The sequence below is a fragment of the Puccinia triticina genome, chromosome 12A (genome assembly GCF_026914185.1).
Source record: "Puccinia triticina chromosome 12A, complete sequence".
NCBI lineage: Eukaryota > Fungi > Basidiomycota > Pucciniomycetes > Pucciniales > Pucciniaceae > Puccinia > Puccinia triticina.
Genome location: NC_070569.1, coordinates 752,503 through 822,345, shown reverse-complemented (window position 1 = coordinate 822,345; position 69,843 = coordinate 752,503). Strand labels below are relative to the sequence as shown.

General features: G+C 49.6%; 10 protein-coding genes across 10 annotated transcripts; 4 read left to right on the top strand and 6 right to left on the bottom strand.

Moving 5' to 3' along the window:
• Window positions 1–954: 954 nt before the first annotated feature.
• PtA15_12A75 (uncharacterized protein) lies at window positions 955–2,935 on the bottom strand (the record flags this gene model as incomplete). Its single annotated transcript, XM_053162236.1, has 6 exons — window positions 955–1,019; window positions 1,725–2,012; window positions 2,087–2,140; window positions 2,207–2,485; window positions 2,548–2,838; window positions 2,899–2,935. 6 exons carry the CDS (start codon window positions 2,933–2,935, stop codon window positions 955–957), a joined length of 1,014 nt encoding a protein of 337 aa, XP_053025645.1.
• Window positions 2,936–10,598: 7,663 nt separating this feature from the next.
• On the bottom strand, window positions 10,599–11,618 carry PtA15_12A74 (uncharacterized protein; the record flags this gene model as incomplete). Its single annotated transcript, XM_053162235.1, has 3 exons — window positions 10,599–10,853; window positions 10,942–11,104; window positions 11,200–11,618. The coding sequence occupies 3 exons, from the start codon at window positions 11,616–11,618 to the stop codon at window positions 10,599–10,601; spliced, it is 837 nt and encodes a 278-aa protein (XP_053025644.1).
• A 342-nt stretch (window positions 11,619–11,960) lies between these two features.
• Window positions 11,961–14,887, bottom strand: PtA15_12A73 (uncharacterized protein; the record flags this gene model as incomplete). The annotated part of the gene is made up of 4 exons (XM_053162234.1): window positions 11,961–11,987; window positions 12,065–13,045; window positions 13,100–14,028; window positions 14,098–14,887. 4 exons carry the CDS (start codon window positions 14,885–14,887, stop codon window positions 11,961–11,963), a joined length of 2,727 nt encoding a protein of 908 aa, XP_053025643.1.
• Window positions 14,888–17,508: 2,621 nt separating this feature from the next.
• On the bottom strand, window positions 17,509–18,531 carry PtA15_12A72 (uncharacterized protein; the record flags this gene model as incomplete). The annotated part of the gene is made up of 3 exons (XM_053162233.1): window positions 17,509–17,722; window positions 17,789–18,235; window positions 18,302–18,531. 3 exons carry the CDS (start codon window positions 18,529–18,531, stop codon window positions 17,509–17,511), a joined length of 891 nt encoding a protein of 296 aa, XP_053025642.1.
• Window positions 18,532–19,199: 668 nt separating this feature from the next.
• PtA15_12A71 (uncharacterized protein) lies at window positions 19,200–19,630 on the top strand (the record flags this gene model as incomplete). The annotated part of the gene is made up of 2 exons (XM_053162232.1): window positions 19,200–19,493; window positions 19,562–19,630. The coding sequence occupies 2 exons, from the start codon at window positions 19,200–19,202 to the stop codon at window positions 19,628–19,630; spliced, it is 363 nt and encodes a 120-aa protein (XP_053025641.1).
• Window positions 19,631–36,132: 16,502 nt separating this feature from the next.
• Window positions 36,133–37,516, top strand: PtA15_12A70 (uncharacterized protein; the record flags this gene model as incomplete). Its single annotated transcript, XM_053162231.1, has 2 exons — window positions 36,133–36,165; window positions 37,376–37,516. The coding sequence occupies 2 exons, from the start codon at window positions 36,133–36,135 to the stop codon at window positions 37,514–37,516; spliced, it is 174 nt and encodes a 57-aa protein (XP_053025640.1).
• A 274-nt stretch (window positions 37,517–37,790) lies between these two features.
• PtA15_12A69 (uncharacterized protein) lies at window positions 37,791–39,375 on the bottom strand (the record flags this gene model as incomplete). The annotated part of the gene is made up of 7 exons (XM_053162229.1): window positions 37,791–37,829; window positions 37,926–37,997; window positions 38,080–38,343; window positions 38,413–38,692; window positions 38,770–39,034; window positions 39,132–39,214; window positions 39,284–39,375. 7 exons carry the CDS (start codon window positions 39,373–39,375, stop codon window positions 37,791–37,793), a joined length of 1,095 nt encoding a protein of 364 aa, XP_053025639.1.
• Window positions 39,376–51,565: 12,190 nt separating this feature from the next.
• PtA15_12A68 (uncharacterized protein) lies at window positions 51,566–63,380 on the top strand (the record flags this gene model as incomplete). The annotated part of the gene is made up of 9 exons (XM_053162228.1): window positions 51,566–51,825; window positions 51,912–52,112; window positions 52,374–52,621; window positions 52,695–52,792; window positions 52,891–52,928; window positions 60,760–61,063; window positions 62,791–63,043; window positions 63,134–63,231; window positions 63,321–63,380. The coding sequence occupies 9 exons, from the start codon at window positions 51,566–51,568 to the stop codon at window positions 63,378–63,380; spliced, it is 1,560 nt and encodes a 519-aa protein (XP_053025638.1).
• Window positions 63,381–65,004: 1,624 nt separating this feature from the next.
• On the bottom strand, window positions 65,005–65,619 carry PtA15_12A67 (uncharacterized protein; the record flags this gene model as incomplete). The annotated part of the gene is made up of 1 exon (XM_053162227.1): window positions 65,005–65,619. One exon carries the CDS (start codon window positions 65,617–65,619, stop codon window positions 65,005–65,007), a length of 615 nt encoding a protein of 204 aa, XP_053025637.1.
• A 1,426-nt stretch (window positions 65,620–67,045) lies between these two features.
• On the top strand, window positions 67,046–68,525 carry PtA15_12A66 (uncharacterized protein; the record flags this gene model as incomplete). Its single annotated transcript, XM_053162226.1, has 7 exons — window positions 67,046–67,103; window positions 67,178–67,190; window positions 67,264–67,681; window positions 67,764–67,832; window positions 67,911–68,153; window positions 68,229–68,334; window positions 68,425–68,525. The coding sequence occupies 7 exons, from the start codon at window positions 67,046–67,048 to the stop codon at window positions 68,523–68,525; spliced, it is 1,008 nt and encodes a 335-aa protein (XP_053025636.1).
• Between the last annotated feature and the right edge of the window lie 1,318 nt (window positions 68,526–69,843).

Genomic DNA, 69,843 nt, shown 5'->3' with positions numbered 1-69,843 from the left:
CGGGGCCGTGGTGTCAGAGCTAGGAATAGAGGTCACATATGATTTATAACAAACAGCCCTCACGAACATCACTCATTCACGTATGACAAGGCTATCATTCCGGCATGTCGTACAACTATGCTGACGGGCGTGATGTTCGCTTCTGCACCACTATTCCCACCGTTTCTGCAGGCATAATAGGCAACAACATCACAACCCAAATTTAACTCTCACTATGACCAAGCAGATTCCAAGTCTGCCAGCACGAAAATCTGTTTATCTGTAGCTCAGATTGAGGTATACCATGCATCCGATGACCGGACGATCATCGGATAGAGAGACATCGCTTCGAGTATACCCTCCATACAATGACAATCCGGTCATCGGATGGAGGGTCATCAGTGGGCAACCTTGCGAAGCTGAACAGCTATCATCTGCATCAGTTCTTCTGTGGGGATGGGGTAGCAAGGGTTAGACGGATACTCTAGTTCAATCTTCTGTTTTTTGCGAGATCTGTTGTTGGTTGGTTGATCGACACCATTAAGAGGAGCAGTGCGTGCTGTAGATGCTGAATTGTTCGGAACTGGTACCATCTTTATAAACCAGGTGAACTTAGGCAGAGAGGAAGAAGTGATGGTCAGCTTTGTTCGGAGTGAGAGCCAGCTTGTAGTGTAGAAATTCTTGGCTGAGCTCAAGTTCCGCCTCGATGCAAAAATGCCTGAAACTGGTATACTCCAAATGATGTCCCAACCAAGTTCTTAGAGATCGGGATCACCATTTGGAGCAGACACTGCAGGGCTCAGGCATCGAGGACAGATCAGGTCGTTAGAATGAGAGGGAAAAATATACATACATGGTTGAGAACTAAAGGGTGAAACCCCGCGCCTGGATTCGTCAAAAAAGGAGGAGAGTGGTGGATGAAGCGGTTAAATGTGAATTGATTCGGAAGCCACAGCGATGGTGTCAAAACTTGGACTACTTCAAGCCACCACGATAGCGGATGTGCACTGAGTTGATTTCTTGAAAAGGCGCAGGCGAGGCTAGTTGCAGAAAGATGGGAGGTGTCAGCATGAGCAAGGAGTCATGAACGCGAATGAAGATTGTTGATAGGTGACCATAAAAGAACACTGGCGTTTTGAAAATGATAGGAAACAAACAATGCTGGAGTCGTACGCATGTATTCAATCGAGCCGAGAGTCGTACGTATTATTCAATCGAGCGGTGACGGATGGCGATGGTGATGGTGACGGTGACGGTCAGAGGCATGCGACTTCCGCGGGAGGAAACGAAACGGTAGTAGGAGCCTAGTAGGGTTAGGTTTCATGTACACATGCCTGGTATCATCAACTAGCGTAGCGCACAGTCGAGGCGACTGCGGCACACCTCAGGAGGTGCCCGCGCGGCGTACCTGCCTAGCGCACCCGGAATACAGCAGATGATTGGAGCGACAACGCTCACAGGACAAGGGCTTGGTAAGGTTGAAAAAAATAGAGTTGCTCAGCTGCGGCGAGCGTAGCCACTGAATGGTACCTGTCAACATTCAAGATTGGAATGCAGCTATGAATCAAGGAACATTGACTGTGTAAACATGTGATTGGGAAAAGGACACAAAGATCAACTCAGTGGGCAGAGAAGGAAAAACATCACAAGGTGTAGCTGTCAACAAAGTATTTGGAAACTAGAGCAGATTAGAAACTATCAGACAACCGAATTATCAAGACCGTTCCCACTTGGGCCAAGCGGACTCGGTTGCGGTGATGCACTAGGTGATGGAGAAGGTCCAGGAGTGTCGTATGATTCCGGAAAGACTTTGTCGGGAATTGATGGGTCAAAAACAATATCAATAAGCTGTTTGTCAAGGGCCAGGTGGAGCGCAGCTGAGCGCTTGGGACCGAGCCCTCGACTTGGTCTCTTGAGCCAATTGACATCAATCTTTGCAGCGGGGTCCAAGACCAATCGGTACTTGAGCTGAGCAAGATTATAATTGGTTTTGGTCCAGGGCCATTGTGTGATAACGCCGTCGGTCTTCTCCTCTGTGAAAATAAGAACATGTGTTGGTTGTGAGTGGTGTTGCAAGGCAACTGAAGGCAGAGCCAAATCAACGTACTAATCAACTCAGACATTCTTAAAACGGCGGAGACCGGACGATCAGGAGAAAAGGCTATAAAAAAAGGAGATATAAAGTAGTTAGTTTAAGTTGTGAAGCGTTTGGAAGTGCTCTACACACCTCCTTTTTGATCTTTTCCGCCTGATTCACCCGACTGGCCATTCTGTTTGCCGTTATTGTTTATCTGAGCGATTGCAGCAGCAATGTCGCTGACCTGGTAACCTGTGAGGTAGGACTGCATCCGTGCAGCATAGCTCCGTGGTCCGTCAACCCTTTCGGCTCCTTGGACAAAGTCGGTTGCCCCTGGGGTACTCCGGATAAACTGAAAAGAATGTCGTCCAAGGAACTTTGAGACAGCAAATACAACTAGTTCGCAGCTGAAAGTAGTGGCAATATGCACTGCCTGAAATTGAACTGTTAGTGTTAAAATGGAAACACAATCAACAATTTGTGCTAATGACTTGCCTTTGCGTCCCAGTCGTCCATGAAGTTCTCAACTTCAGTCGCTGCAACTTTGAGTGATATCGGTCGACGCGTACCAACCTGATTCCCACTGCCAACTACTTCATCATCCATCTCATCGTCATCTTCACCAATCTCGTTTGCATTCGGTTTGTCCTGCCCCCCTTCAATATTTCCATCAGTAGTAGCTTGTACTGGTTGCTTGAAGGCTTCTTGCTGCTCGCGAGTTAGCTGTTTCCACAGCACAGAGACGCTACCCATAGCGGGAGAATACTTCACTCCTCGGTGACCTGTTGAATTGATTCCATCAGTGATTGTTTGATAGTTGTTAAACAGGAAAGTGAACTTACGGCCTTGAAAGGTAGCTCTTGCCTTTTTAGTCTTCATGAACTGATTCCAGCTACTCGGCTTCCGCATGGAGAGTACGCGTCCTCTGTTTAATTGGATTTGGAGAGATTAGACAATGTGTTAGAGCTGTTGTTGTTGATCAGCAGATAAAGTATTTCAATTAAAGACGTACAAATGGGAATGGACCATTGACATAGATACACCCCGTTCGATTGCTTTGATAGTCATCATCATGCGCTACTCCTTTGCATACTGAGTGAAGAAAAGTCAATTGGCATCAGACATTGATTTCTTTGAGCCTTTCTTAGCATCCATGATAAGTTGAGCTTCAGTTTGCTTCATCATCTCTTCATAGGAGCGGGGTGCGAGTCGAGAAGAGTCAGAGGGCTGAAGTCTTTTTCTCTTGCGGTTGTTAGGGCGGGCATCCATGCCGAGTAGGGGAGGAGGAGGGGAAGCAGGTGCAGGTGCACGTGCACGTGAATGAAAAGCAGAGGCATGCATGGTCTGGTGTTGAGAAAAACTGGGGTTGGGTTGACTTAGTGCACAATCATGATAAACTGCATCCTCCAACTGGTTAATAATATGAGGGTTGGCTGGTACGGGATGTGATACACCATTCTGAGCATGAAACGCATTAGAATAAGAAGTACAAGAAATTGGATTGACTTGGGGACGGGCTACACCGGCAAAGTGAGGCTGTGATACGCTAAGCTGAGCAGGAGGAGGGTGATTTGGATCGATCTGAGGTTCTAATGAGTAAAGATTGGCAGGTGTTTCAGAGGAGTAGTGTGTGGACACAGGATGGTGATATTGTGACGGCGCAATAGCATTAACTACAGAGGTTGGGGAGGAATGATGAACATGATGAGTCTGCACTCGAGAACTTTGATTGACTTGGGAGTAATCATGAGTGATGTTACAATAATAAGGGTTTTGAGAGTTTGGAGGGCAAGGACTGTTGTTCGCTGAGTAGTAGTGATTAGCATTGCGGTCAGTCATGGTGGGGGGATGTGGCTGCAAGTGCGGAGGATGGTGTAAGTTGCTGCTGTTCTGGGAAGTATTATAACTACCATTAGTATTGTTGTTTCTTGAATGAAACATGACGTTACTGAAGTTCAGGAGGAGATTTCAGTGATACGGATGCAATGGGATGAGCCGGAGCAGGAGAAAGAGATCAGAGCTTGCAGAGGGAGGGGGGCGGAAGCGTTGGAGCATGGAAGGTGATGGAACATGTTCATGGGTGACTTGTGGTTGCTGTGTGTGTGTACAGCAGCTGCCAGCCGCGCAGCAAACTTGTAATTTCTATGTAGTAGTGGAACCGGTTGGTCAGACCCAAACCCCAAGAAACAAGGGACCTTTTATGCGCTGCAAGATGGGGTAGTACTCTTGGTTTCCAGCAGAGTAGATGCTGACGGGGGAGGGACCCTGCCCCCGTCGGTAGAGGCCGGTCGCGGGGTCCCTTGTCCCGCAGACCGGGGCCGAGGGGGCTGGCTGGGGCTGGGAGTTGCTGCGACAATACGCAGCATGCAGACGTGTCGTCATAATGCCGACGGGCCGGCTTGTCCCGCGTGGCGCTGGGGCTGCAGACCGGGGCCGAGGGGGCTGGGGCGGGGTTGGAAACGAGCTGCTGCGACAATGCGCAGCATGCAGACCTGTTGTGTGTCGCAATCTCGACAATGTACATGCATTTGCATATCAGAGGGGCGGCGGGGGCCGATGCTCAGCAAGCAGAAGCGAGATGGAGATCATACTATAGTAAAGCCCCGAGGCAGGCTTCCCACGGGCTATACTATAGTCTGTAGAGTATTGCATGGGGTGATGGGAACCTCCCTCAGGCTGTCAAGCCTTGGTTGCGAACATTCTCAGCTTGCAACAGCCTTGTGTATGCACTCTATACACGGCGGCTGCAGGGCGCACCTGTCGAACGTGGCCTTGATCAGCAGAAACGGATTTCCAGAGCTTCTCGACACAAACCCGGCCGAGCCGCGCCGAGTCTTGAGAACTCCTGCAAGGCTTTTACCACCTGGTCAGTCGACATAAACCTAGTATGAAGCATACCCCAGACCCGCGTGGGAAACAGCCTCCAAGCTACCTTTGCCGCATTTTGAAAACTTCCCAAACTTCTGGAGCATCCAGAACTTCCGGCCGACTCCCCCCCTTCAGGTTGGCCTTGAGCCACAAAGTCAGAACTCCTACACCTCTCCACCCTTACAACCCTTACACCTCGCCCCTCGCCACCCTTAAAAATCAGTAACCCTACATCTCGCCAGCCTTACATCTCGCTAGCCTTACACCTCGCCAGCCTTACACCTCGCCAGCCTTACACCTTGCCAGCCTTACAACTCGCTACCCTTACAACTTGCTACCCTTACAACTTGCTACCCTTACAACTCGCTACCCTTACAACTCGCTACCCTTCCCTTGCACCACCTTGATCGCACCCACCTCGCTCGCACCCACCTCGCTCGCACCCACCTCGCTCGCACCCACCTCGCTCGCACCCACCTCGCTCGCACCCACCTCGCTCGCACCCACCTCGCTCGCACCCACCTCGCTCGCACCCACCTCGCTCGCACCCACCTCGCTCGCACCCACCTCGCTCGCACCCACCTCGCTTGCACCCTTACACCTCGTACCCACCTCACTCGTACCCTTACACCTCCCTTGCTACCCTTACACTACATACCTAGCACCTCGCTACCGCCTGCCTCCCACCTCCCAGCGCAGCCTCAAACCAAAGTCCAAAGTCCCTAAATACACTGTGTGTCCCTTACCAATTACAGCTTGCTACTACCTTACACCTCGCTGCTACACCTCTCTCCAGCAATCTTTCAGCTTATGCTTTCTTTGATCCTTGCTACCTATGTACACTAAGACACTTACAGTTTAGAAGATATGTAAGAAAAAGAACCTGGTTTGTTGGTCTAGATGCAATAAGTTCCTGAGTGTATGGCAAAAAGGCAAAGCAGATGATCACTGGGGTGCGGAGTGATCTCCCAGACAGTTGATATGTATAAGCAACCCCTTCAAACCAATCATAACTGAAAGGGCCAAGCTTTATCATGGCAATGAGACAAAAAAACACAATAAAAAGGAGGAAATGTAGCAGTTTTTCACTTAATTTTTTGTTGGAAAACAAACTAGAATTGCACAATATTGGAGCATAGATTCCATGGACCATAGTCAGAGGAGGGGAGGGAGGGAAAAAATCTAAAATAGATGATAACCCAACTGGAATAACTAAGAAAAACTGATAGCTCCCCGTGTTTGATCACACACACTGTGGGAGGCTATCAGATACAACTCAATTTGACACTTGGATAGGAATACAACCGTTAAGTTTTTTTGTTGAGAAACATTTGGTAGTCTTTGAGTTTCTGATACCAAATGGTGGCAGTGAGGAGCACCTCACTGTTACACATTGGCCTTCTGGTAATCATCCATCTGATGTGACAAGAAACAATCATTAGCCCAGGGAAGGTTCCGTAGAGGCACAAGAACAACGACATATCTCAGCATCCAACTCAGCAGTGCTTTTCTGGGGGCCCTTCTTACCACCTTTGCCTTGTCCGTGACCAGATTGTTGATTGGTGCCATTGGTGGCCGTTTGGCCATTTTCTCCAGCACTATGATGATGATGATGATGATGATGATGATGATGATGATGATGATGATGATTGAAAATTTCAGAGCATGACAATTGTGAAGGATTTGGGGAGAAGGTTTGATTTGGAATGTGAATGTGAAGAGGTAGCTGGGGGGCAAAATCATGAAGGAAGCGTGTATCTCATTGCTCTCACTGCTCTAAAAAGCAGCAAAGGAAGGAAAACAGATTGATAACAATATAGCAAAACAATTTACCATTTATTTGAGACCAATTGGCCCAAGTCATATCTCCTGAGATGGTTGGACTTGGGCCTGCAAAACCATACTGTGGGATGGCTTGGTTTCAGGTGAGGCCGGAGCGGGTGCTCCTTTGGCAGAAGGGGGATGGATGTTGGCTTCAGGAGTTGCTCCATTGATTGAGAGAGTAGGAACACCAGTGGGGCCCATTGCCGGGTTTGCGGGGGGCGGGAGGGGCGAGCAAGGGGTAGGTAGATCTTTGCGGCGAGCCTATCTCGGCACCAAGGAAAGGTTTGCCATGGAGGGCTCAAACATTTCCTTGGGCGCTACGGGAGACAGATGGCCGGGCCGGTGCGGCCGCGGTTGGTTTGGTTGAGGTCGCTGTCTTCAAAGAACAACCTGCAGGCCTCCTCCTGTGAGTGAGGCGGCTGAATCGGCAGCAGGTAGGATTTGTTGTGGCTCGCCGTGTGCATTGGCAAAGGGCAAGAGGTTTACTTGGCGGGTAATGCTGAATTGGTTGTTGGATGGTTCAATCGGCATTGTCTGGGGGCACCATTGGTGCCAGCAGTGGTTTGGGGAGCGGGGTATTGAGGAAAAAACCCACGCTTACAATGATTAAACAGATGAGGTTCTTGACCGCGGTTGCAACAAACTAGCTGCTGGTGTCTGGAATAGGGTTAGGACCAACCAGTGTGAGTCACCAGCTGGGATTTCCGGGCCGCTGGAAGAGGTTTCCTGGGGAGAGATGTGAAGGAGGGGGGTGGGGAGGGGAGGGAACACAACAGAATGAAAAAAAATGGATGGCTGGCTACTCGGGTGCCGGCTGGAGGCTGGGGGGCTGGGATTCCTAGCGGCGTGTGGGCAATTGGGCAGGAGACAATTAGGAGGGAGCCAAAAAGAAATTGTGAGTGGTTGGCAGGCAATGGATGTGAAAAAAGAGACGGCTCACCAATGAATTTTTTTTGGGCGGGTGCTGGATTGGTTCCTGGCTGGTGGCTGGGCAGCGGTTGGGCCCGGTGGGGGGAACTCAGTTGGGGGCCATCTCTGAACTGCTAGAAAGCTTATTCAAGTTTTTCCAATGCGCATTGCCAGGCACCCTGCTGTGGGGGCTTTTGAATGTTTTTGATTTTATTCTGAAGAAATATTTTGAGAAATCCCAGTTGTTTAGAAGTTATTGAGCATCAAATATAGGTTGCATCCAGGGTATTACCTCAAAAATAAGTGATTAAGATCTGCTAGAAAAATTATGACAGCTTTATAATACCTGGCATCTCTATTTGGGTACTTTTAAGTGTTCCTGGTTGTATTATGAAATAAAATCTCAAGAAATATGAGTGGTTTGGAATTTATTGTCAAACAAAGATTGGATTCTTTCTGCTAGAGAGGGTGATAAATATGGTCTGTGAATGGATTTTTTGGATTTAATTTTTAGGAAGGCATTAGGGGTGTTCAAAGTTGACTGCATAAAATTATAACACCATAAATTCATAAAATTTTAATCTGAAAAAAATGTGTAACACCCAATCACTCAAAAAAGAGCAACAATTCTAAAATGGTACATAAAAAATGATCACTCAAAAGTGTTATGATTTTATGATTTTATGATTTGAAAAAAATATGATTTCAACTTTGAACACCCTTATTATGATTTTTGGATTTGGGGAAGTAATTGTGATTTGATCAATTTTTAATGCATTCTGCATCTATTCTGAGTGCTTCATATTCATCAAGGGTGTATACCCCCCAAGATGTGCATATACATCTCAATTCATGAACACCAGTTGCTTGGGACACCCTTGATGAATTTCATGCCCTCTTAATTTTAAAACTTATTCGAATTTGCTCAATCATGATTAAATAATACCTGAATTAAGAAAATACATCCAGGGTGTCCCAGTGAAAAATTGTGGCTTCCAATTTACACACTTTCACATCTGTTAATTCCTATTGACCACTGGTGGATTGGAATATGCTGATTGGATTTTCCTCATTAAAACCATAGGATAATGTTTCCAGAAATCATCAAAAGAAACTTTTGAATGAATAAAATTAGGGAGTTGAAAAATTGACTCCCAAGAATTAATAAATCAACTCCCAAAAGTCGTTTACATTGGGTGGACCGTCTTGGGACGTCCCCCCTGGGTCCTCGGGACCTCGCGCGGCCCCAAAATCATTTTGGGAGTTGATTAATTAATTCCCCTCTCGAGAATGGGAGTTGATACATTAATTTAACAAAAGATGACGGAATATACAAAAAAAATTATATCTTGTCGCTATTGTACCCAAACACCCTAAGAGTTTTACAGCAATCTAAATACACTCTTGAGAGAATATTGTGAGCTTCACGGCATTAGTACTCCCCAGGGAGACCCTGTGTAGCCGGGGGGCGGATTTGGCAAATTTCCTACTAAGGCAAACTCCCAAAACCTTATCTATGGTGCTCCAAACAACCCTAAATTTTTTCTGCTATAGGAATGCACTGTTTAAAACACGGCATTATCCCTCCTCAGGGAGACCCTGTGTAGCCGGGGGGGGGGGGGGGGGGGGCGGATTTGGCGGATTTCCTACTAAGGTAAACCCCCAAAACCTTATCTGAGGTGCTCCAAACGGCCCCAAATTTTTTCTGCAATAAGAATACACTCTCTAGAAGACATTGTAAGCTCCAAGGAGATATTACACATCAGGAACACCTTCTATTGACCGTGGTGTAGTGTAGCGCAGCGCAAATGCGCTATTTTTTAGTGTAGAGTTGGCGCAATCGCGCGCATCCGCGCTAAAGCTAAACGCACAGGGTGCAAAGCTATTTTAGATTTTAGTGTAGTTTCAGCGCAGATACGCGCAAAATTGATCCTGAAAATCCAGATGTTCAATTCCAAGATATCCTGCCCCAATTCCCCATGAAAGGAAAGCTCAAATTGCTCAAGGCTAAGCTCCGGTATCAACTGAAAGTAGCATCCCCGCCCACTGCGCTACCACTTTTTGGGTCTGGCAAGAAGCGGTTACCCACTATTTTCAGTGGTAGCGCAGCGGAACCATTGCTGCGCTACCACTTTTTGAGCTGGCCGCGTAGCACTCCCCCTGTGCCAGCCAAAAAGTGCAGCGCAGTGCAAGGTGCAGCTTTTTTGGTGTCCACTGTGCAGCACTGAAAGGAGCGGCGCCGCCTGCTGTGCTACCACTTTTTGGGTTGGGGAAAAAGCAAGCCCCGCTATTTGCAGCGGGACTGGCGCTGTGCTACCGCTTTTTGGGCTGACTGCGCAGCGGTTCCCCGCTGCGCTGCGCTAAAATACCGCTTTTTTGTAGTGCAGAACAGTGTTTCAGCCTTGAGGGCATCATCTCCTTCATTTCTGGCTCCTTGCTCTTCAGTGCATCCTCATCTTGCCCCTCACCATCTCCTGCAAATGGAAAGACGCAAGAAGAGGATGCACTAGAGCATGTGGAGGAGGATGGTGCCGTGGCAGCTGTAAAAATTTACAAATGGATGGTTCATAGTTGCTTATAACTATTGATGCAACTGATTGATCAATCTGACTCCATTTCATCTCATCATCTGTTGCTTGCTCTATTTCATTAATATCCTTGACTTATCTTTCTATGAATTCATAACTGCCTGTTATAACCATTTATCTGCTCTCATCTGTATTTTTGAAACAATGACTTGCAAATACCTGATTGATTGGACAACAAGATACAACATATTAGTCAAACTTGATCAGAAAACATGTGAAGCTTTTTGAAATGACTGAAGGGGAAAAGGGGGACAAGGTTTAGAGGTAGCACCAGTTGTGAGGTGTCAGGGCGGTGAAGTGGAGTGACTTGTAATGGTATATACATATGGGTACCAAGGAGTCTATCAGGGAAATCAGCAAGGTGAAAGGGTGCTGGAGCGAGGTGCTAGGTATGTAGTGTAAGGGTAGCGAGGGAGGTGTAACGGTGCGAGCGAGGTGGGTGCGAGCAAGGTGGGTGCGAGCAAGGTGGGTGCAAGCGAGGTGGTGCGAGGGAAGGGTAGCGAGTTGTAAGGGTAGCGAGTTGTAAGGCTGGCAAGGTGTAAGGCTGGCGAGGTGTAAGGCTGGCGAGGTGTAAGGCTGGCGAGATGTAAGGCTGGCGAGGTGTAAGGCTAGCCAGATGTAGGGTTACTGATTTTTAAGGGTGGCGAGGGGCGAGGTGTAAGGGTTGTAAGGGTGGAGAGGTGTAGGAGTTCTGACTTTGTGGCTCAAGGCCGACCTGAAGGGGGGGAGTCGGCCGGAAGTTCTGGATGCTCCAGAAGTTTGGGAAGTTTTCAAAATGCGGCAAAGGTAGCTTGGAGGCTGTTTCCCACGCGGGTCTGGGGTATGCTTCATACTAGGTTTATGTCGACTGACCAGGTGGCTTTTACAGACCGGAATGAAAAGCCTTGGGTACGAAAACTCTCACCAATATACAACACCCAAAGGCCTTCCAGCCGCCTCTCTAAAACCGCACACAGGGAAAGGGAGGCTGGCGGATGGAAGGCCACCGGAGCGAAAGGCACGAGCAAGGACGGCCGGGCCAGAGCGTCGCGCGGCATATACTGGGTCTGCAAGAGACGAGTAAGGGGTGGGTTCAACTTTGTGGATTGAGAATGGCCGGACGGTCGGTGGCAGCTGCGCGCCATTCGGATGCAAGGGACAGAAAGCTGGGAGCGGAGAACGCGCGAGAAACGCGGCCCGGATGCCGAGCCAGGCCCCGATGTGTTGGCACAAGGGACAGCCTGACGGATTGCAGCCGTCCAGGGCCGCGAATATGAGCGGCGCCTAGCAGCGCGGAGGCCCTGGCTCCTGAGCAGGCAGGCAGCCCGCCGGGCCTGGGGCGAAGGAGAGACAGAGACCCTCACGCTCGACAGGCGCACACAGGTGCCAGCCATGCCTCACCAACACCCTCACCAACACCCTCACCATACACACACACACAGACAGACAGCCAAGAAACGATTCAGAAATGTCTTCAGTTGCACCACCCATCGCACCAAAACCCGACCAAAACAGACAACCGATTACCAAAGCATATACGTATATGTGTATGTGAGTAGGGGGATGAAAGAATACATAACGGGCCAGCTAGTGGCGGGACGACAAGCTTGCAGGGACGACGACGGGAGGAAAGAACGAGTGGGGATAGGAGGCGTATGTCCATAAGGTAACAAAACAAAAAAAAAAACGATTATAGAGCAGGAGCGGGGGCGGGGGCGACCAGCTTAACTGCGGGTTTAACTGCGGGCGTGCATGTACGCGTCCTAGAGACGAGAGGAAAGCGAGTCAGAAGAGAGTGTGTGTGGGTAGAGAGGGGGGGGGGGGGGGGGGGAGAGCAGACCTGTTCTTCGGCGAGCATGTCCGACATCCGGTCGCCGTGTTCGTCGTCGGCCCAGTGGGGAGGAGGCCCATGGGCGGCGGCCTCGGCGACCATGCCCTCGACGACGGCGGCGCCGAGGGCGTGGCCAGCGACCCTGCGGGCAGCGCCGCCAGGAGCAGCCGCAGCCGGGCCGGGCGCGTCGCCGGGGACGATGCGACGGCGCCTGCGTCGGCGCGGGAGGGTGATGAACTTGGGCAATGCACGCAGGTCGAGGTCCAGGCTGACGTTGGTGGCCGCTTGCAAGGCCTCGATCAAGTCGATCACGCCGCGGTCGTCCTTGGCCTGGAGCAGGAACTGCTCGCCCTCGGCGCGGACCCGGACGATGTACTTCTTCTTCACATAGTCCGCCGCCAGGCCCGACTCGGCGTTCTGCAGCGAATACACCCGGTGCAGGTAGTTGTGGTGGGTCGGGAGCTGGCTGGCTTTGACGAGGGCAGCTTCTTTCAGAGACGTCACTGGCGCCGAGTCGTATTGGCCTTGATGGAAATGCAGAGGCGGGGCAGAGGACGAGGAGGGGTCGGTCTTCGTGCTGATCCCGCACTTGGAGGATAACGGAGAGATCGATTTGCCGTGGACGAAGTTGGAGCTGTAGGGATCTTCGGCGCCGGAGACGGCATGCGTATGTGGATCGGACCGGTAGATACGGATCATCGTCCCATGCACAACCACGTACTGTCGCTTCCACGCCCGATCCTTGGCCTGAACACCAGGCGCTTTGAATTCCATCTTGCGCGGCATCCAGCCTTCGAGATGGATTGCACAGCTGTACGGCGGCAGCTTTTCATGTCCCTCTTCTTCGCGAGGCACGACGACGTTTCTTCTGATGCCTGCGTTTTGCAGTGAGGCCTCATAGGAGGGCAGGACGAGGATAGGCCGGATCTCGTACATAGAATGATGGCGGAGCGTGGTAACGCCAGCAGGCAGGAGAATGGCGTTCTGCAACTGAAAAGGAGTCAGCTTGGGATGAGCTGGTGGGACAATACTGTTCCAACTAACAACATTTTCAGGAGGAGTGAGTTGTAGGGGCCGCATGCCCTTAGCGACGGGTGTAAGAGAAGGGCTGATGATGACGCTTGGGTTTTCAGTTGGGTGCTGGCTGACAGTGATCTTGTGCAGACGCGACGCAGACTGGCTCCAATGGGAAGCGAGTGTCGGGCGCGTTGGGGGCGGGGGTGGTGCCGCGGATGATGAAGTAGACGAAAGCAGTAGATGCCTGGCGCGTTCGCCGGGCGACTGAACAGCTTCAGCTTTGACGTTACTAGAGGGATCGAAGCAGGACGCAGGGCTGCTCGTGGATGCCGAGAGCTGCTGGGAGCGCAGACCAGAGGTCGTCTTCACTTGCGACACGGACGGTGTATCGGTGTCAAAAGAGATCCACTCATGTGGACAAGTCGCGGTCGTGAGCTCACCAGTCGACTGAGTACCAGCTTGAGTCGGAACCTTGGGTGTGAGCATAGCCAGCTGTTCTGGCGAGTCGTGAGTGGCCTGAGGAAGTTCCCCGTCGTCAGAGGCGCCATCAGTATCATCAGATTCAGATCCTGCCTGGTCCTCGACTTCGACATCGAACTCGGCAGAGCCGCGCTCGCCAAGGCTGGAGCCGGAGGAGTCGGAGGAGTGTCTGACCTGATTCGACGTGACGTGGTAGGAGTTCAGGAGCGGTAAGGCTCGTAAAGGAGTAGATAGGGTGGAGTCTCGAAGACTGGATGGCAAGGTTGGCGGTGGGGAATCAACCTCAGACTCGTCTGCCCCGAATCCAGCGTTGGTTCTCGGCGAAGGGGTTGGTCGAACGCGGGATGTCAAGCTTGAAGAGGTGCGGTTGACGTATGAGCTGACCATTGGCGACCTGTCGATGGATTCGGACAGGCGAAAGGGCTGCTGCTGCGAGCGGGGCAGCGAACAAGTCATTCCGGGGTGTTTCGAGGAACCTGATGATGATCCGAGGAAAAACGTGTGAGCAAGCCGAAGTACAGTATGCACATGGAAGGATCGCTTACCAGACAGCGGGATAGCCGATTCGGATGTGCTTGGCAGGCTACCATCAAGGACTGGACCGCTGGTGTGGTTCGAGGAGCCGGGGGGGAACGAGTCGGATGAAGGAGACTCTTGGCCGTAGGGCAGGCCACTGAACAGGCTGGGCGAGTTGAACGAGAGGCCCAGATCGAGGGCTGGGGGTAAGTTCCAAGGGCTGGGCTTGTTCGAGCTGGGTTCGCTGCCCAAGGTGAGGTGTGATGAAGCGTCGGAATGGTGGTCGAGAGATACCGATACGAGCGAGGGTGACGGGGCGATGGGAGGAGGCAGCGAAGTGTCCGAGAATGTGGACATTCGCTCCTCGGCATGGATGGTCTCCCAGGGTCGTCTGCTGTCAGCCAGCAGCTTTTGGTAAGGTGGGATGGGAGAGTGGGGCGCAGGCGGGAGAGCTGAGGCCAAGTCAGAGTGACTGGAGGCTTCCGGCAATCTGGGGGTCGAGTTGGATGACCTCAACCTGACGCTGGACATCTTGGCCTGCAGCTTTTCGAAGTGGGTGCTCGGGCGGCGGAAGGGGCGCAGGAGACGGGAAGTGGAGGACTGCTGCGCGGCAGGCAGCGGTTGGCGGTAGAGCTGGTTCAAGTCAGAATGGGAAGCGCTCGAGGGTTTTTTGGTATGGGGGGAGGAGTCGGCTGGGGCATGATGGCCAGCCGGAGTGTTTAGTAGCTCAGCGGTGGGGGGGACACGACGGGCAGGGGACGAGGCGCGTCGACGACGGAAGGGAAAGGACGAGGCACGCGAATGGACTAGGATTGGCATGGCGGTTGGTTGGGAACGCAGTTCGGCTAAGGGGCTGCGATCACAGTAGTAATGATAATAGTGACGATAAGGATCAGAACGGGCGACAGCCGGGATGAACAACACCGGCCGAGGATGGCCAGACTTGGCTAGGCGACCAGGAGGAACAACTATCGAGCGAATCTAAGGGTGTGGGGAGAGAAGCGAGTGGGGGGAGGAAGCGAGCAAAACAGGATTAGACCAGACTTCTTATATCTTTTTTTTTTGCCCTCTTTGAGAGTCAGAGAAATGGATGGGGTGAGTATGGGATGAGGTATAGGGGGGGCGGGGTGATGCTGAGGAAAGCGTCGAAGAGAGAAAGTCTAAGAAGAGGGATTTGTTTGTGAGCAGGCAGATGACGATCCTTTACAACAGCAGGGAAGAAGAAGAGAGTTGAACAAACAAGCCAGGTTGTTGTAAGTTGTTGTATGTGTTTTTTTTTTTTTTTTTTTTTTCTTTTTTCTTTTGTGTGTCTCCAAAAGGCGATCCAGCGGACAAGGAGTGTCGGGCTGGCTGGAAAAGGGATGAGAGAACAAAGAGGAGGAGGAACCAGGACAAAGGAAAGGGACGCAGAGGGCAAGCGCACCACACCACACTCTCGGGCATATACACTGCAGAGGGGGCAGTCAGCGGGCGAATCCACCGACATGACGAGAGCATCGAGCCCCATGTGTGCGCCAGCCCCACTCGACCCAAGCCGGTGGGTCTCTCTGCTTCACCCCATCCAGCCCCACTGCGCGCAGACGGGACGCCGCCCAGCTCCTCGGGCCAAGAGAAAGCCAGCCGATTAGGAGAGGCCCTTCGCTCCTCCCAGCGCGGGATGTGTTGGCCGTCGGGGCCTGGTAGAGTTGCGGCAGGGCATGGCGAGCAGCCATCGTCAGCAGTAGATTCCAGGGAAGAGATGGCGCCAGGGAGTGCGTGCCGGGGCCAGGTAGATGGTGTCTTCACTGCCCCAACCATCCCGGCCACGCCAGCAGGCTGGCGGATGATGACGAGGGGGATCTCCAGTACATGCTCCAGACTCCTGCCCGCTGAGGCTCGAGGTGGCTGGGGCGGTGCTCTTTCGCTTGTGGTGGGCGGGGCTGGGTTTGCGGAGTGAAAACGCTCGACGGCGCACTGGCCCCGCGTTTCCCTTTGCGTTCTTTCATGCGCACGGGCTGCAGGCCGTGCGCGTGGCAGCGGTTGGGCAAGCCAGCCGCCGCGTGGATGGATGGCCTATGTAAGGCCCGAGGCGTGTGAAAGCACCCGATTGTCGGCAATCTGAAAGCCAGGTTCTCCAACGGTCGCTTGGCGGTGCAGGATAAGGCCCTCGACAAGCAATCAAACCCAGCCCAGTCTGATGGATATAGCCGATGGGGCAGGGGATGTGTTCGACATGACGAAATGTTATGTATGGCTATGTACTAACGATAGATTGGATTGGGCTGTACCTCTTGACCACTCACGGCTGAGAATAGGAAGTCGTCTTGTTCTTCTTTTTTGAGGTTGGGAAAGAGGAGAGGGGGAGGATGGAAGTGATGTTTGAAGGCGATGTGCATGGGGGAGCGTGTGAGTAGCTCCGTCGGCGCACTGGCCGGACACTGTCCCTCTCCGAGCACAGCAAGGCCATGTCATCGTCGGAGCATGATGGATGAGTCAGTCGTGGGCTTAGCCGATCGACTGTCGGCCCGGCGAGGCGCACACAGCAGCCCCATCCTGCCCAGGCTGGGGGTTCCCAGCCCAGGGTGGAGGCTGCCGATCGCCGGAACTGCTGGGCTGGCTGGGCGGCTCCAGCCGACACCCGCCACTGCAAGTGTGTGGGTGGAGGAGAACACAGCTGCAGAGACTCGGCTGGACGAGCCGGAGACAGAGACTGAGAGAGAGAGAGAGGGAGGGAGAGAAGACAGCGGAAGATCGCGGAAGATCGGCCCGCGCTTCCTTTAATTTCGGCTGGCCTCGCTTGGCTGTCGTTTAGAGCACACCGCCCTCAACAGCCGAGCGGACGTGGCTGGGGAAAAGCCGCACAGGATGGATGTATAAACCACTGCTCTCTTTGCCCCCTGGCCGCCCGAAACTCGGCGGGAGCGCTGCCTGGGCAGAGGGCCCCGCAGACGGCCATCGACGACATATCTGGCCCGTCATCCAGCCTCTGGCGAGGGGAGGAGGAAGGAAAGCTTACCTGGTTCTCTGGAGGATTGGGGAGGGGAACCGAGGGGCGGGGATGGGGGTGGGGGAAGTGGAGGGCTGGCTGAGGGGAGTGAGGATGAGGCCATCGATGGCCGGCGTCAGACGCCGCGTCGGCGGCCCCGGCTTGCGCCGGCCCGGCTCCTCTTCCTTCCGGCCCCACGCTCGTTTCATCGGCGTCTGTACACACACATACACATCCCAAAGCATCAGCCATCAGCCGCGACGTACATAACGCTTATCTTGTGGGGCGTCCCCCGAGTATCCGTCTCATCCCCCCTTTTTTCGGGCCGCAATCTTACGCGGTAGGCAAGCAAGCCGGGTGGAGAATTGGGAAGATGGGCGTGCATACAACGAGGGCGTATGCCATGGACGCCAGAAGATGTACATGATCTAGTGGTGCAAGATGGCTGGAAGCTGACAGAGAGAGAGAGCAGAGATTACCGACCTAGGGCAACCATGAGCTGCGGGTTAGGGGGGAGGAGGAGGGGGGAAAGCGTCGCGGGCCGGCCCCGCACCCGGCCAGCTGTCTGTCTGATCCTCTGCGCCCCTCCACTGTCCCGGACCTGGCCGCGTTCGAGATCGGCCAGGGCGCGGCGCCGGTTGGCGTCGCGGACCGCGGCGTCTTCTTCGTCGTCGTCTTCTTCCGCGATCCTGAGGCGAGCGAAGCAGGGTTTTTTCAGCACAGTGCGGTGGGGGCCTTGGGGCAGGAGGTCTTACCGAGGATTGGGGGCGGCCGGGGTGGTGGCTGAGGTGGGGCGATAGTGGGGGCCGAGGGACGGGGGTGCGAGCGAGGACGGGCGCGGGTGGGAGGGTGGAGGGGCGAGGAAGACGGATGATGGGCGAGGGCGGGCCGCGGGCGTGTGTGGCGGAGGGTCTTTGGCGAAGAGGTGGAGGAGCGAGGAGAGCCGGGAGCGCAGCGAGTGGTGTTTCTTTGCCTGAGTCCAGCCAGACTCGTCGGTCGAGCTCGGGAGCGAGAACGAGAAGCGGGGCGGGGATGGCGGGGACGGGGCGTGGGAGGCTCTCCGCGCCGGCGAGCGGGAGGCTCTGCTGGCCAGCGGGTTCCGCGGCGGGGCCGGGCCGGGAATCGTCCTGGAAAGCCTGCGCCGGAAGTCGGCCGCGGGGCGGGCTGGAGGAGTGCGAGGGAGTGGTAGTGGGGCAGATGGGCTGGAGAGGGCAGCGTATTCCGGGGGCGGCGGCGGATCGGAGGCAGAGGCGGAGGGGGAGAGAGGCTTGTTGGAGACGAATGCGCTCCAGCGGCGCCGTCTTGCCGGGCTCGGCTCGGGCGCCAGCAGCGCCGAGTGGCGACAGCGGGCCTCCGGCGAGGGGATCCAGGCCTTGAACAGCTGCGGGAGCTCCGGCGGTTGCTCGATCACCCGCTCGTCGTTGGGGCGGTGCTTCTCGGACGGACAGGTTCTTGGATCGGTTCGTGTAGGCGAGAAATCGCTGAGGTCGTAATCCATCGGGGCGCTTTCTTCTTGTTTGAGTGTTTTTTCTTTTCAGCGTATATTAGGAGGTCGAGTGCCTTGGATGATAAGGTATTGCGGGTAGTGTTCTTTGCGGGGGGTATTACTGGTCGTTCTGAAGAGGCCGGGGAGGGGCGAAAGGGAATGTTCGGTCAGTGGAATGTGTTGCAACCAGTCTTCTTCTTTTTTTCTTCTTTTTTTTTGGACGAGCTCGGCAGAGGAGCGAAGAGTTAGAGGATGGGGTGACCAGCGATAGTCAGTAGACCGGGTATACACAAGGTTCTCTGGCGCCTTCCCAGGGCTTCAGTGTGGAGTCTTCTCTTCTGTTAGATGTGTGTGTGTGTCTCCATGTCAGGGGCCCCCTCGTCCTCTCAGTCTGGGATGGAGTGCTGTGTGGGCTGGGGCACCGCCTGGGGGAGACTAGGGTGTGTATTCAAAGCTATAATATTTATTTATTTATCAGAGATGGGCGGCTCATGATCATGGAGCCATGTCGATTACTGGGTGACTCCTGTCGAGCTTCCTGCTGGGGTTCGGCAGCCTCGTGATCTTGCTCAGAATGCTTTCGACTCCTTCATGAACCGGAATCCGCGGAGGGGGAGGGGGGAGACGAGAAGAGGGGATAAACAAACCTTGCAGTGGGGGTCCTGGAATATGAAACGAAGATGTCTGGCCGAAGAGTCGATCTGAGCTGGGACAGGTTCCAGCAAGGGTACGGTGGTTATAAGCAAGCTCCTCCTGGCTGGGAGCCTGAGACGCTTCCTACTCCCAAACACAGAGACTGCAGCTCATTAACACATATCGGCTCGTTCTCCGTGCGGAACGTAAAACACTCTGGGTCGGTCTTACATATCTCCAGCTATCTTGCAGCCAAGCACTCCGCTGGGCGGACCAAACAGACCATTCTCAACTGGAGGGATCATCTGATGCCCGAGTTGGCAAGCAGTCCTCTGAAGGATGTGAGCACTCCGCCAATTATGTAAATACACCCCCGCATTCTTGTGTGGGCTTTCCCACCCTTCATCAGCCCGTCGCGCCGCCATTCCGGCCCCCCGGGCGGACTCAAGCCGTGCTGTTGTCCTCTTGGCAGTCATAGGACTCCCACTTGGCAACCAGCTTCCACCGCGCCAGACAGCCTCCGTCCGAGGAGTGAAAATCTCCGGGGTGGCGTGGACACCCAGCTGTCATCCTCTGCTCTCCGGACTCTCGAGCGTCCATCACTCCAGCCCACACGGTACATGCGAGCCCTGAGAGAAGTACACTCAGTCATTTGTAGCTCAACCCCAATTGATTGTGTGATTGCTAATAGAGCCTGAAAGTGAGAGTATGTATTTCGAGAGGAATGAATAATCCAAGTTTATTAAAGACACACAAAATTGAGACCAAAAAAAAAAAAAATTCAGGGGTTTTCCCTACTCATACAACAAATGGGGAAAAAAAAAATTCAAGGGTTTCCCCCCTACAAAAACTTGCAAAAAAAACCGTCATGGGTTTTCCAACACAACAAGGAAAATTCAAAAAAAACAAATTCACCCACACACAACAAGAAAAACCACCAACAGAAACCTCAACCTAGCCCTCCAACATCAGCAAGTGTGCTGTGTCCACAGGCTCACCACCCAGCCCGTGTCAAGCGCACGGGTCAAAAGTGATGGACTTGAAGGCCCCCGGTCCGCAGCACAGGCTGTGACCAGTGGGGGGCCCACTCTTCGCCTCTCAAACTGCGCACTTGCAAAAGCGGAGAGGTTGGGGGCGAATGGTAGCTGGAATTACAGCATCCCAGGTCGCCCCAGCAGAAAGACAAAGGATCACCTGCCTCATTTATAATACGAGCCGGAACCCCACGAGACAACCAAAATGACATACTATCGCCAAGGCACCTTCGCTCAGGCAACAAACCCAGTAACCCCTTGACAAGCCCAACCGTAACCACACAACTGCCCGTCCCGTCCGCCACACATCACCACCGTTTGTCTAACTCCAAACGACTCTTGCTATTATTCCGCCACCGCCACACCACCCTTTCATTAGACCCTGGTACGCAACAGTGTCATATCGGCGACTCCGCTTCGTAAAATGAAGGAATCAGTTCAATCAGAAAATAAACACCTACCTGTGAATGCTGTCGGCAAATTCGTTGAGCTTTCCATGACTGCCGGCGATGCGCGCGGCCTTGGACCCCAATAATGTATCACAGGAGTTCAAGAGGTTTGTAATATCAGGAAGCTATGCGAGTCAACAAGCCACTAACCCAGTTGCTTAGGTCAACTTCGTTATTTCCCCTGCGCTATACACGACAATAGGCTTAAATTTGAGTCTTTCAGGTTTCCAAGCATGGTTTTTGGGGTTCCTTGTTGGTGTCAATATGTGCACAAAGAAGTGTATCATACAATAAGCTATAGAAATTATTTTTTAATTTACAACCAGGTAGTCTTGGACTGGGTCGCAGGCGGCATTCAATATGATGCATAACTTTCCGTGAAGGGCTACGTGTGACAAATGCCGCGCATAATTCTAATCACTTTTGATGCGATGTAGTATCACATTTAATCACGCTTTGTCAACCCTGCGCTAGATAGCCAACAAATAAGATTGACATGAGGTTAAGCTCCATCACACATAGAATTGGCGCCCAAGTTGTCAGCTTCTGTTGTAATGAGATGATCCCGGCTTAATAAGGACCAAAGAAAAAGATATCCATAGATTCTGTGATATTACTTTGTTGTTGTTTAAGTCATTCTGTTGTATAGTCAGAGTTTGTGACTGAGGCCATAAATTTCTAGACTGGGGGTGAATCATGTGACAGTATAAACCGGGCCATTGTACTGTGAGGAACATCAAGAGAGTCAAAAGCGGGCAGTACTGATTAGGTAGTGATCATTGTGTAGATTGTTGTTTGGTAGGGGTTATGTTGCTAAGTTAGGCTGGTTTAGTTTAATACTCCCAAGGAATTGACTTGGGATAAGCTTTTATCACTTCTTATAATGATTGGAGTTGAGACTTGAACATATACCCACAGCGGCGAAGCCGCCGTAGCCTCTAGTGAGAATGAATGGAGAAAATACAACAAGTGGGAAAAACATGCTCTATATATATATGCTACTGTGTAGTATGTATGTAATAGAGTAACGCTGTCTAGTCGGGGAAAGTCCCATGTCTACGGTAAGTCATGACAGTATGACTTACCCTGGACATGTAGGATGTAACGTAATGACACATTACGTAACAGACTACAACACCCCCCCACTCGACGAGACTGCTCCGAGAGCCACCCGAGATTGATACTGATGGGCAATGACCGGTAGATTTTTTGTAAAAATATCTGCAAATTGGTTTTTGGTATCGACCCAGGAGAGAGTCACTTGCTTCCGAAAAAGCGCCTGATTTGTGATATAGAACTCCCGGTCAGTATGGCGGGTCCGTTTGTTAGAAGCTTCATCCGAACCGATTTTTACGGCCGCTTGGTTGTCGCAGAACAAGTGTCTAGTAGTCTCAGAACCAGTCATATCGGTAAGTAGGTGGCGAATCCACAGCAGTTGTTTCGTACCATGGCCTAGAGCCATATACTCTGCATGTGCCGTAGAAGACGCTATCGTGGCCAAGCGACGGGCCACCCAGTGTATTGGACAACCGTAGAATAGAACTAGAATACCGTAGTTAGAACGAGAGAACTCGCCCCCCCAGTTGGCGTCCGCGAAGCATACCAGGCGAGGACTGGAGGGTTTGGGTTTGAGGAACAGCTGTTGGTCCCTTGTCGCCGCCACCAAGTTCACGAGGTGATGAATACATTTCCAGTGTTCTGTGCCAGGACATTTTGAAAACCGAGACAAAAAATTTACCCCAAAGGTGATGTCCGGGCGCGATCCTGCCGAAAGGTAACTCAAGAAACCGAGTATGGAGAGGTACTTGGATGGGTCCAATCCCGGTCCTTCGCTACAGGATAAAGGCAAATTTCCCACCGGGAGGGGCGTCTTGGCATGGCTGGCTCCGTCCCAGTGTAGCGATAGGAGTTTAGAGACAAGTTTAGGCTGTCCTAGACTAAAACCTGTGGTATCACGGGCTACTTTAAGGCCTACTATGTCGGAAAGAGAAGACGACCATTTAATTTCTAAACTGTCCAAGAGAGCCGACTCCAGATTGCGTAATATTTGAGAAGAAGAACCCGTGACGATCCCATCGTCCACATGTATCCAAATGACAGAGGGACCGCTACGTTTGCGGAGTACATAAACGCTGTTATCAAATTGAGAACTTTCGTACCCAAGCCTTCCAAGAGTTGCCGATAGGTGCTGCCACCAGCAACGCGCCGCCTGGCGAGTGCCATAGAGGGCCTTTGCAATAAACAGGCATGTCCAGCAGGCACATTAAGGCCCTCAGGGGGTGCAACCCATACTTCCTCATCGATCGGAGAGTTAAGGTAGGCGGCAACGAAATCAAAAGTATGAACCGGCCACCCGTTCATGGCCGCAATAGACAAGACAAGGCGCATTGACACGAAAGTAGCCGTCGGAGCAAACGTACCGTTGAAGTGCTCACCCTCTATCTGCGCGAAACCCTTTGCCACATACCGAGCTTTGAAGCGGATCACTACCCCAGCCGCCGATAATTTTCTGGCGGAGACCCACTTAGCACGAAGGATTTTAGTGTTTTTGGGTATCGGTTTAATTGACCAGACACCCAGACGCCGAAGATTGGATAGTTCTTCATTAATGGCCTCTAGCCACTTCGTGCTGTCATTGTCCTTTGCGGCTTGTTTGTAGGTTGTCGGAACCGACGCGTCTAGAATTTCCGGGATAGGGTTACAGATAATGTCGACCATCTCGTCTTGCGACTGAACTAACTCCTCATCTTCAAAACTTCCCAGCTGTAGCACGAGAGAGTCTGCGAACGAGAAAGATGGAGATGAAGATATAGAGCTGGGGAAATTGGGAAACGTTGCAACAGCCGAATGACAGTAAGACCCAAGATCAGGGATCCAAAAGCCCCAACCTTTCGAGTCAGGGAGATAAAAAACAGCGTAACCTCGCAGGGCACGATCGTCCAGCTTACGACGTTTTTCGGCAGGCACATGAACATAAGCCAAAGAACCAAACGGGCGTAGGCGGTCGACGTTCGGTTTGATCCCAAAAAAACGTTCAAAAGGTATCATCTCACCACTAGCTGCATTAGGAATGCGATTCAGTGTATAACATGCCCATACAAAAGCCAAGCCCTAGAATTCCTTGGGAAGTGTGCTATCTAAGAGTATAGTTCTGCCCATATCCTGCAGAGTGCGATTAAAGCGTTCAATGGTCCCGTTCTGGTAGTGATGGTAAGCGACCGAACGTTCAGTGGTGATGCCCTTCGAGCTTAGGAAGTTGGCAAGAATTCTACTGTTGAATTCGCCGCCATTATCGGAACGTAGGATCTTTAAGCACCGTCCAGTACGGCGCTCTAGGCGTAAGATGGTGTCTTGAAGTACATTGCAAGCCTCACTTTTTTTTATTAGGACTTTAACTTCAGCATATCCAGAACCAATATCGCGGATCGTCAGTACATATAAACCACCGCCGAGTGCCGCAAGCTCGAAAGGGCCAACAAGGTCGACGTTCCATGCATCCATAGGTTGGAAATCACGTCGATTGGAGGTCAGAGTATTCCGGTTAACACTCTTAGAAATCATGCAAGAGGGGCATTGAATTTCTCCGCGAGGGAGTGTCTTGGGAAGGCCCAAAGCGACACCGAGCGACATCATCCTGCGAATGGTTCTAAGACTGGCATGTCCGAAACGTCTGTGGACATGCAGAAGCAGGGATTCATCTGCCGTTAAATGAGGCATTTCAAATGGCCGGGAGGTTGCGGCGGGAACAGTGTACTCAAAAGGAACGAATTCGTTCTTCAACTCGACAGCAGATACATCAATGGGTGGTACGGATGAAGGAACAGTACAATCTTGCTGCTTGACAGGTGGTGCGATAGATGACGATGGTAGAACAACAGGTGTAATATGAGAGACAAGACCGGTAGCGACAGTGGTTGGATAGGACACAGAAGATTTGGACAAGGGAATGACAGAAGAAGGAGATACAGAAGAATTTGAGAAACTAAACGAGTGTAACGGAGCCGGGAGATCCCATTTCCTGGAAATGGGGTTGAGGGTTGAGCGAGTCCAAAAGTGACGACCTCGAGAGATGTAAAAGGAGTCATCCCGAAAAGAGAGAGAAAAGCCGGCCAATCTTAATGCCGCCGGTGAAATGAGTGTATGCGCTGCATCAGGGCAGTACAGGACGTCATTAATCAATGTAGGGGTTGAACTTGCCCCCGGGAAAGTTAGCGTTCCCTTCGCTGTAATGAAACGAGCGGGGCCATTAGTGGCTACACGGAGGGGAATGGGTTTACTAAGCGGCGTGAAGTTTGTGAGAGCTAACCTGTCACCGGTCAGGTGATGAGTTGCTCCGGTGTCAAAGATCGCAGGGCTGTCTGCGTAGGGAGCCGGGGATGCAGCCGAGAACGATAGATTGCTGAACAAAGGTTGAGCCGTACTGACATCGCAATCCACCTCAAACATCTGGGCCAATGGTTGTACATTGTTTGGCGGGGGCGCATCTTGAGGCATTGCGTACATGAGGGGGGCTGGCTGCATGCTGAACATCGCCAATGGTTCTTGAGGCATAGGATACATTGGTGGCGCTGGCTGCATGACAAACATCTGAGGTACATCGGGTGGTACCTCTGCTGAAGCTTCACGAGCTGCAGGTTGAGGTTGATAACCCTGTGGGTAAACAGGCCGATAATTGTCAGCTGCGCGTCCTGGGTTTGCCGGGCTATTACCAGTGTGGACTATCGGCTGATAGAACTGTTGGAAACCATAGCCGGGAACCGGCGGGGCAAGGATTGGATAGTACGCCTGATATTGAGGTGTTTGCAAACGGTTCTGGGTCTGATGATTTGCTACCGAAGGTTTCGCAGCTGACTCTGGGACGGGACAGGTACCGATTAGGTGGCTACCGGAACCACAGCGGAAGCAGTTCCTGGTTTGAGAGGTCGAATTCTTGGACTTTGCTGGACGAGTGACCATCGTGTAGACATTGTCCGGGTGACTTTCTATCGAATCGCTGCGAGACGCCTTCAGATTCGGTTCAGCCTCAAAAGTCGAAGGATTTACTGGACCTCAATGAGCTGCTTCACGACCGCGGACTTTTTCTTGACAGTCGTTTAATAAATCGATCATTTCGACGAAGAGCAGTGGGATTTGACGACGCGCCGCTAGCTCTTGCATGATCCACTCTGTAATCAAACTCTTGTCTTAAAGGAGAGCCCTGAGCAATCGAGTCCTGAAGCATCATTCCAAAAATGGAATCCTGAGTCAGAGCAGCTCCAGACTCCTTAAGATCCAATAGGCGTCGACGATAGGTGGCTGCAATGGTTGTGGCCGGAGTTTGCTGGTCGCACGGAATTGCTTTTAATGCGGCCCATCGGTTGATCTGAGCTGCACGACTAAAAGTCGTAAAACGGCGCCTAATGGATATCATGATGGCGTAGCAGGAGTCTCGATGGTTGATGTCTTCTTTGATCTCATCGGATAAGGCTATGCGAAAGATAACACAAGCAATGTGGTCAACCGGGTGACGAGAAAAATCTTCAAAGTAGAAATTTCGATAGTCCAGAGCAAAATCCGCAAGCTCTTCCATCTTCATGAGCCAAGTACGGAAGTTGGAACCCGACGGAACAAGTTTCTTTGCCTCCGGGAACAGATGATGGGCATGTTTGAGAATCTGGTCTTTGTTCCTGGGATCCAAAGCATACGAGAAATCAGGGGGCGCGGGAGCATCGTCCTCCGGGAGGTTGACTACCGGAGCACGCTGACGTGGTTCTTCCCGAGGTGCCCTGACGGTGTCGATTTCATCGTCCGAGGTCGGAGGTGGGCTACGAGCGACTCTCTTGCCGGCCGCGTTGCTGCTGGAAGCGGCAGCTGCCGCGTTCGAAGATCGAGTGGCGATGGAGCTCGGAGATCGGTTGACCGGTGCCATATCGAGGAGATTCGTAGGATGACACTGGTAGAGAGATATAGACAAGGTACAGAGATAACTCAAAGAAGTTTATACACTAAGACAATAAAAGAACACAACACTAAGATATTCACACTCTGATTTTCACTATACTATTGCACACACGCAACACAACACGACACAACACTGATATAGACTTTCACTAATGATGTATGCGGAAAAAAACTGCTTGTAAGACTCTTTATAACTTTGTAACTGAAGAAATGCGAGAATAAATGCTCATAACCTAATAGAGCCTGAAAGTGAGAGTATGTATTTCGAGAGGAATGAATAATGAGAATGAATGGAGAAAATACAACAAGTGGGAAAAACATGCTCTATATATATATGCTACTGTGTAGTATGTATGTAATAGAGTAACGCTGTCTAGTCGAGGAAACATGGGAAAGTCCCATGTCTACGGTAAGTCATGACAGTATGACTTACCCTGGACATGTAGGATGTAACGTAATGACACATTACGTAACAGACTACAACAATTGCGACCAAAGACACACAAGACCATATAGTTATGTAAATGCTTTTTTTTCTGGGGTTTAACTGGCCCTCCCATTAATTATTTGGGACTGTCATTGGCTCCGCTTCATCCTGTACCACAAAAATACACACATATCGGAGGACTTCCCGTCAATGGAGGACTTCCCTTTGATTTACACGGCTGTGTAAAGTCAGATCTGGCACTTGTAAAGCCAGATCTGACTCACCTTGTAATATTTAGCTTTAGAAGCTTTTCCGCAGGCTTGTGATGCCAGAATACCTGCCAGATTGACACCCCCAGGTATTCCAGCAACTCGGCCTCATCCGCAACACCCATCAAATCAACTACTACCTTGACATCAGGACCACCTCATCCATCATGGAATTGGAATTCCAATTTGAGCACGCTCGCAGGCGCCAGCAAGATGATGACGATGCAGCTCTGGCGATAATCTTATCATTGGGCCTCTCAGGGAAACAATTCAGCAGAACTCATATTTTTCCAAATTTTGTAGGTGGAGGACTTCTTGCCAATCTGGAAACCCCGGTTTTCCCAGATTTCGCAGGGAAATGGAGGACTTCCCACCGATCTGGAAACCCAGATTTTCCCAGATTTTGCAGGGAAATCTGGGAAGATCTAGGATTTGGGAAGATCAAGCCCAGATTTCCCCGCAAAATCTGGAAAAATCTGGGTTCCCAGATTGACAGGAAGTCCTCCAATCTAGGCAGATATAGCATTTGGTATGATTGAGCCCAGATTGGAGGACTTCCCCTCAATCTGGGAACCCCTTCCAGACCCAGATCTGAGCAAAATTTTTCAGGGAAATTTAGGCTTTGAGACTCTGGGAGGCTCTCAGATTGCTCCCAGATTGCGACGGGAAAGTGGAGGACTTCCTGCCAATCTGGAAAGTCAGATCTGAGTGTCCATATTCCAGATTTTGCAGGGAAATCTGGGTCCCCAAAGATCCCCGAAGTGATCCAGAGTTCCAAAGTTCAGATTTCCCTACAAAATCTGAAATTCCAGATCTATTTGAAATTGACAAGAAGTCCTCCAGTCCTCCATTTCCCTGTGAAATCTGGAAAAATCTGAGTTTCCAGATTGACCGGTTGCAATCTGGGAGCAATATGAGTTCCTCCCAGAGTAGAGATGGGCAATTTGATCCCGGGTACCCGCGCGGGTGCGGGTACCCGCGACCACTTTTAGCTTGGAGCAGACATCCGCACCCGCAACCGCATCCGCTGGCGGGTACCCGCCTTCCAAAGCGGGTACCCGCACAGATACCCGCCAATAACAATCACCTTGGCCGCTGGAAGGTCAAAGATCTTGGCCACCAGAGGCAGCCTCCTGGAAGGAAATATGCCAAATTTGTGCACTTGGTTCAATTAAAGATGTGTTTTGAGTCTGACTTGGCTAATTCTCTCCTTGGGGGAGCAAAGCAACCTCCGAAGGAGGGACTTACACCCTATGTGAACCCTGCGGCCTGAGAGAATTATGACTTTTGGTGGGGACTTTTTTAGAATCACTCTCCCTCATGAGCCTCTGCACCATTTTTGAAATTGTTTACATTTCTGGGATGGCCCAAGCTGTCCCTATCTTTCTACTATTTTTTCCCATCCTCAACACCTCTTGTTGAGCTGTAATCAGAGTTGTAACATCATGGATTCCAGATTCTGTACAGTGCAACATGTGTGATACGGGATATAGCCAACTAGATGAAGTTGCAAAAAAAGACATTTGAATGTCATTACAAATCCCTGAAAATAGGTGGAAAGATTCTCCTTGATGTTCTGCATCTTTTATTTACCTTGGCGAGCATAAAAAAAGGTCCTGGTCGTCGAGGTTGTACGACCTGAGTCTATAAATCCTTGGCAACCAGGGGTTCCCTTCTGGTCACCGGGTTGGTATAACCTGATCTGCCAGCAGATGGTCGCCACTCTGCGACCAGGATCCTTCTGACCGCGTGCCAAGGATTGCTAACCCTCTTGGTCGCCGAGGTTGTATAGCCTTTGCGACCAGGATGATTTCCTTCTGGCCGCAAAGCTTTTTCAACCTCAGCGACCAGAGAGGGTTTTTTCTTGCTGGTCGCCAAGATACAGCCCGGCGATCGGGAGGAATCCCTACTGGTCAAAGAGGTTGTATAACCTCGGCGACCAGGTCGGTTTTCCTAGCTGCCAGGGGTGAACAACCTCGGAAACTGGAAGTGATCCGGCCTTTGGGTCAAAGGGGTGGGCGGGTGTGGCTTTAAATACCCAAGTATCCACAGGATTTCACCCAGAATCTCAGACACCCGCACCCGCACCTGCACCCGCTGGCAGGTACCCGCAATGGGTTCGTTTGGCCCAACTCTATCCCAGAGTCTCAAAGCCTAAATTTCCCTGCGAAGTTTGGCTCAGATCTGGGTCTGGAAGGGGTTCCCAGATTGACAGGAAGTCCTCCAATCTGGGCTTAATTCTCCCAAATCCTAGACCTGCCTAGATTTCCCTGCAAACTCTGGGAAAATCTGGGTTTCCAGATCAACATGCTAGGAAGTCTATCATTCTGCACTTTGCAGAATCCAAAACTCACAATCTTACAAAGCACTGGTGATGGATGGGGGAGGCTTGGACCCAAACAATAAACAATCCACTCAGGGATGGAAAATAAATGAGGCTTGTATGTACTAAAAAAGCCCCATGCAAAATATCTAATCCTATCCATCAGGCTGTGGGGTTCAATTCAAAGTCCCTCTTTTACAGGTTGTCTGCGGGATGGTATCTGCCCTCCAATTACAGAGGGACTTGGTCAACTTAGTGAGAACCTATGCATTGAACTTGATACTTGAACCAATGGAGGGTCCACAAGACCCTGCTTGGAGGCTAGCCTAACACAATCCATTTCAGAGGCTGGGGAAAACATAAACAGCTCCCCTCCTAACAATGAAATGTGGTTAATTTACCAACGGCAGTGGTAAAGTAATGCTGAAGTAGCAGGTTTTCAGCAGTGACAGGTATTGTCATTTATGGTCTGATAGTTTCACAACCAAAATTTTCAGAATTTTAATGCCCATTTTAAGCCATCAAACAACAACCTTGTAAACAATTAAGAAGCTGATCTGTTCATGAGGGCCTTACAATTGTGTTATGGTCTGTTCTGGGGAGAGGAAGATGGAATCTGGGGTCTGGGGTTCTGGGGGTTCTGGATTGAAGATGGTAGATTGCAGGATGAGGAAGAGGCTTGGATCTCCAGCCTCTCAAACCTTGAGTATGGTCCGTGACATGTATGTGTAGTCTATGTAATGTGAGTCTGCGCTGCGGAGCCCGTGCTATGGCTCATAACAAGTTGGTTAGAAAAATTATATTGTGAAGCCTCTATTATTGCACCAACATTAGAACATTTTTTCATGTTTTCTACTTTATTGCAGAGAACACCATTGCCATGTAAGAACAAAAGCTCTCTGGTTTGTATGCAATCCTAGATTCAACACAAAAGATGTTGGGACAGAATGAGTAAGACTTGAAAATCAAATAAAGGCAATCAGATATTTGTATTTCTGAACTTTGGTTTCAAGTTCCAGACCACAGATGTTAGGACACAGCCACTTGACTCAAAAAAAACTGCAAGCAGATATGTGAACCTGAAAAAAAACACAGGCTGATAATAATGAGAAGAATACAAATCACAAGAGAGAGATTAAATGGACCTAGAGCCAACACAAAAGACGTTGCAGATGGAAATCTTAAAGGCACTATGTAATTGTTCTGTAACTTGAAAATACTATGATGAATTTTTTTTGTGTGTCATGAAAAATCATGCAACTGATGATATTGTTTTGTGACTCAAAACCTAACTTAACTAAGTCCCTCTCTTTGTGGAGGGGGGACACCATCCCACAGGGACCCTCCAAAGGAGGGACTTATACACTAAGTGGACCCCGCAGCCTGAGAAAATCAGGAACTTGGCCTTTTCCAATCCTGCGTAGCATCATCACATCACATTATGTGATTGAGTTGTAGGGGAACAAAAGATGCAGAACATCAAGGAGAATCTTTCCGCCTATTTTCAGGGATATGTAATGACATTCAAATGTCTTTTTTTGCAACTTCATTTAGTTGGCTATATCCCGTATCACACATGTTGCACTGTACAGAATCTGGAATCCATGATGTTACAACTCTGATTACAGCTCAACAAGAGGTGTTGAGGATGGGAAAAAATAGTAGAAAGATAGGGACAGCTTGGGCCATCCCAGAAATGTAAACAATTTCAAAAATGGTGCAGAGGCTCATGAGGGAGAGTGATTCTAAAAAAGTCCCCACCAAAAGTCATAATTCTCTCAGGCCGCAGGGTTCACATAGGGCGTAAGTCCCTCCTTTGGAGGTTGCTTCGCTCCCCCAAGGAGAGAATTAGCTAATTCAGACTCAAAACACATCTTTAATTGAACCAAGTGCACAAATTTGGCATATTTCCTTATGCTTTGACACATGGTCCACATTGGCCCCACTTGAATGATTCCCCTCTCTCCGCAGGCAGAGTGGTATATAAAAAAATCATTTGCATTCTAAACATGGCAAACAACCAAAATAACATCCTTTGATCTCCATAATGAGACTTTTTCAGACTTGGAGGCAATGCTGAGACCATTACATTACCTGTATTTGTAGTGGCATGTAGCATAATTATATTGTACTGCTGTTACATTTTTATGTATTGGTGTTAAATTGAGTATTGAGTAAATAAAGCACAATAAGCTAATTAAAAGAGAAAATACAAATAATACTGTAGTGTAGTGTATTGATTGCCCTCTGTGCCACAGTGATTGTATTGGCAAAATCAATGTGTTTGCCAATCATTTGCATTGGTACACATTAGGGGGGTCCACAATTGAAATTTGCAAAACTTTGGGACATATTTTAAGGTGTTCACTGTTTATGAACATTTTTCAAAAAAATTGATAAGTTGCACTGACTCATCTGTATCACCTGCTACTGTGCATTTTCCCAAAATTTTAAAATTTTGTTCATAAAGGCCTTAAATTTGCATCCAAAGTTTATTAAAATTTAATTGTGAACCCCCCTATTTGCTTAGAAATGCAGTACGCACATTTTGACATTTTTGTATTAGTGTGCAATTACACTACACTATAACAAGTTTAACTTACATGTAGCATAATGGTTTCAGTGTTGTTGGAGGGAAGGGATCTAGTGATTATTGATTCTAAGACAACAAGCTATGGGTAAGATTTCATAGTGAGATGAGATAAGTGAGACTACAAGGGAGTAGACTGTAATGCTGAGGATCTAGAGTGTAGATCCTGATGATCTCTATATTTTAATTGAGTAAACTGTGCAGCAATGGGATTCAGGGATGGAGTAAGGACCAGGCAGAGGCCAGAGATCACTAATTTTTGGTAGAAGTTGGTGAAGGATGATTCCTCAAATTAGTGAGGAGAAGGGCAAGAGCAAGGCCTATGTTAACAGGTAATATCTATAGGGAGTTGAAAAATTGACTCCCATGAATTAATTAATTGACTCCCAAAAGTTGTTTACGTCGCGCGGACCGCCTCTGGACGTCCGTCCCCGGTCCGCGGGACCAAAGTTTGACCCGCGCGCAATTTGGGAGTCGGAAAATTAATTCTACTCTCCAGAATGGGAGTCGGAATTTTAATTTCACAAAAAATGACAGAAAATAAAGAAAAATTCATACCTCTGCACTGGGGCATCTAAAGCCCCCCAAAATTTTACAGAGGCCATAAAGCACTCTGAATAACACCTGATGAGCCTCACGGAATTGGCGCACCCCAGGAAAGGGGTGTGCTACTGTGGGTCTAATTTGGCGGATTTCCTTGGTAGGAAATCCGCCAAAGCCTTAGCTACAGTGCCTCAAAGCCCCCCAAAATTTTACAGTGGGCATAATAGCCTCTGAATTGCACATGGTGAAATTTCTGGCAGTATTAAACCCCAGGAAAGGGGTGTGCTACTGTGGGTCTAATTTGGCGGATTTCCTACTAAAGAAATCCGCCAAGGCCTTTGCCACAGTGCCCCAAATTGCACCAAACTTTTGGATCATGAAATAAAATACTCTGTAACCAAATGTTTAGCTGCAAGACAGTAACACACCAGCATAAAATAATTTTGAGGCAGCAGGGGCTTTTGGTTATATCTGCTACTAATTGCCTCCGCAACAGATAATAGTGCCTCCGCAACAGTTGATAGCGCCTCTGCAAGAGTTAATAGTGCCCCCGCCACATTTAATAGTGCCTCCGCCACAGTTAATAGTGCCTCCTCCATAGTTAATAGTGCCTCTTTCAAAGTTTGTGCCTGGCACAATCAACAGTGCGTCTGCCACAGTTAATAATGCTTCCGCAACATAACTGTGGCGGAGGCACTATTAACAGTGGCAGAGGCACTATTAACTGTGGCGGAGGCACTATTAAATGTGGCGGGGGCACTATTAACTCTTGCGGAGGCGCTATCAACTGTTGCGGAGGCACTATTATCTGTTGCAGAGGCAATTAGTAGCAGATATAACCAAAAGCCCCTGCTGCCTCAAAATTATTTTAGGCTGGTGTGTTACTGTCTTGCAGCTAAACATTTGGTTACAGAGTATTTTATTTCATGATCCAAAAGTTTGGTGCAATTTGGGGCACTGTGGCAAAGGCTTTGGCGGATTTCCTTAGTAGGAAATCTGCCAAATTAGACCCACGGTAGCACACCCCTTTCCTGGGGTTTAATACTGCAAAGAATTTCCCCATGTGCCATTCAGAGGCTACTATTCCCACTGTAAAATTTTGGGGGGCTTTGGGGCACTGTAGCTAAGGCTTTGGTGGATTTCCTCCTAAGGAAATCAGCCAAATTAGACCCACAGTAGCACACCCCTTTCCTGGGGTGCGCCAATGCCGTGAGGCTCATCATGTGTTATTCAGAGTGCTTTATGGCCGCTGTAAAATTTTGGGGGGCTTCAGATGCCCCAGTGCAGAGGTATAAATTTTTCTTTATTTTCTGTCATTTTTTGTGAAATTAAAATTCCGACTCCCATTCTGGAGAGTAGAATTAATTTTCCAACTCCCAAAATGCGTGCGGGTCAAACTTTAGTCCCGCGGACCGGGGACGGACGTCCAGAGGCGGTCCGCGCGACGTAAAGTTATTCACGGTAAGGAACCGGAGCGCTGCGAGGTCCTGTTGTCCACGGGGCCAACCTGTAGCAACAGGATTTGTAACGCGTCGCCGACGCCCCCCTTGCCTCAGGAAGGAGCAAGAAGCAAGATTGCTAGAGGAGAGCGCCCAAGCCTCGCCCTGGCGCCGGTTACTTTTTGCCCATTATCCGTGCCTACTTTTCTCGAAGCTCGGAAGCTCGAAGCCTGTCGGGTCACCGCTGCTCTGTCCGTGTCTGCCTCATTATGATTATGAGATCACGGGTTTTGGCTGGACAGCAGAATTGGAAGTTTAAGCCGGGCTAGGCTGCCCAGTTATGTATCATCCCAAAGACGCGTGCCAAGCGCCGATGGGTTGGTAGGGGGCGCCGTTGGTTATGTGTGCGTGTCAAGGGCACATGGCACCCGGAAAAACCCTCGAAATTGGTGTCAATCCCTTTGCCCCTCCATGTGAGTAGGCATGCCTCCGACGAGTTGGCCACGCGTCCGATGAAACATCCTCGTGATGCTCCGGGTCTAATTGGGGAGCATCCTACTCTAGCTCAGTGATGCCCGGATTGAAACCCAGTATTAAATGGGTAACACCTATAATCAAGATTCCCCCGCCATCACAATTGGATATCAGCCGCGCCAATTCGCTACTCTCTTTCTTACCCGATCGTAACATCTAGTATTGAGGAGAGACCAGTAAATAATAGTTATTTTCACGATTTTCCATCCCAACAATCAAACACCCGTCGACAATACTAACCATTTCTCTACATGTTACTTCTTTATATAGATCTTCCATCTGACATTTTCTTCATCTCCGTCAATATCTACTCGATTCAACCGTTCTGCTTATTGGAGGTATATTGACAAATTGCTGTTCTCATATTTTCTTTCCCTTTTTGTTATCAATTAATCTGACATTCCTTCTTCTTTATTTTATCTCCAGTAGGTGGGTAGTTTGCGTTGGTGGATGTTTCTGGTGGAGTGCGACAAACTAGCCAGATAAAAATCACAAAATCTTATCGATAGGTACAATCCATGATCAGCAAATTCTACCAAGAATTACAAAGATGAAGACACCTATCTCCTTGCCTCAAACCAGCTGAAACGCTCTTTGACCTTGTTACGTGCTTTAGGATGAAAACCGTTCAAGTTTCTGCGATGGCGGGGCGGTTATTATATTTAATAGTTAAGCGCTGTGTACTTGATGATGAGCAGGGATGATAAATCTTACCACCAAACCTTCAGCTCATTGCGCGTAGCCTGCAAATGGGAACAACAACAGAAATCTCAGACATCGGACAGGCTGGAAGGACCATCAGTCTGGGACACCACTCAGATCAAGTCAACGTGAATTTGCCTCAAGCATATTCCCCCCGGGGAGGTCAGCATCTCGTGGAAAATTTGCCAATTGGAGAACAAGAAAGAGCCAGCAAAACAGCACCCCAAACTTCCAGTCACACATCCACTGATCTCTCAATCTCCATTGATCAAGTACACAATGACACTCCCATTCCAACAGTCAAGAATACAATGTGCAAAAAAATTTCTGCAATTGTTGTCTTTGGTTTCACTATTTACTTGTGCTTTTTTGTTTATTTGTGGCTGCGACATCACCATCATAAGCTCTGATACACCTCTTACATCCACAACCCTATGTAGTCTTGCTCCTTAAGTGTTGATTAGTTTCCAAGCAGTAGCTATTCCTATCAACGCTTCCTCTATGCAACCATACTTTTTGGCATGGAATTCTACACAACTAGTCAACAGCAAGTCCATAATCTTTATACTGTTCCTTTCCTTGCCCAGTCTCAATTGAATTCATATTCACTACTGCAGAGCACCAAAACACTATTTTGAGAAAGGAAGCTGTTTGAATATGTATAATGTGCTACATGAGGGGGCTGGTAGGGGCTTTTGGGGGTCGTTACATAGCTGTGTGGAACAAAAATATGCCAGCTGCCTACATGGATTCAGTGTCAGCTGTCAGTGGTATTGCGCTAACGCTGACTGTTTGCGCAGGAATAAGCCGGACGCTTCACTATGTTACAGCGCTTTCTAATGGCAAACAGGCTATAAATGCCACTAAAAGCGTTGTAGGAACTTGTAGCGCAGCGCAGCGGCGGCAAAATCCCGCCCTCACTACGGAGAATAAGAGCTGCGGCACTGGCCGCTGCGCTTCTACTAGGCGGCCAGACAGCGCAGCGCAGCAGCCCCCCGTTACATATCTTCCAAAACCCAACAAAGGTGAGTGTGCGGGCAATTCCCGCCAAGCAGTGCCGGGTCCCCCACAGGTTTGACTTCACAAAATGACACGACTTTTTTAGAAAACAAAGAGGACCTAACCCCCGTGCTGATGGAGCAATTGCGAGATGGCACGCTTCGAATTCGTGACTGTGTCAAAATCTGAAGATTACTCGCGCGAGGTTCGGCAGTGGAGGACTTCCTGCCGATCTGGAAACCCAGATTTTCCCAGATTTCGCAGGGAAATCTGGGAAGATCTAGGATTTGGGAAGATCGAGCCCAGATTTCCCCGCAAAATCTGGAAAAATCTGGGTTCCCAGATTGACGGGAAGTCCTCCAATGAGTGCACGTTTGGAATTTTCAGTCTGAGAAAAGGATTTGTAGACGTGGGGGAGCTCGGATTGGACCAAGGAGCTAGAGACGAGGTTCCAGAATGAAATGCTCTGACTTTAAAGAATTCTAACAATTGGTTGATCTATGCAATCATTTCCACAAAATGCATCCTCCTGAACAGCCCCCAAATTTCCACACAGTCAAGTGGAGGACTTCCTCTAGCCATCTACAGGCCTGTAGATGTCCATGTCCAGATCATAAATCAATGATCAAAGCCCCAAGCAGCGCACATGAAATAGGGGGGTTCACGTTGCAAAAAAAGCAATGCTGATTTTGTCTGCTCATGCACCTGTGAGTAAGGTTTATGCCTTGCAGATTGCTTCCAAAGGGGAGCTGCCCAGGCAAACCTTTTTGCTTTCTCACGATTTTCAAAAGCTGCATCTGCTGGTTTTGGTTGCTGATTTTCAAAATCAGCCTTACGTGAACCCCCCTCATATATGATTCTCAGGCCTAGGAAAACACCTTTCTTTTCCCCAACGTTTCAGAGTGGGCGTCAATCTGATCCTGCACAGGGGCAGCAGAGCCAACGTGAGCTGCTGAGGTTTCTTGGGCATCAAGGAACCTGATTTGCTGGACGATTCAGCCGAGTCGTGTGACCCGCCGCTCGGCCCCACACCAGGCCCTTCCCCGCCCAACCTAAACACATTAAATAGTGGCAAAGCCAGCCGGTTAGAGTTCCCTGAAAAAAGCATGAATTGAGCATCAACAACGACAAATCAATGTGTATATATGTGTGTACGGGTGTGTGCACAGGTCCCTGATCCACCCAACGCGCAAAGCAAAAAACAAAGAAGGGAGGAGGGTCCGGCAACAGCACCAGCACAGTGGAGGGAAACACGGATACAAGAAAAGAACACCGCTCAGAGATGTTTGTCGCGAGGAGGAAGAGGCCTGCAGATGAAGAAAGCGCGGGTTATATCGACAAGCAGGGTTGGTGAACAGGGAGGTCTGCAAGGCCTGCCAGAGACGGTGTTCACATGAGCCCGTATTCGCTCAAGTTGAGTTGGATGATCTGCAAGCCCACACGATCCGACCCTCGCATCAATATCCACCCAAACACATCTCTCGAGGAAAACAGCACATTTGAGGGGGAGGGAGGGGGACATACAATATCGTTGACGTGAGCCAGAACGAGGCGGATCTGGGAGGTGTCGGTTGCGCATGTCAAATGCACATATATCTGTATTATTATTTTTTGGCGGACAGAAAAGTCAATGGTGGATATACAGGGAAGAGGCGGAGTGGGGGTGGTGGTGTTTTACCTGCTTGGAGGGGGTTTGGTTGAGGGCTCGAAACTTGTTCGAGAAGAACTCGGCGCCGCTTTTCCAGATCGCATTGTCGTCCTGCTCCTTGGTATGGAGAAGAGGAGGGGGCGCAAAGTCGGGGAAGAAGAGGTGGATGGGGGAGAGGTGCAGTTTCTGTCTGAACAGGTCGGTCTTGTTCAGGAACAGGATCATCGCTGTTTTCGTGAACCAACGTGAGTTACAGATGGAGTCGAAGAGGTTGAGAGCTTCGACCATTCTGTTCTAAAGAACATCCCAGAATAACGATTAATGAGTGGAGTAGATGGGGGGAGGGGAGGATGAGAGACAGACGACGGAGGTATCCTCTCGAAGGGCCTGGTCGTATTCGCTAAGGGCAGCCAAGAAGACGATAACAGTGACGTGTTCGAAGCAGTGGATCCACTTCTTGCGTTCGTTCCTTTGGCCGCCGACATCGAGGAGGCGGTAGTTGAGTTGGCCGACCTGGAAGGACGATTCGGCGATGCCCTGGGTGCGGGCGCGAGCGCGCAGGATGTCCTGGTCGTCTGGCAGATAGGCTGGCCCGCCGATCCGTCCGAGCCCGTCCAGATAGTAGGCCGTCGAGTCGCTCACCCTGTGTGTCCATCCAGCACCGCCGGGAATAAGTTAGCTAACTAAGAGGCGCGAGCGGGAGTAGGAGGGCCACTGAACTGGAACTCCCGGCCGCGCGCGAAAACCCGCTGGACGCCCGCGTCGGCCCACAGCTGCTGGATCGCAGCGACTTCTGGAGGGCCAAGCGGGCGCAGGAGCATGAACGAGGGCAGCGCCTCGACAAGGGTAGCGGATGCTTCGAGCGCCGGGTCGTCGAGGTCAATCTGGAGGGCTTTCATGGCGGTGAGGAGGGTCTGGATGGCGTGGATTATGTTGGAGAAAATCAGCCCCTTGTATGATTCCCTTTCGGCGCCCGTGTATGTGCCTGGATGTTTGTTGTTTCGCACAATTGTGTTCATCTCCTAGTCTGTGGTGGATATATGGAGCTCGTAGTGTGCAGTGGTAACGCGGGGATGACTGACCTTGATGGATGAGCTTCATTTGCTTGACGATGGTCGATTTGCCTGATTCGCCTGCGCCCAGTAGAAGCATTTTGATTTCGTTCCTGCAACACAAATCACATACATCAGTAAGAGTGGGGTTTTTTTGGGTAAGAGAGAGAGAGAGATCTTACCGGAGCGCGACTTTATCCTTGTAGATTTGTTTGTCGATGTAGAAGCTGATATGTTGGGCCTCTGGAAGCTGCTTAGAACCCACACACCCCATCGTGCCAGCGCCGCGGGTGCTGAAAATCTTGAGAGAGAAGAGTGGTGGTTGCAGGAAGAGTGTCAATCGAGGATGATTGTGGTGGTTATCGAACAGGATGATTAGTGAGAAAGAGCAAGCTGGAAGGAGTGATGGTGGTTTTTCTTACTGCGTGTGGGGGATTGATCCATCTCCGTTAGTTATTTTACCCATGTTTACATAATTAATTTTCTTTTATCCGTCATGGGATCGCCGTCGGATTAGCTTGAGTAGGCAGATGAATGATGGCTGATCTGCTGGCTGGCTGCAGTGTGAATGTTGATTGCGAGAGGGTTCCTCTTCGATCATCGGTGTTCGTTCGCGAGCATCCGCTTCCGGCCGAGCGTGGGAGTGGTGCTGCTGCTGGTGGTGGTGGTGGTGCAAAACCCCCTCTCCCCCGGGGCAGGGGGCGCACAGGGATACGCTTATGACTTCTTCGGGGAGTTGATTGGCTCTGCCCTAGCTTAACTAAGCATCCGGGGGACCCCGCCCGGAGGGCTCTCCGTAGGAGAGGCTTATGAATAATGTCTGCAGGCTGGCAGACAAAGAGAGGATTTTCAATCCTAAAAACACATAAACACTATTTAAAATTCACCAAAATATGTACAAGAAAAACTGAATAGACAGTTTTCTTGGCAGTGCTAATGGGCACCCTCCCCCAAGTTTTTGAGGCATAAACTCCAAAACTGATTGGAGGAATCTGTTTTGGAGGTCAAAGGAATTCTGGAGGATATTCCATTGCACTGAAGATCCAATTTTGGATTTTCTGATAATATGCACAATTGAATATCCTATCTGCAACAATTGGGGGGCTACACCATGGGTGAAGCGCGTCAAAATTATTTCGATCGCCCACCAAAATGCTTAGAGATGGGCGCACGGAACCCGTTGCAGGTATCCGCTATCCGCTGGCGGGTACCCAAGGGCCTCCAGCGGGTACCCGCCAGCAGATGCGGATGTCTGAGATTCCGGCAGAATCCAGCGGGTACCCGTGTCTTCCGGCGGGTACCCGCTCTCCCTAGGGTATGGGAACTGCGGCGGTTGGCAGCCATAAAGCCGTTCTATGTTGCTGTTGATCAGGGGGAGTCGCTCCCGGTCGACAGCAACATAAAGTAGTCGACCGGGATGAGTCCTTCCCGGTCAACAGGCATATGTATTGAGCAGTTGACCAGGAGAAATCCCTCCCGGTTGACAACTAGACATACCAGTCAACCGGGAGGAATCCCTCCCGGTCAATGACTATACACACCAGTCAACCGGGAGGAATCCCTCCCAGTCAACAGGTATGTCTAGTTGTCAACCGGGATGAGTCCTTCCCAGTCAACTCAACAGGCATATGTATTGAGCAGTTGACCGGGAGAAATCCCTCCCAGTTGACAACTAGACATACCAGTCAACCGGGAGGAATCCCTCCCGGTCGACAACTATACACACCAGTCAACCGGGAGGAATCCCTCCCGGTCAAAAGTCATATATCGAGCAGTTGACCAGGAGGCGTCCATCCTGGTCAACAGCCATATCAAGCAGCCAACCGGGAGGCATCCCTCCCGGTCAACAGCCATATGGAGCAGTCGGCAGGGAGAAGTGCCTCCCGGTTGACTGACATATGCAGCAGTCAACCGGTAAGCACGTTTTGAGGGGCGGGTATCCGCCCAGGCACGCGGGTACCCGCTGTCGGATGCGGATGCGGATGCGGATGCCAGGAAATGGCTAAAATTGGCTGCGGGTATCCGAACACGCGCGGGTACCCGGATGCGAAGCGCCCATCTCTAGAAATGCTTTTGGTTGGCCCGCCTGCAAGGGCGGACCGTCCATTGACGGTGGGCAATTCTCCAGAAAGGAATTCAGCGGTTTACTGGATGGGATTCCAAATTTATTTTGGATTGCCAACCCCATTCCGAATTGCTTTTGATGGCTATTCGGAATGGTAACGGGTTCGCGCGGGCTGCTGAAGGCTCAAAAATGCAAGCGGGCAACTGGTCAAACAAAAGGGGGGATTGAACCAGCACCATCTGGCTGATCCACCCCACAGGAGCTGCTTGACCACTATGCTAGACACACCATGCAGTCAGGTGTGTGATTAGTGGATATAAGGCTGCATTTGTGGGGCTTGCCCGGTCATATACAAAACTATTTGGGGGAAAATCCAGGAAAGAAACCAGAATGAGATTCCGGTCTGTTTCCTGGAATGAAGTCAAATGAATTCCGACTTCATTCCGGTGCGGACCCATCTTTTCAGGTTTGGGTTTAACCCGAATTGCGATTGGAATCATTCCGGTCCTTCAACCACACCGGAAGCATTCCGATTGCTTTTTGGTTTTTCTTGCCCTCCAGTATTTTCACTGGATTCAAACTTTAAAACTTCACCTGTGGTGTACAGGTGTAGGATCTGCAGATATCTGCAGGCTTGTGAATCCAATATCCACAAGGCATGATGGTTGTAATTCCTTGGTTTACATTTCTTTTTTTTTTTAAAAAAAAAAAAAACATTAGTACAGCAAAAATGATAAGGATTGGGGAGATGAGACCAGCACCATTTGAAAGCCGAGATTGAGAAGTGTAATTTGGCTCTGGGGCAGGTCCACAGGAGCTGAGGGGGAGGCTGGGTGATGCTAAGTATTTTTCCTCCAGCCATTGGTGATTTCTTTCTCAGCCAAAATTTTGACTTTGTGCACAAGTCCCTCCCTGCGGGAGGGGCCGCTTCGCGGCCAGCCACAGCGAGCCTCCCACCAGGGGGGACTGGTGTCAAGTTAGGGCTCTGCCCAATCTTGAAGCAGAGTTGTGTTGGCTGCTTGCCTCGTTTTTTGTGGAACTTGCCCAGGCGGAGGTTAGCAATCTTACCTTGACTCAATCTGATCATCAGTCTCTACAGATATTTCGGACACGAGGTGCTGATCTGAGTCCATCCTAGCCTCTGAGTTCTGAGCCGAAATCACTTCAGAACCCTCCCGCCGAGCTGCTTTTGCCTTCCCGGCGAGCTGGTTATGAAGCCCATCAGGCGCGTTTCCTCGCGATAAAGCTGCCTGACTGCTAGGGTTTCCCCCTGGCGAGCTGGCTATAAAACCGTCACGTTGGGAGGAAATCGGCGGAAATCCTCTCATGAAGCTCAAGGGATTCTGCTCGCCGAGTGAGAACAAAAGTGGCTGTAAGACCAACTTATCAGGAGGAAACCCTCCTAACACCGGGATTCTGTTCACAAATGAAGAACTGGTTGTACAGCCAACTCATCGGGAAGAGACACTCTCGAACTTAGCTAAGTCCTTCGGAGGCAGGCGCTTCGCGCCCAGGAGGGAAGGGACTAATTAGCTAAGTTCGGGACCCTCCCAATGCCGGGGGGATTATTTTTTCCGAGAAAGAATCCTGCATCCACCAGCCTGCCGAAAATCACTGCGCCTCGGTTGCAGGCATGTAGGGTGCTAACTCAAAAGAAGCGCTTTCGAAGCCCTTTGACTTATCTTAGGGTCTCTGTGAGATGGAGACCCTGCGGGGCCCTCCTCCAGAGAGGCTTGGTTGGAGAGAGGCATAGGACTAAGGAAAGGGATTGATGCCGCTCGGAACGGAGACTTGGTGCCCGATATCTACTTCGACGTTAGTCGATAAATTGAAGGCCAGGCTTAGAGCATCTCCAACGGTCCGGGGGGCAGTTGGCCTGTGTTCCCCGGCCCGCAGACACATTTCACAGCAGTTGCGGCTCAGCGCCAATTATGGACTGGCGGTTTAAGCCGCAATCCGACTGAAAGCTCACTCCTCCAGCGCCACCCACCAGCACCCACCACCCTCTGCAAGCCTGATTCCGGTCATCAGGATGCACACATATCGATGACTGGAACGTTCTGGTCGTCGGGACGCATGTATCTCGGTGACCGGAGCAAACCCGGTCATCAAGTGGAGGAAACACTGCTCTTGATGACCAGAACGGACCCGGTCATCGAGGGGAGTGTTTACTCCTCTCGATGAACCGAACGGAACCAGTCATCGAGGAGTGTTTACTCCTCTCGATGACCGGAACGGACCCAGTCATCGAGGGGAGTGAACACCCCCTTGATGACCGGAGAGAACCGGTCATCACTCCCCTCGATGACTGGGCCCGTTCCGGTCATGTTTACTCCTCTCGATGACCGGAGAGTACCGGTCATCGAGGGGAGTGTTTACTCCTCTTGACCATCAGAGAGAACCGGTCAATGAGGGGAGTGTTTACTCCTCTCAATGATCAGAGAGAACCGGTCATCAAGGGGAGTGTTTACTCCTCTCGATGACCGGAAAAGACCCCGTTATCAAGACGAGGCTCGTTGATTCAATTGATGAAGTTTTTTGTTTCTTCCTTGGTGAGCTGCAAGTGTTGATACTGTGTCGTCCATCTTTGCGAGGTATGAAGACGAGCGGATGCAGGTGTGTGTGGTCGATTGCGGCCGGGAGGCGACCCGCAGAAGTCAGCAGGTGATCGCGGGTTGGACTGCCCCCGGCGATGTTCCCAGGGTCGTTCAGCGGGTCCGTTAGCGCGCAAAACAGGAACCCGGGCGGCCAAAGTTCGCCCCCGAACGCCCAGTCGCGGCTCCGTTAGAGATGCTCTTAGGAGTGGCCGGCGTTAAACTATACTAGGGTTTATGGGCGGCTCCGCCGCCCCGTGAATGATCTTATAATTTGTTTTACCACTAATACAACAACTGTATATGGAGTTTTTTATGTATAATGATTGATGGCGAGGAGCTGAATACTGTTGTAACCTAAGTAGTTAGGTTACAATTAGTGATACTCGCCTATCCGAAGACCATACTATGTCTTCGGGGAATAAGCTGCAGAGCTATTTCCTCACGACCACGGAAAATATACGCTTTTGTCATCTCAGGTTATGAGCCTGTAAGTCTCGCCATACCGGATCACCTTTTTTCTCTAACAGGGTAGCTTTGAGTCAAGCGTAATCGACCCGCTTTTTCCTCTCTCTACAATCCTCAAACTTCGATTATCTTGGGTATCCCAGCGTAGGGAGTAATCAACCCAAATCTTTTTTCCAAAATTTATCTTCAAGTTTCTTCGTTGGATCTTCAGGGTCGAGCAAAGGTTTGTGTCTGTTTGTTTGAGACTCTGAGTTCTTCCCCGCCCACCCCACTACCCTACCTGACTAGGAAAATCGAGCACGTTGTGATAAGGCTAAACAGTACGCCAAAACTGTGAAACTGCTCCCTGGCACGGTGCAGGGCCTAGACGCAACCTTGATAATCCGAAATCTACTCTTCTTTTCCTTTCCGGAGAACTCAGGAGCTCGAACAGGCAGTCACAGATTTCCTGCTTTGACTCGGTTGATCCTTCTTTTTTTTCTTCCTTTTTCCCTTTTATGTTCAATCCCGGTCCGACGGAACCACCTTCTGGACCTCAACGTCGAACTTCCTCCTCATCAGCCTGGTCTGGTCGATCGATCGCGGAACTCAGCGGCCAAGAATTAATCGACGCAGTAGCGGCCTCAATTCAGGACACACCACAGCGTCTTGATCAAATCTTCGGACAGAATCTTGATCTCAACTCTCGTCCCGCTGCGCCATTGACACAGTCTCCAGGCAATACCACAGCTATCAATCAGCGAATACCAGGAGCGTGGCAACAAGCAAGACCAGCAACTCCCGGTAACCAATACTATCCCCAACTTCCTCCTCTTCCGTCATCAACGGCAGCCGAACCAACAACAGCTCTGACCGAACGGCACTACGCCCCCCTCCCAAGATCAACCTTCCGAAAACCAATTTTCCCCCCTCCCGCGCCTCCACCTCCACCCCCCCTCCTCCGTCCTTTGCCTCGCCGGTACCTTCCGACGAGCATTCTTTCCCCAATCTTGAAGTTCCCCCATCTCCCCCATCCCCAAATCATCCACCTCCGCCCTCTTTTGTTATGGACCGACCACCTCACCTCTCCGCAGCGCAACAAGCCACTGACCTGGCCGAAGCCAAAGCGCAACTCAAGGAGTCAAAAATTGTCGGCCAGGCAGTCCACGCTGCCACTTCCAACATTCCTACCGACATCGTGCTGACAGCGGATGGATTGAATTTTGAAGTCTGGTCCTGAGAATTGGGCGAGAAGGCCGGGATTCATCTTAGCGACAAGGAGTTTTTCAGCAAGAAAAAATCCAATTCGGTTCTTGAAAAGATTGGTCGGGCCATTTTCCTTGCGATGATTCACGAGTCACTCAAGTCGGACGTCCATGGCGCTGCTTCTTGCAACAATATGTACGACCTAATGTTTCAAAAGTTCAAGTCAGTCAGTCGAGCGGCTCAGCTCGACGTATTCTACCGTTTCATTGAGTTCAAGAACTCAGCAAACCCGACAGCAGCTGGGGTGGCCTCAAAACTCAAGGACCTTGCAACTGAGTGGCGCAACCTGAAGATTGACCTCACGGCCGACATCTTTATGGGCTTCGTTCTTCAAAGCAGCATTGGTCGGGACACTCAACTGGGCCAGGATTTTGACAGGAGGATCGAACTCGAGTTACAACAATCACAAGAATGCGCCACACCAACTTTTGACAGATTGGTACAACTGCTGACGGCGTGCAAGCTCCAAGATGATCACACTTGGTCACCAGTCAAGGCCTTGCCATCATCCGGACACTCTCCGGCGATACATCAACTGACTGCTGATCTCCCACCGTTCGATCAATCGGCATTTTTGGCAGACATTCCAGAAGTGGAGTGGCCTGCAGCTCTCGAGTTCCATCAGGTTACAGCAAACCGCTGCTGGAGCTGCGGCGATGCGTCGCATTATCTCCGTGATTGCCCGGGTAGATCTAGGTCCACTCCGGTCAACCATCGACAACGTGGGCCTGGTGCTTTCTCTTATCGACCAGCACAAGCACCTCGACAACAGCCTCAACAGACGCCTTTTCTGCCAATGATCGGCGCAGTCTACCCACCTCCGAACTTTGCGTACGGACCTCAACAGTTCCAGTCCCCTCCCGGCCTTTTTCCTCGTCAGCAGTTCCCTCCAGCTCAGTACTTTCAGCAATATCCGATGCCCTACCCCCCCGTCAATCAACAATACCAACATCCGGCTCAACAACAACAAGCCTTCAGACCAGCTGACAGCTACAGGCCAACTTCGGCTCAAACCCACCGCCACAACCCCAACCACATGCGAACTCGCCCTGAACATCAAAAAGGGGGTGGGGCATCTGCGAAGGAAGCCAAAGTCCCCGGTTTTCCAGATGGTCTGGCCGACGTTGACTTTGGAGCCATGACGGCTGATTTGGACATAAGTACTCCTGCTATCCTTGATTCAGGTGCTACCCATCACCTCACCGGAGCAATCCAGCTCCTCCACAACTTCCGAGTGCTCAAGTCCCCTATTGCCTTGAATGTAGCAACTTCAGGAGCTGGAGCCTACATATCAGGCGCAGGCGAGCTACGCTTCCGGGGGCCCGGAGACACAACCATAGTCATATCTGGAGTGTTGTTCTGTGAGCAGGCCTGTTCTACTCTTATCTCTCTTGCGGCCCTCCGGAAGGCTAACTGGTTGTTTAGTTATGACACGCCAGGCAATCACTTCGACGTTTTTAATGCGAAGGATGTCTTGATGTTTTGGTGCCCGTTCGAACGCATAAAGAACCGGTGGTGCATCCCATTCCCTATCATCAAGCGGCCCGATCCTGGCGCTATCTCTTTTTCTTCTCCTTATCAATCTCCTTCTTCCGCTATGTCTTCCACTATCTGTTCTCATCCAACCTCGACACTTCCTCAATCTTATTCTCTTGGGTGTTTATCGCCTAAACACCCGTCCAGATTTGTTTCCTCTTCTTCTTCGTCTGATGAATGCAACAACAACAACACTTTTTGCTCTAGTCCAGACGTTTTCGGTGTGACCGGTGTGACCAAGACACTCTCACCCAATGACCCATTCATCACCCCTTTCGAGAGGGTATATCCTTCCTCCTGGAGACCGGAGTCTCTGACCGAGTCCGAAAAAGTCCTTCTTTTCTGGCACCGCATTTTTGGGCATGTTAGCCTGCGCAAGATACGGTCATTAATCAAGCAGAAGCTGGGTTTTGGGTTACCATCTGACCTGCCACCTGGGAAGATCCACTGTCCCGTGTGTGCGATTACAAAAAGCACGAGTCTGAATCCAGTCACCAGCACAATGCGGAGTCCGACTCGACTGGAGATCTTATGTACCGATTTGATGGGGCCTTTCCCAGTGGAATCAGTGGATGGCGCCAAATATCTTCTCACCCTCAGAGACGTAGCAACAGGCTACTCTTATGTGCGGAGCCTGAAAGCAAAATCTGAAGCAAATGATGTCCTGATTGAAATCATCCAAAAACTGGAGAAGCAGACCGGAGACTCTGTGAAAATCCTTCGCAACAACAACGGCGGGGAATTTGCTAACAAAGCTTTCAATTCTTTCCTGAAGGAGAAGGGCATCATAGCAGAACGCTCTCTCCCCTATCACCATTATCAAAATGGTGTAGTGGAGCGTTTCAATCGCACGGTAGCTGACATGGGCAGGACTGTATTGAGCGACAGTCAGTTACCGCGTACTTTCTGGAACTATGCGTTCCTTTGGGCGAACCATGTGCTCAATCGAGTGCCCAATAAGGCTAGTAAAGGGAAGACACCGTATGAAGCAATGTTCAACCGCCCACCCAGTTTTACAACCTTCCGGATTTTTGGATCCAAGGCTTTCATACATGTCCTGCCAGAGAAACGGGACAAACTAGCAGACCGGGCCCACGTGGCATATGTGGTAGCTCACCTCGAAGCGAGCAAAGGCTGGCTTTTCTACATGCCTGCGGAGAACAAATTTGTCTCTTCGGCCATGGTCCGTTTTGTAGACAGTGTCCCAAGAGTTACACTCCCCTCGGCAAAGGCTGTGCCGGAGAAGGTCATCTCGCCGTCCGGGAAGATGTCACTGGATTTCATTGCTTGACAAATCACCCTTGGGAATTTTGTGAACGAGATCGAGTTTGAGAATCAGGAACTACTCGTGGATGCAGTGTTGCAATCCTGTGCCTTTTACGGTATTGACATCCCGAGGACTTACAAACAGGCTATGAAATCAGGAGAAAAGGCTGAATGGGCCAACGCCATTGCGGAAGAGCTATCCAACCTTGACCAGATGGACGTTTGGGTCTCAAAGCCGATGCCAGTTGGAACAAAGCCGCTAGACGGCCGCCGGGTTTTCGCGAAGAAGACGGGTGCTGATGGTAACTCATGCCGTTTCAAAGCCCGCTATGTGGCCAAGGGTTTCAAACAGGTGGCAGGGAAAGATTTCAATGCCACTTTTGCCCCCACAGCCACTTTTGTCTCATTACGGTTATTACTCACAATCGCGGCACGCTTTGATTGGCCAGTTCATAGTTTTGATTTTGTAGCGGCCTATCTTAACTCACCGATAGATGAAGAAATTTGGGTGAAACCTCCTGATGGTGTTGATGTGCCCGCAGGACATGGGTTCCTACTTAAAAAGGCTCTGTATGGTACGCGACAAGCGGCGCGTTGCTGGTGGCTTCACCTGCGTGCAATACTGGATAAACTTGGCTATTCCCCGTCACAGTATGAAAATAGTCTTTATATCTTACGGCATGAGAAAGAATCTGGAGTGATATGGATTCATGTGGACGACGGAGTAGTGACTGCATCCAGCGAGGCTTTGATCAAGAAGCTCGAGGTAGATCTCAAGGATGTCCTTAAAATCAAATGGAGCACTCAGCTCGACTCTATTGTGGGTCTGAACATTGATAGGACAGCCGATGGTTTTGTCCTCACTCAACCAAAACTCATCAACACTATTCTGGAGGAAGAATGGGACGGTGTTCAGATCACGAAGACTCCTCTACCTCCAAATTTCAATGCGCCCACCGAAGACGGTGACCCTTCCTTGTCCTCCAAATATCTTCATGTAGTTGGAATGTTTAGTTATTTGGCAGTCGGCACAAGACCGGACGTGGCATTCGCGGTGAACTACCTGGCTCGGTTCTCGGCCAAACCCAGTGTTGCTCATTGGAAGGGACTCCGGCACCTTGTCAACTACCTTGCCGGGTCCACTGAGCAGAAACTCTGTCTTTTTCCCAATAGGGAACCGAAAGCGCTGCAAACTTTTTGCGATGCGTCTTGGGGAGGAGAATTCTCCCGCTCCTCTTACAGTGTCTTGGTTGAGTTCATAGGTTGTCCGATCCTTTGGGTGGCGCGACGTCAAGCTTCGGTGGCGGTGTCGACATGTCATGCCGAATACATGGCTTTGGGAGCCGCCACCAGACATACGCTATGGGTAAGACATCTGCTGAAGGACATTCTAAAGACTGATTTTGTTGGACACATCCACTGCGACAACCAGTCTGCGGTAAAAGTAGGTACCGATGACGCGGCAAATAAGCGCACGCGACATACTGACAGAGACTTTTACATCACTAACAAAGCACTGTTCCGCAAACTGACCACACTTACTTGGATCCCCACCAATGAACAAAAAGCAGATGTGTTCACGAAGAGTCTTTCACCAGAACTTTTCAAAAGGATGAGGAGTTATCTTCTTAAATAATTTTTTTTCTTTTCTTATGTTATTTTTTTTTTTTTATTCTTTCTTTCTTCTTCCCTGCTTTCCTCTCCTTGTTTCTTCTCTTTCTTTATCTATTTTCCTTGTAAGTAGGGTCTCGCGGCTAGGCGAGGGGGTGGCTGTTGTAACCTAAGTAGTTAGGTTACAATTAGTGATACTCGCCTATCCAAAGACCATACTATGTCTTCGGGGAATAAGCTGCAGAGCTATTTCCTCACGACCACGGAAAATATACGCTTTTGTCATCTCAAATACAATTGCAATTATATTCTGCTAAAAGATGTACGGGCTAACTTAACACAACAACTTCTTCAGAGGGCCTGGTGCAGCCTGGCTGACGCGGAGCACCCCTTGCAAAGCGAGCCTCTTCGGAGGCTCGCTTCGCCTCCTTCGGAGGGTCCCTGCGTGTTTCACCGCTAAGTTGTTATCTTTTTTTTTTGAGATAATGGAAATCAAATAAAATGGTGGCAAGATTAGTTGGTGTTGTCAGATGAGGAAAAGAGAGCATGTTTCTTTGTTCGTAATTGAATGTCAGAAAAAGAGATCAAGAAGTACATCTGACCTTCGAGTATTCCGGCTGAATGGGGAGAATCAATTTGATGGACGATTTCTGTTCATGCAATTTGTTGACAAGCAGTTCTTTTTGATTGTGATTTTTAGATGTTGCAAAGGATTGATCAAAGTTTGGTTGTTCTGAAGTAGAATGTCAACAATAATAACCAACTCAGTCGGCAGTGCTTGTCTCTAAACCTTGTCTCAGAGGATTTTGATAAGGAAGTTTGATGCCTATCATCGGAGAAGAATGCAAGCAGTGTGTCAGTTGTGCAGTGCAAGATATTTTTGGGGGGAGAGCGCCGTCATGGAGGCACTAATGTGCTTGGCAGGCCTCAAAAGGAGAATGTTGATGTGGGGCGCAGGGAAAAGGATAAGGCAAGGAAGTACTATTGTAGGCGTGATGAAGTGAGATAGGATTGATGAGTAGCACTCGGAGAAAGATCCTATTCCGGAAACACCATAAAAGATTTGGGGGCGGGTGTCGGTCCGCTTAATGTTAAACCGCTAATAGGAGGAAACTCATCTTCCCGGGTTTCGCAACCGTCCTCAAAATGGCGATACACGGATGAACTTGGTATCCCGGGACACGCTCTCAGTATCCCGGAATTGACGATATAGGAGGAAATTAGTCATTTGCAGCAGGCAACGATACGGCCGAGAGCGGCATATGAGTACACAAGGTGCCGAAGTCGGCATAACAATGAATGAAGCAAGGACCAATAGCGGCGGATATAGGTATAGATAAGGCCGAGAGTCTTACCTTAAGCGGAATGCAAGGAGCGACTTCCTGATCCGGAAGGCTTCACAACCGGAAATAGGAGAGAAAGATAAAAAAAGCGTTGATGAGATGAGGATTTGGGCCACAGTATAAAAGGACACGGCTTGTACACAATTCAAGGTCATCGCTTGGCTCCTGCTCGGCGCCAATTGCTTAAGGAGCCAAGCGATCCAGGACAATCGGGACCTGTAGTTAATTGCAAAGTCGGGGGGGGGGGGGGGCGGGATGCTGCCAATTTTTTTTTTGGTGGGCGCGTCGGTCCGCTTAATGTTAAACCGTTAATTGCCCGGTGCCCCCCTTTCCATAATGGGCCATTGGGCGCCTTGCGAAGCAGCTCCTGCGAACTTGGCCACACCGGCGGAGTCCACTCCGCATTGTGGAGTATTATTACAAGTCCGCCGGCACTGGCGTGGTTTCACTGCTTGTTCTACGGACCACACAAGCCTCCCGCTGCGCTTCGGTATATCACCCAAGAATTCGCCTAATCCAGCCTCTTTGGCGGAGGGATTCAAATTCCCGATTCGTCAAGAATGTTGGCCAGACTGGTCCTTGGCAGCACCGGCGGAGTAGACAGGTAATCTACTGCTCGCTACCGCTCCGCATTGTGGAGTTCTATGTAGCTAGCGTGCCGGAGCCGATGAGTCCTTATCAGTCTGTACCCTCATGGTGGCGCCTTCTGCACGTTTCTTGATTTGCCCACCTCAAAGGAAGCTCGACCATCGCTCCTTTCCGCATATTTTCACTCGTCAACATCCTCAGCTGGCTCCAAAGTTACCCAAACTCAAAGAATCAACCAGCCTGCCCCTTCTATCTTGAAAGGCTCGCGAGACCCTGCCGTTCCGCGTTCCCACTGGTCTGTCCTCTTGCACTTTTTCTGATCTTAGTCATTTGCTCTTCCAAATACTCCGCGCGCGAACATCTTCCATTTCTCAACGTTTTCTCTACCTTTCTCGTACTACCGCTTCTCTTCTTCCACGTTTGCTCCGATCAAAGGTAAAAGCAAGCTTCTATTTTATCTGGAGATAGATTGACAAAGAATACTGACTCATATGCCATTCACCTTCAAGTCTCCACATTCGCACAGCCAACAGATTGGATTCTTTCGATCACATAGGTTACAAGACCCAAGCATGAAATCCACCATCGCCATGCTTTTCAGCACCATCGTGCTGCTGCTCATCAATGACGCAGTTCACACACAAGCCAATGGAGACAGCACCCCACAGCCAGGGGAAAAGGTAAACACCGCTAGTTTAGGGCCAGGTCGCAATGTCGGGGGCGCTCCCTACGATGGTCCTGGGAAAGAGTTTTATTGCAATGCAAAAGGTGTACCAATTTTTTGCCTATTCCTTGCTAACAACAGTAAGTTGGAAGGATGTTTTCTATTGAGTTACCGTACAAACCAGAGACTGATTTTATCCCACCATTCTCTCAGACCGCAAAACCGCCAAAGATTTGAGTTATGCATATGATTGGCCGACATCATTCTTTCGCTGTCCTACAGGGACTTGGGGCATTTGTTGTTCAAAGGAGGTAAGAAAACTCCTTGAGGCCCTTTTCAACTGAGGGCATTCTTGCTGAAAATCTGCTTGCCATCCCCCTTTGACTTTCCCATTATGTACACTCTCTAGCCCAAGTCGCTAACGGATTATGAATGCTGCGATTTTGCGTCTCGTCATGGGGATCCTGTGAACCCACCAAGCCGCCTTATGTAATTCTGGGGAAACCTGAGTTTGAGATATGTACATACGTATAAAAATCTGGGGTTTCCCCTCAAATCTTGATTTGGATACGCTGTCAAGGAGAACTTTTCCACGAAAAAAGCCCTGCGGGGTAGTGGAACCCGAAGTGGCTCACAAGAGGAATGGTGATGAAATTACATGTGTAGAGAGGATAAACTATATATACATGTAATTACATAAGCAAGAAGGTGGTTTAGGTGAGAGCTAAGCCTGTAACCCCCGCTGGGTTACAACACTCCCCTTGCCTAGGCACCCAACATAATTCTCCCCCAGAAATTTTCAAAGGCCTCCTTGCCAAGTGCCTTGGTGAGAAAATCCGCTCATTGATCAGAAGTAGGCACCCACACAATATCTGTTTCTTTTCTGTGAAGAGCTTGGCAAGTTAGAAGAAAATCCGGATCCACGTGCTGTACTCTTTTATTGGCAGAGTCATCCGTACCCACACAAATAACAGCTTGATTATTACAATGTAAATGTCCTACAAATTCTTTCTTCAGTATATCAGTAAGGAGATGTTTCACCCATAGCACATGTCTAGTCCCACTTCCCAGGGCCATATATTCTGCCTGGCACATGGATGCCGCAACTGTTGCAAAACATCAAGATTCCCATTAAAGAACCAGGCACACCACAAAAGAAATGAGGGGAGTGGGTGTCAGGTGATGTGAAGCTGATTCCAGCCTTTATTCTAACCTTACACTGTGAAAAAAAACTCAAGAAACTTCTGGGCCATGCTCAAAAACCGCGGACTCAGAAGGATTAGTGGAACTCATGGCCTGCCACGCGTGGTGACTACACGGAACCCCAAAGACAATTGTGTTGGATAGGGGTAGTGTCTTTATTTTGCAAATCACCAGAGAACTGAGTAGCAAATTGGGTACATGACTGTGTCCATCAACAGCCCATCACCCCCGGACCAACAGGCAGTCTGAGATAGTCAATAAAGCCATTGATCAGTACCTGAGGCACTTTGCGGGGTACCATCAAGACAACTGGGAGCCCCTGCTGATGCTGGCGGAGTTTGCACACAACAACAACAGCCCACACGAGTCCACCTGCATATCCCCTTTCAAAGCAAACTATGGGTTCAACCCCACGTACGCAGGAGTACCCACAAGAAATCAGGGCCTGCCATGGGTGGAGGCCCGACTCCAGAAAATTGTGGAGGTTTAGAAGGAGCTGACCGCAAGACTAGAGGAGGCGCAGACGGCCATGAAGACCCAATTTGAAAAGGCCTGAGGGACACCCCAGATTGGAACATTGGCAACATGGTGTGGCTCAACAGTTGCAACATATCCATCACACAGCTGTGAAACTCCATAAAATATGATGTGTCCTATGGGAGTTGAACCCATGTCTCTTATATCCATGTCAAGTGTACTAACCAATGTACTAAGGACACTTGGATATGAATGGCTGCAGGTGGGTGAATGAACATCCACTGGTGTCACATGAAGATCCCTAATTGAGGGTAAGACCTGTAAATGACAGGTCATGAATGAGTGACACCAGCAGGTATGATAAAGCTAAGAGTAGCAGAACCACAACCTGACAACAGCTGTGCCCCAAGCTAAGCCACTGTTGTCTTGGGTCATTCCCAATAGTATCAAAAATTTCCCAATCTTGATACCGGCTGACGCTACCCCTTTCAATGAAGGGGGTTCACCCTGTCTTCCACGTGTCTGTTCTTAGGAAACACATCACGGAAACCATAGAAGAGCGCAAGACGGCGCCCCCAGGACCAGTGATAGTAGAGGAGGAGGAGGAGGAGATTTTGGACTGCCGGAGGCGATGGGGGAAGACAGAATACCTCATTGCGTGGAAAGCCTACAGACCGGAGGACAACTCGTGGGAAACAGAAGGTAACCTGGACCATTGTCAGAATTTGCTACAGGACTTCAATCAAAAATTTCTGGAGGCGGAGTCATGACACAACAGGACTAGAAGATTCAGGTGAAGGAGATAACCGGGTTTAAGCTTTTTCCGCATGGGTTTTTTTATTGCTGCCTGGGGAAGAGGACACAGAGCCGGGGGCTTGGGCTTTAAGGGTGGGATAGTGTTATGAGCCGCACCCGCGCGCCGTGACCTATCAGGATATACATGTTACATTACACAAGCATGTCACAGCTCCTTGTCATAAGGAAGAGCAGGGGGAATATCATCACAGTCCCCCATCTAGCAATCAACCGTTTCAGCTAGAGAACCCAGACCCAGAACCTCTCCCCAACCAAGACCCTAACAGTGTTAGGCCAGATAGGCTCTACCCCCCGTTCCAGACCTGCAACCAGTGCACCCTGCCATGTGGCCCAGCAGAAATATCAACTAAGTTCCACCCAAATGGAAAAATAGCTGGCCAATGTGAATCTGGCCTGAGTGGGATCCCTGAAGAAATCAGCTGGCTCATCTATAGATACAGGTCAGAGGTCTTACAACAGCTATTCACAGATATCCATAACCTGCCACCCCAGAGGTTTCAGAATTGGATTGCAACCACTTATTTCCAACCAGGTGGGGAACATTTTTGAGCCTTTGTCTCTAAAGTGACCACAGGACACAAGGTTTTTGGATGGGCACTGTTTGGATTTCTTGGGATAAAGAAACAACAAACAGTAAGATAGAAAGAGAGAGAGGAAAAGATAAGATCTGAATGATGATAATCAAGGTTCTGTGGACCTGAAGTTGGAAACTAACATCCACTAGCAATGCTAATACTTAATGGAGTGCTGCCAAGCTGTGCCAGAGTTTGCAACAGCCTCTTCTCACAATGGAAATGTGGAAGGTATCTGAATTAGACAAGTCTAATAAGCCACAATTTTTTAGACTTCTCTGTGTATATTCAAGGTTCTTCAAAGGGAAACCTATGTGGTTTTTTTCCTGACAGAAACCACAGAAAAAGAAGCATATGCAACAGTGGGTCAGCTACGCTAACCATAGCTGTTAGTGTAGCGTAGCGCAGCGCAAATGCACAATATTTTAGCGTAGTGTTAGCGCAATTGCGCGCATCTGCGCTGCCGCTACGCGCAGAGGGTGCAAAGCTATTTTAGCTTTCAGCGTAGCGTTAGCGCAGATTTGCGCAATGGCGCTAACGCTAAGCACACAGGGCGCAAAAGAGCGTTCGCTACGCTGCGCTACAGCGCTTTTTGAGGCAAAAAAGGGCTTTTTTCCGCTCAAAGTGCCTTAGCGCAACGTAGCGGCTGTAGTGTAGCGCCAATGCTAAACAAAAATTGGCCTGCTGTTAGCGCTGCTGAAAATTAGCGTAGCGTAGCGGCGCTAACACTATTCAAAAAAGGCCAGCGCTTTTTGCCACTACACTAAAAGTTAGGGCTAAAATAGTGTAGTTTAGCTTAGTGGCCCACTGTTGGCATATGCTAAAGATTGATCCTTGAGAGTAGAAGTCTAGATGTATATATGTACCTGTGATCAAAGAGGAGAGAAGCAAACAAGAGGAGATAAATCAGTCAAAGAGACAGAGAGGAACTCCTCTGAGATAAGCAAGGGTCAACAAAAAAAGGGTACTAACTGTCAATATTCCTGTTGGTGATACTGGAAGTGAAGTGGCCTTGTTCTGGTGATCCTGGGTTTTCTGGAGGTGTGGTTCTGGTCTGCTGAAGTCTGTGTATCCTCCAGCTGCATGGGGGATCTTTAATGGCCGCAGATGGTGGAAGAAGGTCTGATCTAAGGGTATTTTCTCTTGAGTAAGTAGATTGCTGGATGGGAAGAGTGTGATGATCTCCCCCTGGCTCCCTCATAACTGAGGGAGCTGTGACATGTCCCTTGAGCGTAGTCTACAGCGCTCTGGCACAGCTCATAACACTACCCGGCCCTTGGCTTTGTGTCCTCCTCCCCAGGCAGCATTAAAAAAACCACATTGGTAAAAAAGCTTGCCCTCACTTGAACCACCGTGTTCTCCAGTGCCTCTCTGCTGCTCCTGGGAATTTTGATTTGAAGTCTGCTAATAATTCTTGTGAGTGTTGAAGATGATCCTCCGGCTCCCATGAATTATCCTCTGGCCCAAAACCCTTCCACACCACCAAGTATTCCTTCCACTTACCCTTCCTCCTACAGTCCAAGATTTCATCAACCTCCCATTCCTTGTTGCTGCCCATCAGGATTGGGTTTGTTTGCACGCCTCTTTGTCCCAACATTGTTTCCGTGTTGTGTTTCCTAAGGAAAGACATGTGAAAAACTGGATGAATTCTGTGCATTGTTGCTGGTAGAGTTAGTTTGTACACTGAAGGATCATACGTCAGGTCAAACCCGTGGGCAAAAGTTGACAACCAGACGCGGGCCTAACCTGAGAGTGTAGTTCAGGCCCAAACCTCACCTTGACCACATTTTTGGGGTCTTTGGAGGTTGTAAATTTTAAATCTATCTTTGCTTTGTGATTGCTCCAGCCCAAAAAAAGCTTCATTTTTATGGGTCCCCTCGATTGGGACCTGGGCACACATACATACTGTAAGCCCATATGTATGGAATTTGTATATTCTATGGGGTTCAAACATTTTATAAAGCCATATTTTTATGTTTCATAAGCACATCTATGTACATAAATTAGTTTGGAGACTAGGATGACCAAAGCCAGGAAGCCGCTTGGGTCTCAATCAAGCCTGAGATTGATGGAAGTCACTGCAAAAAAAACTGTGTCAACTGTGAGCAGTTGACATGCGGTAACTCTGAGGAAGCTTGTGGTGTTACACCAGCCTTACTCAAGGTTTGAATCAACCCAAGCTTTAATGCACAGTCACTGTGCACCTTGCACAGTGACTGTGCCAACAAAGAAACTTCTGCATTCAGGTGGAGTTAAAATGGCAGCTTGGCTTGTGTATCCTGCATGTCAACTGCAAGCAGTTGACCAAGTTTTTTTTGCAGTGAGTTGAGATGATGGGAAAAAGATAAAGGAAACAAGTTTAGAATCATGTCAACTCTCAATGCTGCATTCCGAGGGATGCATTGGTGTGATTCGTATCACTTCATAAGAATGGCTGATTGTGGACCGTCATATCCTTCCCAATAAACTGAGATTTGCCAATAGATGTGGTTGTTATTGTTGATTTCTTTTGTTGCGCAGGTTTCAGAAGTGGCTTTGCTTTCTTGGATAGTTTCTTTGGCTGTGTTGGTGGTTTCTCATCTTGTCTCCTCTTCCGCTGAGCTGATGATGCTTCACCCAAGGCCATCTTTATCTGATAGGCTCTACAGAAGAAAGCTGAACTTCACTTCCTCACATTATTCTCTCCAAAGGTTGACGTCCAGCTAACCCTGACCACCTGTGGCCCCGGCCTTGGGGCCCCTAATATTTTTTTGGAAAAATCCAGGCTCCCCAATTGGGACCTCCCAAAAGTTTGAGTCAACGGATGACTACCGCAACTGCACATACATGAAATGCAGGGATAAAACTGGCTACAGGGCATTATGGCATGTTACAGGGCGCTATGCAACATTACAGAGCAATATGGCGTGTTGCGGTACCCAAAATGAGAAATACAAAATAATCATCCTTGGTACAATAGAGGCTGGTTGCAGAAAACCTTGTTACTGCTAACTGTAACAGCATAACTAGGTAATGGAGATTGATTTGATACAAAATTAGCTCCAATATTGTATTTAATTGTATTGATCCAGTGTTGTCTATGGGAGGTCCAAATAGTGATTTTTCACCCCCTTTACGCATGTACATGAGGGTGACATTAGCAAATTGAAAACAATTACCACCTTCATGAGCATGTAAATAACATGAATTGAACCCCAAGAAATCATCTCAATCAACAAACATTTCAAATGGAACAATGATTGGACTGTGGCCATTTTGTCTTAGTAGTTTGAACTGAGTTCCAGTTGAGTTCCAGATGAATTCTGTATGAATTCTGCATAATTTATGGATTAATCCAGGATCAGTTTCAAATCAGTTTTCAATGAGTTCCAGCAACGGTGCAACCAATACAATTTATTTATTGTATGTGCATATACATTGGATTGTATTGGATGCTCAATACATGATATTTTTTAAGCTGTGGATTGCATTGCGCAGACAATTCAATTGATCCCAATCCAAGGTATTGGTTACCAAATAAATGAAACACAGAAATCATGTATAGGATTGGATTTCCATGGTATAGGATTGGATTTCCAATCCTATACCAATCCTGTATATGGGGGATTGTCCTTTGCATTTCTCAGAAAGGAGCTGACAGGGGGATAAAAACAAATCTGGTACACAGCGGGGGATACCAAGCAACAAATTGGGGGGGAGGGGAAGATAAAACTGTGTAAAAAGATAAAAAAAAGAAAATTCTAGTTGCCTTGTTCCTTTGTCTTGCTACTTGAAGGGTTGCTGGAGGCTTTAATTTTAGCTTGCTTGGGCTTTGATTCCGCGGCCTCTTCCAAGGCTTGGTCAATGATACCCTGATATTTCACTTTGTCCACTTTTCCTCTTCTCACTGTGTCGTTGTGATGCTTGTAAAACTTCTATTCATTTAATATCTTGTAAATCTTTGGACTTGATAGTTACAATCTTGTTGTTCAACCTGTTTTCTTTGGTTTTCACATCACATCCTCTCTTGAGTGGAGGACTTCCTGTCAATCTACAGCTCCCTGTAGGACCAGATCTGCAGCCAGCAAACCTAAATTTTTGCGAGACATGCTGTCCCAGAGGCTGCAGATCTGGGTAGATCTGTAAGTTTGGATGGATATCACAGTGCACAATCAATCAGAACCAAGCTTGGAAAGCGGTGTAGTATCCAAGATTCACAGCTTTCCACCTGTCACAGCCCCTCTTGCGATAAAAGTGAGTGCTGGTCAGCGTGGGTGGCCTGGTGGGTAGCGATGGAGCAGCAGCTCGACGAAGACCTCCGCAAACTCCGACAGCTCACCCTCGAACTCCGGAAAACGCTGCCGGAGACCACCCTCCCATCCGAACACCCCCCAGTAAGCCGTCCCGGTGCTCGCCCTAACCACATAACTCCATACTGACCATCCCCCTCCGCAGGAAAACCCACGGCGCCATCCGCAAGCCCCGTTCGCCCGGGGCCCAGCGCCCGCCGAACGGCCCCCAGCACCGCCGCCGCCAGCCGATGCCCGCCGCGGCATGCCCCCGCCGGTGCTCCCAGCCGAGATGGCCGACCCCTCCGTGAAGCCCAGCCCGGGCCCTCCGCAAGAGCCTGCCATTCGGGACCCTCGGCTGAAGAAACGGCTGTCCCTGTCTTCTGAGCAGCCGCCCCTCAGACAGGCGCCCGCCCCGGAGCCCAAGCCCCTCGACCCCGCCGACCACCATCGCGGCCGGGACCACCGCTCGAGAGCGCCCTCGCCCCTGCGCAGGTCCCGCTCCCACAGACCCACTGGCGAGCGGCGCCGGCAGCGCTCGACGGACGACGACGATCCCCGCCGGGCGCGCTCCAGACGGTCGTCCCCGGAGCCCTCCTCGCGGCGCCATCGGTCGCGATCCAGACGGTCGAGCCGCCCGCCGGATCTCGTGGAACCCGGCTGCTCTCAGGAAGACGAGGACGAGGACGAGGACTCGGAGGGGCCCTGGACGGAGGAGCGGGCCGCCGAGGAGCAGCGCAGATACCGCGACGAGATGGCCCGATACTACGTCGAGCTCGAGGCCTACGAACGCCGCAAACGCGAGCGCGACTTGTACTTCGCCCACTCCACCGTCCTCGGCCCCCGCAAAGCCGTCGGCGGCGGGCTGCGGAGGAGAGACTCGACCGAGGAGTACTTCCAGCGCAGCCTCGAGTCCGTCGATGCCTCCTGTGCCCACAACAGTCGCAGGTTCTCAATCGCTAGCGACCGCTCCACTCTGGACGAGCCCAAGCCGCCTCCCGACTTCCAAGAAGCGACCCACAAAGTCCTGCCGGTCGATGCCGAACAAGAAACCGTCGAGGCCGCCGCCGTCCTCTTAGGTCTTGGCCTCACCCGCCCCGTCGAACTCGTCAGCCAGCCCAAAGCGCATCATAAGCAACAACCGATCAAGCCATTAGAAGACCCGACCCGGGCGTTCATCACCGAGATCCTCGACGCCGACGCCCAGCTGAGCTCTTCCCGCGCCAACCGGCCCGCCAAGCCCCCCGCGCCGACTTCCTCGCAGTCTCTGCCTGCCCATGCACATCCAAACCCGCCGGTCCAGAAGCCTACTTCGGGGACGATCTCGGCGGTGCTTGCGGCGCATCTCGACCGCCCGCACTCGCCAAACCATGCCGCTATCAGTCTCATCCGGCTGCCCCTGCCCACCACATCCTCTTCCTCGGGCCCTGGGCCCGGGCCGGGTCCATCCAGAACCCGCCCCCTCGACCGCCTCGACTCCGCCCTCCCCTCTCGCAAGAAGCAGAAACTGGGCGATCCCCCGGCTCCTGCCGCCGTCCCCCGTCCTCATCTCCGTGACCCCAACAGTGGCCGCCATTAGGACGTCCTTCGTCGGCGACCCGTGCGCCATCCCTCTGGCCCCCCTTACCCCTTGCCAAAAAAACACACACACATACGCACTTGATGCCACGGCTTGACCGCCTGTCCGGCGTCCACACCGACCCGCCGCTCATAAGTGCGTCCCAATGAGACGCCCATCGTCGACAAGACGAGTATCGCCCGGCCTCTGCCGATCAACCCTTGGCATTTCTGAGGACAACGGCGCTGTCCCGCTTGACAACAGCCTTCCTCGTCTCCTCTGTGATGTCTCCTTATCATCCTCGCCAAACACTCATATACATGCGCCCCACTCCGACCAAAACGTACCAAAAAACACACGGGTATCTGCTCTGTTACCATTCTCTCGTATCCGTCTGTGTATTTAAATAGATATCTTACCTTCATCCGATCGTTCTACCCAAAAGAAATGCAGATATAATGAGTACATTTCAAGAGGGGGGAGGGGGAGGGGGTGCAAATGATCTCAGCCGGATCATTGCTCTCCATGACTATGTATGTCTCTGAGGAAGACGATCCCGGAGGCGGTGAGTGTTGTCTGCAACTGTCTGCTTGGCATTCGCGCCCACGCGTGTGGCCTGGGCTGTGAAAGTGCGCAGTTGCCGGCTGCTCATCTCGCCCTTCCGCGCAAGCTCTTGCCCGGCTCTTGTCGGTCCCGATGCACAGTTTGATGGCAACGCTTGTGTGGCCCAACCGTATGAGCCTTGTATCCATCAAGATTAAGCCAAGTCATCAACACATATCAACCCCAGAAAATTTAACCACTTGAGAACAAATATGAATGGCCGAGGTGTCAAGATGTTGGTGGCTTCATCGGCCGCCGGCCCGGACTCCAGCACTTCCGGAGATCTTTGCGCAGAGATTCCGGAGACGGGGCATAACATGTGCTCTGGTCCCTGCTCTCTAGAAGGGACTTAATTTTAAAGTTAGCTCTTTAGTGCCCCGGGGTCCTCCCTTTTGGCTAGGGTCGACCACACACATCCACGGGCCCACGAAGAAATGACGACAAAGAAGAGAAAAAGAAGAGAGACGCTCGTCAGCCTTCTCCGTTTGCAGGGTCGGAGACCTGACACTTATGTACAGCCGGTGGTAGGGTCCATTAGTTATTGCGTATTAGTCACTGTAAAGCACCGCACCGTCCTGGCGGTACCGGCCTTGTATTCGTGGCTGATTATCGTTTCCATTCCACTCACAAAACTCGACCAATCAGCAACCAACCTCCCACCTTTCTTGCGCATTATCTGCGCTCCTCCCATTATTTCTCGCACGAATATATTCCATCTATCACTGTTTTCTAGACCGTTCTACTGTTGACCACCAGTCCTGACTTGAACACACCCTGACAGCCGGCAGATCGGATTCTTTCGCTTATATTAGGACACAAATCAAGACCCAAGCATGAAAACTAAATCCTCCATTCTGAGCTCCATCCTGCTGCTGCTCATCAGTACAGGGTCTCATGCGCGGGAAGCGGCAACCACCGGCCGATCCCCCCCATCCGCCCCCAACTTTGACCCCAACCGCTATTATACCCCACCATCAAACCCCCCGCAACCGGGCGACACATATTGGGAATCTCACAGTACTGCCGACAAATACTACATTCCTGTTTGCTTCGAAGGCAACCGGGGTAAGCTGAGCTTTTTCTCTTGGGATCCTCTCTGTGAATTTTCTAAACATACCATATATTTAGACTGATTTTATCCGACCATGCTTTTAGCCCGAAATATTCCCATAGATATATCTAAGGAAAAGGGCCGGAGCAAGCCGTTTTTTGTCTGTCAAGAAAATTCTAGGGGCTCTTTTTGTAAGAAGCTGGTCAGTAAAACTTCTAGGAGAATTTATCACTTCAAGTAATCCTTGCTAAAAATCCAATTTTGATTTCCAATGTGTTTTAAACTATCCAGTCCGATGGCCTTCCTGATCTGACCCGCTGTCACGAAGCGTATCAAGTTAAAAATCCGTAGCTCCGAATCTAAATCTACACTGTCTACATCAAAACCTTCACCTCTATGACCAACTGCTTTTTCCCTTGTTTCATCTTTGATTACATCAACACAAGCACCAGTCTGTTTTTCTTTTCTGCGGACATCGTACCTGCGGCTTTCATTCACTATGCCAACATAAAACCTGTTCTACATCAAGCTGATTCTGAGGAGATGGGTGACAGGCTTGCACTTCCAAGAAATAAATTCTGTGTAACATATGTTCTGACTGGATACCTCCATTCCAAGACCCCAGAAAGCCCCTACCAAGCCACCTCATGTAGCACAAATATAAATTACTTTTTTTCAAAATCCCCCTCATGTAAATCCCTGGATATGTATCCAAATTGACACTTTGTTTTGTTTTGTTTTGTTTTGTTTTGTTTTGTTGATTTATATTGGACAAGAGGACTGACTCTTTCCAGACCACTTGCTTTGCTCCAGTTGAGTCTGTTGAGGGGAACTTGGGTGACATGATGACTAAGTGAGAGATGACAAGATGTCAAGGACATAGTCCAGGAGCATTGAGTCAATGTATAATTATCATTCAGTGAAGTAAAAGAGAAGACAACTGAGACAGGGGCTGAACTACATAGGATGGTACATGATATGGGCCAGCTTGGAGTAGAAGCATACAACTCTATAAGAATATGATACACTATCTTAACAGAGTCTTTCATATGGGATGTGTCCTATGTCCATCAATCTGTCCTTTTTGTTGCAGTAAAGGACTTGACTCTGTCATGTATAAGGACCTATTTGCAACCAACAGAGGCTGTCAGTGTCAGCAATCAGAGATCAACAGGATTCTCAACAGCCTGGTTTGCATAGGCAGCTTTAACACTATTTCTATTACACTTTATCAAATGGAATTTTCAAGCATCAGAATTAGTGATTCCAGGCAAATATGGTGTTCAAAGGTGGTTTGCATAATTTTATGCCTGCATAAATCATAAAATCATAAAATCTTTTTTGCAGGGGATATGACTGTCTGATTATGTAATACAAAATTTCCTCACCAAAATATTTGTATGATTTTATGATTTATGCATGCATAAAATTATGCAAACCAACTTTGAACACCATAAATTCTGAACAGTTTGGCAAACTCTCATGATTAATAGAATGTCAATATTCCTAGTTCCAACGTGAACTGGACATGGAAACACTAGGAAACACTGCTTCATCTCCAAGCTCCATTTTCTTGCTTGTTATGATTTTTCTTCTATTATGCGGCAGCTTGTGATAAGTATCACTATCCTGCACCTTGAATATCAACTTTACAGCTACTACCATATCTATATATTTGATTACAAAAAGTGGTCTTGATATGTTCGTCGCAAACGGGATACATAGGGTAACTACACAGATAACTACTCATTGCGGGATAGCAGAACACTGAATCTTCTATCACCTATGAAACGGGGAGCTGTTGACTGTATTTTAGTATACATAGCTACTCAGACCAGACAAAATAGGAAAGAGGAATCACAATAGCGCAAGAGACTGATACAGTTGACAAATAATGTGGGTGTACGATCTTTTGCTTCGAATTATCTGAGTGAACGGAGGTTGAGAGCACTTTAGAGAATCTTACATGGCGATCTCAGAAGTATAAGATGGAGCTGTTGAGAGAAGATCGCGATTGTGATAGGTCTGAAAATTTGTTGGCCTGGTTGAGTGAATGGCCCGATTGTTTGTTAAGATCTAGGACGGAAGGGTCGGGAGTATCGCAATCATCGGGCTCGGATTCCGACTCGCTATCATCGAGATAGCCCCCATTGTTGAGTAAGAATCCGTCCAAAACAGCGTCATTTCGGAATAGTGGCCCACGCGGTTGGTGAGAGCCTTTAGTGGGCAAGGAGAGGAATTTCACGGGTGATCCCGGCGGAGGTTTGGCCGTCGGAGAAGCAGCCGGAGATGATGCGCGAAGGATGTGACGTAAGAGGTGCGACGCGGTACCATGGAGCGCAGTAGGAGCCCGATAGAGCAGACTAGCCGGCCTAATAGAAACAGTTGGACCTGGTGGCCGGATCGCCCGGACTCCGGCGAGCTTGTCCTGCCGACCGTCCGGCGGCCGGGTTCCCGAAGGGGTGTTGAATCGTAGCGGTCGGATGATGGAGAGCCTTGTGATGTTACGTCGACCACGTGGCGGGGGAACCGTCGAAGAAATCGAAAGAGAGGAGGCGGGCATAAGGCTAGTCAAATCTCCGGACTGCATGATCGTTGGCTTGTCCTGGTCCAGCTCTTCGGATTTGTGCTTGAGGGGAATTCGACTCCGAGGCCACTAATGAAGAAGTAAGCAAATACTTCAAGTAGCTGAGTGTGGATATTGACAATCTACAACGGGGAGGTGCATAGCGTGCCTAGATATGTCAGATATACGTTCGAAAAATGAGGCATTCACGATATCAACTGAAGACCTGGTAACCTACTGGATACTGCCTAGGCCTAACCAGCCAAGCCTTTTGGTCTCTTTACTCTATGTTGCCTTCGACCTCGGCAGGGCTCAACAATCACCGCTTCACACTCTTGGCGGTTGATGCGAGGTTACCGTGGCGACTGGGTTGAATTCGTATTGATGGCAACGGGAGTTTTGCTATGCTGAAGACTTGAAGAGACGCCAACTCTATTGTGAGTTGAAAAGATACAGAATCACGGACGCAGATGGGGGTGGTATGTAGCAATTTATTGGAGGAGACAATCGGTTTGAAATCCAGCTCAGTCTTTATTGGCCCGTCAGGTCACTCGACTCAAGCCTCTTGGTTGGAAGAAGATCGTGATGGGCACATTCATCGGCTGATGTGACCCACCGCTGGGAAAGCTGGGTTGCTCTTGATAGCGACTTTGGGTAAAACTCCGGAAGGCGTGATCGAAGGAGAAGGACTTGGACCGGGGAGCGGGAACTCCGAACCGACGCAATAGTCACCAGCTTTGTGCGAGTTCCAACTTGCAGGCTGCCTCCATGAGGTAGTGCCCTTGATACGAAGATAGATGGTATGTATGAGATGACTCTGTGGGGAGCACCCCTACAACCAAGGGCGTTCGACGTCCTCACAGAGGGATTCTACCATCAAGGGACCATGATGGAATCATTTTGGGGTCTTGTCCCCGTTTCCCGCGGCGGTAAGGCTAATTATTTAGTTTCAGGATGTGGCATCGAGTCGAAGGAAATGATGTAATTTATGATTGTGGAAGATTGAAGACACGGCTCAACAAACCATCCTCGGATTCCGCCTTTAATTGCCGAGCATGAACAAAGAAACAGTCAAAGTGGGGTTGGTAATCTTCAAGTGTGCTTATCTATGAATCACCGTTTTTTGTTTACACGGCGGATTCTGTCTGTTGAGCTGAAGATCTGGAACCGTTGGCCACAAAGGTCCGTCGGTCCATGATCCGGGCTTGCAAGTTTCGGGTGGGCTTTTGGCACGGGCCGCCCGCCCAGAAGCGAGGTGAGGAAAACGTCAGAGTTGACTCAACACTCTGACTCCTCAATTTGCTGTCAATCGCATCGTTTCCGATTATCAACATCCATACCATTCGGCATTCGGTTCATTCGGCATTCGGTTCATCCAATTGGTCGACTAGCTCATCAACTATTAGTCCACGAAACATCTCGAAAAACTTAGTCTCTCTCCTCATATTCAATGACTATCCAGACTGCCTTGACTGCGGCCCTTGGGATCCGGGTCCCGATCGTCCAAGGTTCGTAATTCGCAATGTCCTAACTACATTTAGCAGCAACCTAATAAAATGTCTTTCTTCTCCGTTGGTCGTAGGTGGGATGATGTGGTAATAACAGGTTGCCCTCAAGTATTCGACAGGAAACAGGACAAGAGCTGATCGGTGCTATCTTCTCAATCAGGGTTGGTCTGCCCAAACTAGTCGCGGCAGTATCTAATGCCGGCGGTTTAGGGATCCTCACCGGGCTCACACAACCCACGCCAGAAGCACTGAGACAAGCGATACGAGAGACCCGGAAGATGACCTCGAAGCCGTTCGGAGTGAACCTCACATTCTTACCATCAATCAATCCTCCACCATACACCCTGTTTGCCCAAGTGATCATCGACGAAGGCATCAAGGTTTGTGAAACAGCTGGTGGACCAAGCGCTACTCCAATCATCCAGATGCTTCGCAAAGCAAATATTTATGTGATACATAAATGTACTAGTGTCCGACATGCCAATAGTGCGGTTAAGATCGGTGCCAATATGCTCTCTATCGATGGCTTCGAATGTGCTGGCCATCCTGGCGAGGACGACATTGGTGGGGTTGTTCTGGTCAGTGTTCTCTTCTGCAAGATTTCTTCCGATTAACTTCTCACAAGTCTTAGATGGTTTTCGCTTGTGACTATACCTGCAGCTAGCTCGAGCTGCTCAGGAGCTCAAAGTCCCATTCATCGCTTCAGGTGGTTTCGCAAACGGCAGAGGGGTTTGTCCACTTTCTTTAGTTTACCTATTATTGATTTATTTTTGACTGATTGCTCTTGATCTCATGCGTCAAACAAAGCTGGCGGGCGCGATTGCCCTGGGTGCAGCAGGAGTGAACATGGGCACTGCCTTTATGGTCACTGAAGAAGCAGAGATTCATCAAAATATCAAGGAAGAGATGATCAAAGCAGACGAACGGAATACAATCCACATCTTTCGCACCCTCAGGAACACTGCGCGTGTTTACAGAAACGAGGTGGCTATGGAAGTAGTCAAATTGGAAAACCGTCCGGGTGGGTGCGAATTTAAGGACATTGCCCACGTGAGTATCCAGCTTTAGCATCAACAGATCTACCTTTCGGCCCTCAATCTGACCTCTTATAAATGTTATCTCCAGCTCGTCTCTGGGGCGAGAGGGAAGAAAGTTTATGAAGAAGGGGATATAAATGCCGGTGTATGGACATGCGGGATCAGCGTTGGCCTGCTCACGAAAATCCAGTCATGTGGGTAACCTTATTCTCCTTCGCTGGTTTCTCATTGCTGTACAAAACTCTTCAGCTCGTTGACTCTACGAGTGGGATCTGGGTCATTAGGTGAATCCTTCATTCGTGAGTGCGAGCGAGACGCCGAAGAAGTCATTGGTGGCATGGCTCGCATGATCGTTCAACCATCCGCACCACAATCAAAACTTTGAAGTCGAGGGGGTTTGCGCCCATAGGCTGTTCCGATCTACGCTGGTTATTCTCTCCTGCATACACATCCGAACAAGCCGTCTCATCATTGTAGTACATGTATAACAGCAAACTTTCTTGTGTGTGTGAACCTTCTTTGACCATTCACTCATCATCATGTAGATTTCAACTCCTCATTTGTCCTTTTTGTGCCAACTATTTTTGATTCCCTTTGATCACCATTATTATGTACTCTTTTCTGGAAATTAAAGTCAATCCGCTGATCCAGCGTCTCTTCCTGATTTTACCATCTATAGGGGTGGAGAGCTACTGGCATGTAAGTATCTGCTGTGTACATTGTGGAACTTCTATGCTAGGCGTTATCTGAGCTTGGAAGGGAAATGTAGGAGTCATGGATAATGACAGACTACATGGGTGCTTGAAGGGCTGCCTTCCTTGAATAAGCTTCTGGGAGAATGTACACTAAGAATTTGTAGTGTGGTGCAATCTTTAGAACTATTCTTAATTCTATCTGACTCAGAACCCTAGTTACCTGTGTTCAGTGCGCAAGAGATGAGGAATGTTATATGTAAGGGATGTAAAGAGGGATGTTATATGTAAGTGATGTAAAAGAGTAATGTTATATGTAAGGGATGAAAAAGAGGAATGTTATATGTAAGGGATGTAAAGAGGAATGTTATATGTAAGGGATGAAGAAGAGGAATGTTATATGTAGGTGATGTAAAGAGAATTGTTATATGTATGAAATTTATCTATGTCAAAGGGGCAAGTTATATATATCAATTAATATTTCAAAATATTATAATTCAACTATTTATATCAAGTGATGAGTGCTAGTAATCTACAATATTACTATCAAGTGCAAACATGGGGAAAGAAGACAACAGGAAGGGTCAGAAGAGGCCTCCTTATATAGTAGATAAACTTGTCTGAGACTAGAAATATGTAGCTGAAAGATTCTTCTACTATGTGATGAGAATAGCTGTGTGAAATACAAAAGGGCTTGGTATTTTACTATCTAAGTAGGAATTTCTTTTCACAGAAGAGTGTATCAGATGTGATTATACTCTGAGAGTGGAAAATATTCTGAGATCTACTGTGTATCTACTGTAATCTGCTCTTATATGGAAAATACATCTATGAGCTATTTCTTAGAGGTGATTCTTGAATGTTACTATGAGATTTGTTACATGTCTGATACTTATGTAAAGAAATGTTACCAGTTTTCTGGGTGTGAAAATAATTGTGACAGCTGAGTGAAATTTAATATGGAGGTTATTTGTACTAACTATGTTTTGTATGTAGTTTTTACTGTACTTT